At 47.8% G+C, this 59,164-nt stretch overlaps 3 protein-coding genes across 17 annotated transcripts in view; all 3 read right to left on the reverse strand.

Annotated features, from left to right (window-relative positions):
• Positions 1 to 827: 827 nt before the first annotated feature.
• On the reverse strand, positions 828 to 18,023 carry MLYCD (malonyl-CoA decarboxylase). The gene is made up of 5 exons (XM_077309844.1): positions 17,435 to 18,023; positions 10,265 to 10,377; positions 9,930 to 10,086; positions 8,600 to 8,749; positions 828 to 2,202 (listed from the first exon to the last, which is right to left on the reverse strand). The coding sequence occupies exons 1-5, from the start codon at positions 17,990 to 17,992 to the stop codon at positions 1,669 to 1,671; spliced, it is 1,512 nt and encodes a 503-aa protein (XP_077165959.1). The 5' UTR covers positions 17,993 to 18,023; the 3' UTR covers positions 828 to 1,668.
• A 2,337-nt stretch (positions 18,024 to 20,360) lies between these two features.
• LOC143823687 (uncharacterized) lies at positions 20,361 to 47,330 on the reverse strand. Of its 14 annotated transcripts, XR_013226549.1 has the most exons (8): positions 32,609 to 36,205; positions 32,274 to 32,336; positions 30,965 to 31,369; positions 28,791 to 28,861; positions 26,922 to 27,177; positions 26,392 to 26,673; positions 23,439 to 23,616; positions 20,361 to 21,706 (listed from the first exon to the last, which is right to left on the reverse strand). XR_013226549.1 is itself a non-coding variant. In XM_077310227.1 (7 exons), the coding sequence occupies exons 2-7, from the start codon at positions 32,613 to 32,615 to the stop codon at positions 21,585 to 21,587; spliced, it is 519 nt and encodes a 172-aa protein (XP_077166342.1). In that variant the 5' UTR covers positions 32,616 to 35,053; positions 46,874 to 47,330; the 3' UTR covers positions 20,361 to 21,584. The 14 variants fall into 14 exon arrangements, 4 of the variants coding, with proteins under 4 accessions (XP_077166342.1, XP_077166345.1, XP_077166344.1 ...); XR_013226553.1 differs by lacking the exon at positions 30,965 to 31,369 and having other exon boundaries at positions 26,922 to 26,999; XR_013226548.1 differs by lacking the exon at positions 26,392 to 26,673 and having other exon boundaries at positions 26,922 to 26,999.
• A 10,209-nt stretch (positions 47,331 to 57,539) lies between these two features.
• The window catches only part of HSBP1 (heat shock factor binding protein 1), a 3,409-nt gene continuing 1,784 nt past the window's right edge, over positions 57,540 to 59,164 (reverse strand). Inside the window, exons 3-4 of one of the 2 annotated variants that reach the window (XR_013226542.1) lie at positions 58,616 to 58,812; positions 57,540 to 58,021 (exon numbers count right to left, since the gene is read on the reverse strand). Coding sequence is in view for 1 of the 2 variants with exons in the window: in XM_077310197.1 (XP_077166312.1) it covers positions 58,011 to 58,021; positions 58,696 to 58,812 (128 nt within the window). In the remaining variant the exon portion in view is untranslated. The remainder of the gene's footprint in view (positions 58,022 to 58,615; positions 58,813 to 59,164) is intronic. The other variant, XM_077310197.1, reaches the window with a different exon arrangement.

Consider the following 59,164-nt stretch of genomic DNA (forward strand, 5'->3'; position numbering starts at 1 on the left):
TCTAAAGAAGCCTGGGAGGTATCGACCAGCTTCAGAAAGCAGGAGTATCTTGTGCTTCCAATGTCCAATTTTATTCCGCATAATACATTATGCAGGACGTATCATTTTGGGAGAAAGCCCTGGCCTGGAGACCTAAGACATTGTGCGCTTACAAACCTCCTGCCCACTCCAAGCCAACGCCAGCGACAGAATGCTGGCCAGATGCTGAATTCTGTTAGGAAGTGAAAAGTCCAGAGAAACTAGCAGACTGGAAGGACTCCGAGTGGCCACTGCAGAGAAGCAGCTGGTGGGCTGAAACTTGGGAACGTGGGAGATTAAAGGAGGGTGGAGGCAGCAAGGAGAAATGGTGTGTGTCCCTGTGCCATGCTGAGCTCCTTGGAGGAAGAACACAGCAGGAATGTGACAGATAAAGGTGGCAGGCAATTGAGGAAACTTCAAAGAAAACCAGCGAGGAAAACCTTAAGGATGTAAATAGCTGAATGCTTCTAGGGAGGAGGGAGACCAGGCAAGGGAGTTTCAAGCTGAGAAACCCAGGGGCTGGGAAACCAGGGAGTAACACAGCTGGATGAAACATTCCACAGAGATTGAATTTCCCAAGCCAGCTATCCTTCCGCGATGATGTCCTTGCAGCCGTTTAGCAAGCATTTTGCTCCAAATGACACATTCTGGTCTCTTTGTCTCCCTGCTTCTCACCCAGAAGTCAAGGGAAATCCACACCTCTGACCCGCTGCCTGGCTGGAGATCAGTGTAATAGAATAACCTCTCTCTGCAGGAAATGCAAGACACCTAGGTGGCAGGGCACTGCTATAGGAAAGAAAGGCAGGGTGTTTTAACATGGCACTTTTTAATATATTTCTTCACCATTAAAAAACAAAACAAAAACAGAACAGCAAATTTTTAAACTGCCGTTTTGCTTTCAAAGGTGTGTGCAAACACTACAAAAGCCTTCCCCAAACCTTGAACTGTCCATTTTGTTCATGAAGAAGACCAGCGGAGCGACTGGAAAGCTGAAGGCGCTTCATTCCGCACCTCTGCCGTCTCGAGAGAGCGCTGGAGGCGGAGCCCAAAAACCACAGGTGTGCGTGGAGGATGTTCTCCATGCTCCACCAGAGCAAAGTGCGACATTAGCTGTGGCGATTCCAAGGATGGCCCAATCCAAAGGTTTAGCACAGAACAGTCTGCAAAACAAACACCTTCTTGGGGAAATGTGAAGCGAGGCTGCTTTGCCGGTGCATTTGGACAAAAAGCCTTCCCTTCCGCATCCCCTTTTGTCTAGGTAACTGCGGTATTGATTTACCGTTCCCTTTAATGTGCCAGAGCGCTCAGCTGTGCCACAGTTCTTTTGAAGACGAGGATTAAACAAGGGTATTGATCCGGCGAGCAAGGAAAGGGCCAACCCGCAGTTGACGGGAGTCACTCCTGGCTCGCCACTTCACTGAGGAGAGCTTACCCAAACTGTTAGTTGGAAGCTTTGCCTTCAACGTACCGTGTTCTCTCCCCTCCCTCTCTGGCAAAGGATGTGGGAGGCAGAAGATACAGCCCGAGAGTTCAATAGGAAACCCTGCTGCAATCAAAGGGCGAGAGGGAGGGGGACCCTGTTGATTTGCCAGCAGGGTTCTCTCCCGCTTACTTAAATAGATATTTGCTCCTTAGAGCAGCCCGGTTTATTCAAAGCTTGCTGTTCTTCTGAAACTGAGACACCAAGCTGAGGACCTGATCCGAGGCTTTGATCTGCTTCGCTCCCAGGTAGGCAGCGCTGTTGGGCGCAGAGTCTTCCAGGAAATAGCGGTAGTTGACCATCAGGCCGCAGGACGCTGTGAGGCCGCGAGGGCTCGTGTCCGCCATCCAGTTGAGGCGCCATAACACGGCGCCGTTTTGAAGGTGGAAGTTAGCCACGGGGTTGAGCGCGTAGCTGCGGTGCTTCTCTCCGTAGAGATACCAGGCGCACAGCCGCAGGAGGGGCTGCCGCAACAGCCCCACCAGTCTCTCCGACCTCGCCCACTCATTGTTCGCGAAAAGGCGTTTCAGAACTTCGGCGGCGGGTTCCCCCGTGACCTCGGCGATTTCGCTGAGCTCCGCTTCTGTGAAGGGGCTGCTTCGGCCCACTTCCTTCGATGCTGAGGAAAGGAGCCCGATTAGCCACTTGGTGAATCCCGGAATCGGAGAAAGCGTGGAGAAAACTTTCAGCTGGGGAAATTCCATCTGCAGATTTGAAATTACGGGGAAGGGAGGGAGAAAGTCAAATATCGGATTATGGATTCAGCTGAATAAAAGGCTCCCGACGGCGAAAACAAATGCCACGCTTTGACAAAGAAAACCATCAAAGTATCATTGAAATCAGGAAGAACATGAGTCTGAGATTGCATCACCTTGTGTAGCACACGAGAGAGGGTATTTTCGGTGGCAGCCCCACGATTTGGGAACCATGCCCACAAGGAGGTTTGTGCAACCCCCTCAGTGTCAATCTTCAGGAGGTAGTTAAAGAGTTCTATTTAGGACTACGATATATTTAGTTTTGATTCACGGGCAGTCCGGAGTTTTTAAATTGCAGCATAAGAACATCAGAAGAGTCCTACTGGATCAGACCAATAGTCCATCCAGTACAACATCCTGTCTCACCCAGGAGCCAATAACAGAACAGAAAGGCCAGGACCATCCCCTGATGTCACCTCCTGGCTCTGGGATTCAGAGGTTTAGTGTCTCTGAATGTGGAGGTTCCCCTCAGTGACCGTGGCCATTAGCTACCACTAGACCTATCCTTTTTTGGTAACTATTATTTTATTCATTATTAACCTTTCTTATGCAGTCTGGGCATAAGTATTTGAGGGGCCACCTCTCTGATTATTTTTCCTAGAAAGCTCTCTGATCAATCAGTGCGAATCAGCAAGGGATCCCTGGCCCATCTAGGCCCTGGCTCCTGCCCAGTAGAATGAGCTCTTAGGAGAGAAGAGAACCCAGCCAGAACTCTCCAAGTTCTGCAGGGCCTGCAAGACAGAGTTTTTCCTCCGTTATATCCAAATCCCGGGCCTTCCTCCCTTTGATTCTTCCAATCCCAACACCTTGCTGGCTATGAGTTACTATAGCTTCTGCTGATGTGACAGTGATAATTGCGGTTTTTAAACTATCTTAAATGATGATCTTAATTTCAGATTTGCTAAATTTATCGGTTTTATTGAAATGTATATTGTGGAAACCACCCCAGGACGCTATTAACTGAGAGGGGCAGTATATAAATCCCCACACAAATAAATAAATTAATAAAGATTGTTTTGACTGCGCTTGCTATAATTGTTTCGTTCAGATTGTAAGCTGGCTTGAGTTCCGTAGGGGAGCAAAGCAGCTAATTAATGTCTTAAATAAAGAAATAAGTAAATAAAATCTAAATATATAATAACAATAAAAAAGAAGGATCCCTCAAGTCAAAAAAATGGGCTCAGACACAACTTAGCTTTTCTATAACTGCATTTCAAACCGTCACTGACAGCACATCTGCTCGGGCAGCGAAACTCTTACGCTGACGGTCCCTGGTCTCTCATTTCTGCCCAATGAAATAAGAATCCTCTGCCCACAATCCAAATACTGAGGTAGTAAATTCAATTCCCGGCAGGGTAGTGTTTTAACAACATAAAGCTGTGATCAGTCGTTCCCTTGCGGATATTAGACGCAACTCCATGGATATACAGGTATCAAATTCTTTCTCGGCCCCCTGAAAGTTTCAGGTGAGGGATACAAAATTTATTCCACAAACAGAAATATTTCTGCTCCTGGCACCGCAGGCCCAGCAACCGAGCAACATGACAACTGCCTCTCAGCCTCAGGAAGCAAAATGTACCAACCGTTGCAGAGAGAGAGAGAGAGAGAGAGAGAGATTCTCCCAATTCCTTGGATGCAGAGAAAGAAAACATTGCACAGCAGCCTTACTGCAAGCAAGAATAGAATTTGAGGAAAGGAGTGACAGCAGGGAGACACAGAAAAGCCACCGGCTTACTCCATAAACAAGCGGCCCGCAATTTAAAAAGTGTACCCAATTTTTCTGGCAACTGCAGGACAGGTTGACAGGCATGCAGTATTTCTGGGACCACTGTCACACTAAAGACTCCATACCTTTCTCGGGCGAGCAAAGAATTATACAGCTATCGCCATCCATATTTTCATGGAATCTGTGGCTGAAACAGGACAGGCTTCTGCAAAGGTGCTCGTAACCTGAATGCCAGAGTGTCACAGCCTGAATGAATGCAGTGGAGACTGGAGTGTTCCTGAGTTATGGCCAGAGCCTCACAAAGCCATGTAGCCAGTTAGCAGGCCTCTGCCTCCTATCCGTCTACCCCAATGGTAGAGCCATGCTCTTCCACCGCATCCCTAAGCTTAATCATCTCATCCTGTTTTCCATCCCGCTCCATTTTCCATCTTGTAAGGCTCTCACGGTGATGTACAAGGATAAAAAGCATGCTTACGCCACGCGCGCAAAAACCATCGGCAATAAATGCTAGCACTAAAAATTCCAGCAATTAAAATGTGAAAGGTTCCGTTTAGCAACAGGCTCAAAACATTCCGGACAGTTTAAACGAGAAAGAAAACTAACTATGCGTGCATACACCCAAAGACCTACTCCCCAAAAGCCTAGAAGAACAAAGATGTTTCTAACTGGTACCTAAAACTTAGGTAACAGGTGTGCAACAGTGGGAAGGCTTCCAGAGTCAAGGTCAAGATGGCACTTGCACCTTAAAGACCAACAAAATCGGTGCCGGGCTATGAACTTCTGTGCATCACAGCTCACTTCTTCAGATACCAGGAGCCTCCACAGAGAAGGCCCTGTTCTCTGATTATCATATTAATATTTGGGCGGTTTCCTAGGGGAGAAGGCAGTCCTTAAGATACCCTGGTAACAGTCTATTTAGGACTGTAGATATAAACACCAGCACAGTTGCAGCTAAATGTTGAAAGAGGATGTCTAACTAGATGATCTTGAAAAGCAGACTTTTTTCCCCCTCTGAAACATGCATTGCCAGTTAAACTGGAGCCAGGGCAGATTAATGATGGGGTAGAGGAGAAAGTCAAAAGGATATCATCACTGAGGGAAAAGATGCTATAAAGACAAACTGGTGATTAAAGGAAGGTCATGATTCCCTTCTTTGTGTACTTAAACTGGATCTTTTTCTGCTTAGCCATTAGCTAAAATTCGAAGTTGAGCACGACATAAAGGAGGTCTTAGCCCAGGGGTAGTCAAACTGCGGCCCTCCAGATGTCCACGGACTACAATTCCCAAGAGCCCCTGCCAGCGAATGCTGGCAGGGGCTTGTGGGAATTGTAGTCCGTGGACATCTGGAGGGCCGCAGTTTGACTACCCCTGTCTTAGCCACATGAACTGGGGAGGGGGGTTCAGTTTCTTTAGAAGTTTCTGTCTACAGTACGTCTGGATTGACGGATCCCGATTTGTCTTTTAATAGTGTTTCTGTTGTTTACTGCACACCAAATAAAACTTTGGCATAATTTATGGTGTCAAAGCATACTGTGCGGCTGAGGCGGGGGAAGGAAAGAAAACGCAAAAAAAAAAAATTAATCATGTGCTTCTTTTATTTTAAAGAATGACAAGACAAATTTGGCAAAACAACCCTGTTTTTGTAGTATCTCATATCTGATGAATGGCTGAATTTAGAAGCTTATCTTATGTGGCCAGTTCCTGAAGAAAATAATAAATAGGCGCAGTAAAGCATGGCCATTTATGCTGCCGCTAAATTGATGTGCTACTTTCCAGGGCTGCTCCTGGTAGAGATCCGTTAATGTTTATTTCCTTGTCAGAAACCCACAGGCCATTAAGAAGCAGGCGCTGGGTTCATTTTGCAGCCGCTGCTGCAGAGGACTGCAGAGCCTTCTCGGTTATCAGTGACTCATCTAAAACTCTGGTGCATTGCATTAGCCAAGCCAAGGGGAATGGAAGTTCTGCCCCCATATTTCACCCAGAAAAACAAAGCTGGAGTCAGGAAGGGATCCTGGGCGTAAAGGATTAAGACAGCCTCAGCAGCCTCAGGAGAAAGGAAGGCTCTTATTCAAGGTTCCTTGGTACTTACCTGGCACGGCGGGAAAATTACAAAGATAGGGTTCTTATGGCACTATAAAAGACTGAAAAGTATTGTAGCGGAAGCGCCCGTGGACTAGAGTGCCCTATGAGAGAGGCACTGAAACAATCTTAACTAGGGGCTTGTGGGGGGTTTGTTGTCTTGTCTGAGAAAAAGAAACAGAGCCATCCCGAGGTTGGCTACTGCGCAAAAATGTATTTCCAAAGACGGTTGCATTTTCCCAGCCCTGAGCACCGTTTGTGATTTAGGCATTTCGTAGCTGCCCTTATGATGCGCTTCTGCAACTACCACACTGGGAGACCCGACAGGTAAAAGAACTAAGACAGTCATCTTCACTAAATAAAGTGTGCGTGGGGGGGGGGGGGTGGAATCAGGTAGCAGTTCCTTTTACAGCTTAAGGCCAACTGGGAACAAAAGAAATACTGTCACAACTTAGTCAAGATGAAGTATTCAAACTGCCTTCCCAGCCTGAACAAGGATATAATTCCACAGGTTACAGATCTCTTCTAGCCTTTTTCTGACGTTTCCTCTACGGCACGTGCTTGGAAACAGACACACACCAAAAACAGCACAAATAAATTTGAGAAAGCAATGCTAAAAGCGGCTCCAGACAGACACATTACGAAATGAGTTCATTTTCTGCCATCTAGGACACAGCTCAGCAAGGGCACGGGCCATACAAGAATGTGCAAGTAGATAGTAAAAGGGAAGAGCCCCACAAGAAATGGGACAAGGCTGAAGTAGGATGTAGGTAAGACATCTGTTCCTCTCTCAGCTCCGATGGGGCTCCTCAGATTTTCAGGCTAGCGTAGTACTGTTACACATTCTATTTGGTTGTTGTTGCGGGGACGGGGGTAACTATCAAGGTGCAGGTGACCTATAGGGTTTCCAAGGCAAGAGACAAATAGAGGTAGTCGTCAGACTTCCCCATGTCTTCTGCCATGCTCGAGATCTGACGCTGCCCAGATGGCTGCTTTGACATCTCAAGGTTGTTTTGGTTTATGACTCCTAGCTTCACATGGATATTAGCAAGATAATAATCCGTCGTTTTATACTGAATCTAAACAATTGTCCCCCTGGCAGATTATAAAAGACGCCTCCTAATAACAACCAGGTTCTCTGGGATTTTAAGCCACTGCATTTGTTCACTTAAATATTCCTAACTCACTTTCCCCTCATGGGCTGAAGGTGGGTTCATAAAATTTCCTGCCCACACACGCAATGCGTAGAAAAAGTCAGCGTTCCAAGAAACAAAACAACAACTAAGCTGAATGTCCAGTTCATCACATAACCCCCTGGTCGGTTCTGTTTTCCCTTCTTAATGTGACTGAAGATCCCTTATCAATGGCTGAGAGTTAAAACACAGCTCCGAGCTGCTTAAGCCAGGGGTAGTCAAACTGCGGCCCTCCAGATGTCCATGGACTACAGTTCCCATGAGCCCCTGCCATTGTAGTCCATGGACATCTGGAGGGCCGCAGTTTGACTACCCCTGGCTAAAAGAGTTAGAATTTGCCATCACTGCAATACAGACAGCTCAAAACATCTCCCCCCCTACCTTCAGATACAGCCACAATGGCAATAATTTAACATGTTCTTTTACTTGGGAAATTAAAAGTTACAGAAGCTTGAAATTAAGTGATTTGGAATTAATCAAATAGATGAGAGAAAACAAAGCAAATAATGATATATCTTATTTTCTCATGCACTGTTTACTCCCCAAAGGATATTTCAGAACCAACCACGAGAAATGTATTACAACACATTAATATCTATGGGAATGAACCCCAGGAAATGGAGCAGTACCAAGCAATTCAGTTTGATATTTAAATGAGCAGGCTGCACTTTTAATAAGACAACTTCTTAAGTTATCTGCCTTAAATAAATCGGGTCACAGCATTTGGCAGCTCAAAAAAAGAAAAGGCTTCTTTCCCCTACGCCAAAAGTGCAACTCACAAAGCCTTTACACAGCCAGTGACCTCACAATGCAGTGTCACTGAGACTCACACAACCGGATAATAGGTGGGTCATCTTTTTGCGCACGTAACATATCCAATTTTGAACGTGGCCCCAGTTGCGGATCAATAAATCTACACAAAAGAGCCACAAGGGAGAGATTTCTACAGACTTGGAGGGAAAATACTCAGGTTTACAGAAAAATCTGACAATCAAAAAATGGATTAAAAAAAAAAAACTTAACCACAGCTTAAAGGGAGGGGGGTCATCTGAAAACTCACAACAGTATGTGGCAAGAACTCAGGGGACACTTTGAGGAAGGAGGCAGCGGGGAACCTGAGAGTAGCATCACTGCTGAGTAGGGAAGCAAGCAAGCAAGTGGTGGCTTAACTACGTAATCCTGGGCAAGCTCTACGTAAACTGCTTCTGCATATCCACTAGTGCTTCTGAGTGTGCAGGCATGCCCACACATGCTCAAGACCATTCAAGGATGCCCGTGGTACCAGTTTTGCATCCCCCCAAAATCGCTGAAAGAACTGAGGAAATACAGGTAATGTTTTCACACCTACCTGAAGTTCTTTAACAACTCGTTTAATGAGGTATGTCCCCAGCTCTACGCCCTGCAGGCCCTGCTGTGTCAAACTGATGGAATAAAAAATAGCTGTATTGATTTTGTTCAGATTCTCCTCTTCTTGGGAAGGAATCTCTTTCACTATGCCCTAGGAGATGATGGAGAGAATTAGCGACAGTGATCACCGGTCAAAGTTTCACGTTCCATAAATCTGGGCTGCAACCCTGTGAACCAAATGACTTGCTGCACAAGCTTGGCGGGGCATTGAACTTATTGTTAATTGCCCAGCAGCTCTTTGTGTATCACATATCAAGCCACTTGTGAAGCACAAGAGAGTTTGAGGAACAGCCTGTGGTTGTTACACAGATGCAAGAGTTTCCACTGGGCATATGCAGAGGACTCTGGACTCTGTGATTTCACCAAGAAAGAAGTCCACTGCTGCAAAGTATACAGGGTATTCTAAACACCATAGCTTAGAAACCCAACCATGACTGAGTGTATTTCCAGTATGCAAACGCAGTAGCATCTGGAGGTGAAACGAGACCTGTAGGTATATTTTCTCAGTACCTCACACCAACCCATAATAACCACAGACGCTAGCAAACGCTCTTCCAAACATTGTCTCTGGCTTTCCAACCAGCCACAGTGGTGGTCTGTCAACCGAGATCTCATGCACAATCATGTTTACCCGCACTTTGGTGCAACTACTATATTGAAGGGCGCCGTCAGAAACGTCATGAGGAAAAGTCAAACTAATGATCAGATTGTCTTCTATTGCACTCAGAAATACAGGTAAACGAAAGAAAATATAGTCCCTATCCTTCCCCAGCAAGTAGGCACAGGTGAAGAATAACATTTATTCTGAGACAGCTAGGAATTTAAGCATTACTAACATGGCATCATCATCATCATCATTATAAGCAGCTTTTATCCCAACTGCTGGAAAGGGATCCATGAGTTTCTACTAAGAAATTATTCCTGCTATGTCCGGTATTCTTGGGTCATGGAAATGAAAAACTGCTTGGAAATTCTGTGCAGCGATGAACTCAAGACCCGATCTATGATTAAGGCCAACCATCAACACACAGGGCTGGTTCTCAACCAAGGCAGCTCTCCAAGGCACTGGGGCAAGACCACGGAGGCTCAGCTTGGTCTCTGTGTACTTGGTCAAGTACAGCCTTCATATTCCCACTTCCTCTTTAGCTGGCTGGCAACACCAATGCCTTCAAAGGCAGACACTGTGGGGCTTCGGGCCCTTGGGCCAAAAATGTCCCCTATGCCAGCATTATGACCCTGAATTTGGCGTCTGCCAAGGAATTGGGCTATACCTGGATGCTGCTGGAGATCTCGTCCGTAAGCGCCACATGCAGAACTATCAAGGGCTCGCCGGGTATCGTGCAGTGGGCAAAGTAGTAGCACCTTCGATAAGGCCCGACTCGGCGCTTCATATCCATCCAGTTTCTCACAGGGTGCACGGCTTCACTGCTGCAACGAGGCAAGGATGGCCAAGTGAACAGTTTGCATATTAATACCCAAGTGAAACATTCATTGGACAACTGTTACTTCATGCTCAGGAACTGAGTTTTCTTTACGCCATACATTTTTCTCATGGGGACAGCAATACTACCCTGGATCCGTACAGGAAGCCTCCCTGGGCACTTACTCGCTGATCTTTTGAAGAATTTCACAAGGCGACTGCCACGTCACTCTCTCCAAGTTTAGGAACCCGGCAGAAAACCATTCAGAGAGCATGTTTTTTAGCACGCCGTTCATTTCCTGGAGTGACAGAGAAGTGGGGAAATCTTTCATCAGTGCATCCAAAAATCCGTAACGATTTGGTTTTGTTAAGACCGAAGAGTCGTAGGATAGTATTGTGATATATATATATTTTTAATTTTAACGTAAGTACAATTTGCCAGGTGCCCAACCAGATGTCCCTCCAAAAGTGGGACAATCTGGTCACCTTATATAAGAACCATCTCTTCTTCAGTAATCTCAGGGCTCTCTCACCCTCACCTCCCACCCAGGGTGTCTGTTATGGGGAGAGGAAAGGGAAGGCGAATGTAAGCTGCTTTGGGACTCCTTTGGGTAGAGAAAAGCAACATATGAGAACCAACTCTTCTTCTTCTTCAGTAATATCAGGGCTCTCTCAGCCCCACCTGCCTCACATGGTGTCTGCTGTGGGGAGAGGAAAGGGAAAGCGACTGTAAGCCACTTTGAGACTCCTTTGGGTAGAAAAAAGCAGCATATAAAAACCAACTCTTCTTCATAAGGCAGTTCTCAAATGTTCCACCCATAGAAAAAGAGGCAGAGAGCCACATGGCTGTTTCTCTAGAACTCCTCAGGTAGCTTGCTAATCCTGCCCAGCTAATGTTTGATACATGCTCCAAGGCGGATGATGCCTGCAGAACTGGCTCTCAAGCAAGCTGCCTCACCTGACATACACACAAACAGAATCGGGGGTGGGGGTGAAGGGTGGAAGAAGAGATCAGATGGGTTGGAAGCCTACAGATGTCGATCCTTGATCACCGGAGCTCGCGTGAGGCTCTAGTAAGTGGCTCTCAGGTAAACTGCGGAGCTGTTTTTTCCTACTGTTCCACAGGGTGCAAACAGAACGACATTTTCAAACCTCTACAAAGCGGCAGACGGTAGAACTAAAAGCAGCGGCCAATGAGCCGCACGGTAAGTGACAGCTGCCACAAGTCATTGCTCTTCCCGAGGCCAGACCAAGAACGGCTCGCTCTGTGGGGGCCGCAGCTGATGAGAGGTTCAGCATCAGCATGTCTCAACCTCCGGGGATGCTGCAGGGAGAAAAGATCTATCTCTTGATGGCCTTACTACTCCAATTGGCTGCCATTTATGGCTAGGCTCTGACTGACCTTGTGAACAGTTTCCGCCGCAGTTACTGGGTTTCCAAAAGGATGCCCCCAGTGGGTCATTTCCAAAATCTGCAATTGCGTGCCTGGCAATTATTCAAGGGGGGGGGGGATCAAGAGAAGAGAGTGATCATTGTAGGTGTGACGGTAACTACCAGAGCCATTAATGACCAGGCCCAGAAGGGACAGGAGCTAACATCTGCCTTACACCTAATGTTTCCATTTCTCTTCTCATTATATTGCATTATATTGCAGTGTAAGTTGCCAATACACTTCGTTCACCTCCCTTTTGGTAGTCTTCCTTCTCAGCCTGAGCAAGGAAATGTGACCAATAATAAATATTAACTGCTGTCCCAACTTTATGGGGTGTTCAAGACGAGGGATGAGCACAGGTGGGTTTGTCTGTGCCTTTTTCTATACAGCAATCCTGGCCTTCCTTGGTGTTCTCCCCCACCCTCGAGAACGAACACTGACCTATCCTGCTTAGCGTCTGAGCTCTGAAAGGTTTGAGCTACTCTGGCTACTAAGTAAGTATCACTACCTGCGATTTGTTATAGAAAACAATGGCCTCCCCTGAAGGCCCCAATCCGATGGCATGCCTTTACCTCTCTACAGAACAAAGGCTTCCCTACCCGCCGACAGATTTATTAGGAAAGGCAAATGGACAACTTCACTGAACGGTGATCTCAGAAAAATCTCAGAGCAGAACCCTCTCAAGGTCTGTCATAATGCCCTTGCAGCGATAGAAGAAGAAGTATTTAAGAAGGCACGCGTTCAAAAAGGAGTCCATAACACAGGCATATTTCGTTCTGGAATAACCCTTCCACAGCTTTTAATTAGTTCCTTCCCCTTTAAAAAATTCCAAAAAACAAAAGTAACTGAAGTGTATTAGTGATTATGTCTACATGAATCATTCCCGCAATGGAGAACCTGGTTCTAAAGCTTCCTTCAAATAGCCATGCAAGTTTTTAAAAGAATCTTAATGTGCCAATCAATTTCTTATTAATGACATTTCTCTTTTAATTTTTCCCCATTTGCTAATGATTGAAAGGTCAATTAGGTTGCTTTCCTTTCTACATACAAGGAAATGCTACAACCCAATCACACACACACCCTTCCTGGAAATACCTAGAGAAAGAGACCTCACAAATAAGCATCAAACCCTCCAATAAAAGAAGAGGTGCTAACTGCTGGGAGAAAATCCCCAGAGCAATTCTCAGTCTATCTAGTAGCGTAAGGCCAGTAAAAAGCATTAGTGGGCTTGTGCTTAAAGTTTATCCAGAAGACAGAAAACTCAGAGTGTTCTTAACAGTTATTGGGCTGGAGAGATTATGCCGTCATCTGTTCTTTTGGCTGTTTTTTGGCTTTTATTTTCCAGTTTTGTTGGTCTGATTAGGGATTTTATGGATTTTATACTGTATTTCATGGATTTTATATTGTGAACCGCCCTCAAATGGTTGTCACAAGGGGCAGTATAAAAATCTAATTATAAATAAATAATCAATAAATAAAGCTTTGCTAAGTAAGGGAGACACCCTGGTACCTGGTTCCCCAAACTTTTCCCTTTCCTCTTCTCTGTTCACAAACCCCTGGCCCAGATCTTGCACACACCCAACCTACAGGCAGCCTTCTAGGATGCTTGAGCATCAGGGTTTTAATCAATAGCAATATAAGAAGATGTGGAGGGGGGGAGGCTGATTTCCTCCTAAAACCATACACAAGCCAACATCAGCTCACTCCTTCCAAAACTGGTTTCAGATGCTTAAAACTATTACTCCTCTTCAGCTATTACAGTAGCTGCTTTTGAGAACCAAGGCAAGTTTTTATAGTAGCTGGTGATGCTTTCGACGGAACGAGACCAGCCAACTGCGCGCATAATCTTTTGCACACCTGTGACTTGGCTCTGTGTTGGAGCAGAGTTCAACTCACACACAAACACAATCAGTTGCCTTCTACTGAATCAAACCAACGGTCCACTTTGGTCAGTTCCATCTACTCAGACTGACAACAGCTGTCCAGGGTTTGGGGCAGAGGTCTTCCACATCGCCCACCACCAGATCCTTCTAGCTGGAGACGGGTCCTGGGACTTTCCGAATATCAAGTAGATGATCCACCACTCCCCCCCTCCCATTATGGAGAGACAGTACTGTGCACAAATTGCCTTCTCAATGCAGGCAAACCCAAGTAAATGCTGCCTCTGAAATTCGATAACAATACAATTAAATACTTCTCGCTTTCCCCACAATTTGTGTTTCACCTGCAAAGCTCCATCTACCCCCACAGATGCTGGTGCTGTGACTGTTTTTAGACATGACATCCCTGCACTGTTCACATGACTTACTATCGCTTTGGCTACAGAGACGCTTCAAGTTTTGCAGGTGACGAGACTTAAAAAGGCATTCCGAGGGCACATCACCGCATGAAATAAAAGCAAAATCTCCCAGGCTCTCAAAAATAGATTGTCCTCCATGCTACCAAAGTACTCCCCCCCCACCCCTTTCTTTTTATATTCTCGGTGAGATTCTTTTTTTGCCAGGAAGTCTATCGCTGAACTTTTGCTGGCAGACATGCCTGAACAGAAGCACTGCACCCAGGTCAGAAGTATCTATCATCTTCCACAAATTCGGCAGGAAGACATTTACTGTTTCTTAGCAACTAGCCACAGAGGAGTCTAGTCATTTTCTCTGGGCCACTGCTCTTGATCCCCGGTGACTGTTTAACCTTAGAATGCTAACCTCGAATACAAATTCATCCAACTTTTGAGGGATGTGCTGCAGCTGTCCACGGAATGCCATATTTGGAATTTCCACCTAAATGCTCAGGGGAGTTTACAATTTGTACAGACATACCGGATTGGTTCTACCAACGCTTGGGAAAACTGGCTCATTTTGGTTAGTGTTCAACTGATCTCGGCCTTGGCTGCAACAAGAGAATGAGGACAAATAGCTACTAAAAAAGGATAATTCAATTGTGCCCCAAGCAACACTTGTGCCCTGACTGACAAACCGATCTAATTTATGACAGCAGTATGCTCAAACCATGAACTACCTGGAAGTATCGCCCAATAGCAAAAAGGACATAAATAACCTTATGCACAGGAGGGGGAACTGACACGAGATGCCCTGCCGCACAAGCTCCAAAAGAGCCAGGCAGCCACGTGACAGTGTAGGTGCATGAGTTCAATGCGGAGGTAGTGCCTGACCCTGCTGGAGCAGAGCTTGCTTCTCCGCCTTGCCTGCAGAACAGAAATTTCACACAAGATTACGTTGCTGCACTGGCAAGCATGGAACAAACTTGGTGATCTATTTTTAAGGCCATCTTATCACACACAAGCTCAATCTCCAGCATGAATTAGCAGTGCTCTCCCAGCTAAACCAGGGGGGTTACACAGTAGCTAAAGCAGGTTTACAGGATCAGGCCATTGGTAGGCCTGGTTTGCAATGGTACATTAACTTGCTGCTGGGTCCTACATAACTTATCCACAAGTGCCATTACTAGATGACTATTTTAAATCCTGCTATGCAGAATGTACTGAGATTTTTGAAAAGCATCTAAAAATCTCTTCTGGGGGAGAAGAGACCCAGGCAACTTTTTTGCAAGGGCGAGGAACACGTTCCTAATTTATGGGCATTCAAACATAAACCTTTTAGAAACAAGCTTCAAGTTACCGGTCTTAGGCAAGAACAGAATTTGAGTTCTTCATTATTTAAATGCTGGGGGTTCCTCTTGCACTGACATTTTTAGATTATGCACGCTATGAACATGGCCTGGAATAGCAGGGAGAAACAGGAGGCTAGAAGGCTGCACCATCTGACCCACCCTTGTGATCAGCATAAGTAACTTTTGTAATTCTGAAGGGCTTGTTTCAAACAGGCACAAAACTTTGGTTGCCGGAACCCTGAAATTAAAATATTGTTTCTAGCATTATGCACTGAGTGCTGCACAGATATGCAGGGGGTCAAATGCACTTCATAAGCAACACCCACAAACCACATTCATGGGAAAGCGTGGGTTTCTTTTTTTCTCCTCCTTAATGAGATTAATGGACAAGCCTCTTAAATCCCAAGTATGCAGATGTTTGTGGGGACACATTTGGCTTCATCCAAGGGCGAATGCAGAAATAGTTTTGCTGTCACTTTTATGTTCTACTTTAGCATTCCTTGCAAATGCCATTGGATTATTAGCACGGCCATACTCTCTGCAGGATATACTGCAAATAGATTTTTGGCACCGACATGTGAACTCTGGCCTAGTAAGAGTGCCTGCCAGTTCTCTTCAGGAGTGTCACATGCTGTATGAAAACATGTGACAAGTTTTGGCCCTATGCAATGTAAGCCACCTACAACTTTTTCCTTACTTCACTCTGCCCTAACACCCACGCACTGACAGCAATATAGAGGGCAGAACTCTCCTTAGGGCAAGAGAAACTTTGGGCACTTTACAACCAAAATGCTATTACAGAGCAAGCTTTTATTAATTAAAGGCCATCTCCTTCAGATGCTAGCTACAAGTGTTTAGCCTGGCAAAATGAGTGAGGTCTTCCTCTGTTTGATTGTCAAAATATTTAATTTCACAAAAGTACACTTCGCCTTGTGCTTCCTGGCCTATTGAGTCCGTACTTTTTTTTAAAGGAAACGAGTCTCCCTGTATAAAATGTCTCATAGTGAGGATACACTCACTGCTTCTTAAGAAGTGGGCTGCCACTCAGGAGAACTTATGTTGGAATAAAATTCTGTAAGTGTTTAAGGCACCACAGCATTCCTGTTTCTTCATCACATGGGGTGGAGAACGATGCAAAGGAAGTCTACAGGTTCAATCCCTGGCTCCTCCAGTTAAAAGGATCAGGAAGAAGGCGATGTGAAAGCTCTCTTGTCTGGGACCCTGGAGAGATCGACAGTTAAATCCGCATATATAAATATATTGCTCTGAGCGTGTGCGTCTGTGTGTGTATAAAGGTAAAGGTAAAGGTATCCCCTGTGCAAGCACCGAGTCATGTCTGACTCTTGGGGTGACGCCCTCTAGCGTTTTCATGGCAGACTCAATACGGGGTGGTTTGCCAGTGCCTTCCCCAGTCATGACTGTTTACCCCCCAGCAAGCTGGGTACTCATTTTACCGACCTCGGAAGGATGGAAGGCTGAGTCAACCTTGAGCCGGCTGCTGGGATTGAACTCCCAGCCTCATGGGCAAAGCTTTCAGACGGCTGCCTTACCACTCTGCGCCACAAGAGGCTCTTCGTGTGTGTATACACACACATATTAATTTTGCTTTGGGCATGTATATATACATATACACACATACATACCTACCTATATATATAGTTGTCAATTTCCTGCATTTTGCAAGGGGTTAGGTCCTTGTCAATTTCTGGGTAGTTGTCAATTTCCTGCATTCCACTAAGCCTTGGGTCCTTGTCAATTTCCTTAGAGAGCCAGTTTGGTGTGGTGGTTAGGAGCCCCGACTTCTAATCTGGGGAGCCAGGTTTGATTCCCTACTCCTCCCTCACATGTAGCCAGCAGGGGTGACCTTGGGATGGCCACGGCACTGGTAAAGCTGTTCTGACCGAGCAGTTCTGTCAGAGCTCTCTCAGCCTCACCCACCCCACAGGGTATCTGTTATGGGGAGAGGAATGGGAAGGCGACTGTAAGCCACTTTGAGGCTCCTTCGGGTAGGGAAAAGCGGCATATAAGGACCAACTCTTCTTCTCTACTCTTCTCTACCCTGGAGGCCCCTTCCAACTCTCGGGTTCTCCACGTGCATGCACACCCATTACTACCGCAAAAGTAAAGTACCGACAAAGCAGCAGGTGGAAACTGACAGCCAATTTTTTCAGTAAAAACAAGCGAACCGCTGAAGCAGCGCATGCAAACGATGCAGGGGTCCCGGAGGGAGCCGAAAGGGGCTGGTGGGCTGGTGGGCGGGGGTCCAGGGGCGATTTGGGTCTCCCCCCCTTGCTCACCCTGAGGTGGGGCCCTTCGGCCGGGCGGGCGGCCAGCGCCTCGAGCAGGTCCCCCCGCAGCAGCACGAGGAAGCGGAGTCCGCCGTGGCTGCGGCCGAGGTGCTGGAAGAGGCCCCGGTAGCGCGGCGTGAGGGCGTGCCGGAGGCGGCCCTCGGCCTGCAGGAGCCCCGCGTCGCCCTCCCCGCGGCCTTGGCTCTGGCCCTGCAGGCGGCCCAGCCTGGCGCCCAGCTCCGCCGCCCGCCCGTGCTCCACGCCGAAGTCGCGCGCCAGCAGGCCGAGCAGCTCCGCGCGGGGGCGGCCGGGCGGCAGGCCGCGGTAGAAGGCCATGAACTCCGCGCCGACCGCCTCCGGCGCCGCCGCCTTCTCCCGCGTCTCGTACGGCGGCAGCGGCGGCACGGCGCGGCGGAGCGCGTCCTCCAGGCCGGCGGCGCCCGAGCAGGCCTCGGTCGCCATGGCGACGGCGCTAGGCCGCGGCCCGCCGGAAGCGCGCGGGAGGGGCGGGGGGGCCGCGAGCAAGAGGAGCCGCCGCGCCGCCCAGCAGGGACCCCAGCGACGCATCCCCGCACGCCTCGCGCCCCGACCAGGCCTTCGCTCGGGCGGAGGGGGAGGCCGAGGATGCAATTGGGCGCTGCCGGGAACGCCCCTCGACAGCGACCAATCCGAAGGAAGGGTGGGCGGGGAAAGCGGGGCGCCATGCTGAGTGTGGCCGCCGTGCGCTTCCGGGATGCAGGGGCCCGCCACGTCTAGGAGGTCAAGAGGCGGGAGGGTGGTTCTTTGGCGCCGCCTGCGCGCAGGTGTTGCAGGGGTCTGGCCACGCCCCCTGGAAGAGAGGTTGCCAACTGTGAATGGGAAATTCCTGGGGATTTCTGGGTGGGGGAGGAGTTTTGGGGAAGAGAGGAAGTTCAGGAGGGATGTGATGGCATAGAATGCCTTCCAAAGTGGTCCTTAACGCAGGGATGCCAACCTGCAGGTGGCACCTGGAGATTTCCCACTGAACGGCTTTTGGCCCCTCTCCGGAGAAAATGGCAGCTTCGGAGAGAGGGCTGTTTGACGCCACACCCTGCTGAGATCCCTCCCCAGCCCTTTCAGTCCACAACCATTTCCCACCCACAGCTGGAAACCCAAGAGCAATGGAGAAACTGTGACTCAATGGAGGAACCTCTCCTTGGTGTGCACAACATCCCAAGTTCAATCCCCGCAGTTCCAGTTAAAAGGACCAGGCAGTGGGTGACGGGGGACACTGAGATCCTGGAAAGCAGCTGCCAGTCTGAGGTTGACAGTACTGATCCTGGTGGGCCCAGGGCTAGACTCAGTGTATGGCAGCTTTGTGGGGGGCTTCAAATCACAAGTGCAGGCCAGTAAAGAATAGAGGGCAACCGTAGAGGCAGCCAAAATTTTGAATTAAGGAGCTTTCACGTTGAACAAAACTACCACTCTCCACCCACACATTTTGGTACAATGGGGTGTGGGTTAGACCTAAGGTTGTTACTAGAGGCAGAGAAATTCCTAGAGATCTGGCAAATGCTAAGGGTGCATTTCCCCTGGAGAAAATGGATGCTTTGTAAGATTTGAGTCTGTGGCATGGTACCCAACTGAAGCCCTTCTCCAACCCAGGCTTCATGCCCAAATCTCCAGGAGTTTCCCAATCTGAGTGCCCCTACCTTCTCCTCATCTCCTGCTGGTGGCCAGAGGAAACCTGGCCACCCCAGATGAGACCTCAGTGGGGTATAATACCATAGTGTCCAGAGGAGCCATTTTTCTCCTGGGGATCTGATCTCTGTTATCTGGAGATCAGTTATCATTCCTGGAGGCTTCCAGGGCCCACCTGGGAGTTGGCAACCCTAGTTTGACCTGCTGTAGAGCTACAGACGAGGAAGGTTTGTGCATGAGGAGTGTAGCCCTCCACAGCATTCAGCCAATGATTGCCGGGTGACATTTCCCTTTCCCCCTCCTTCCCCCTTCTCAAAGGTGCTCCAGCTTTCCAAAGGTTAAAGTTCTGTTTGTAGATTCCGGGCCAAATTAATTTCCATTGGAACACGGGTCACGGAAGCCCGTCTCCAGAATACTTCGGTAATTGGGTGCGGCCATCTGCAATTCCGCCGCCTCCCATCAGAACAGCGGAATGCTTAAATTAGCAGCTCAGCACAGTGCCTTGAAAACACGGCCGGCCCATTTGCCTTCTCAGAGGATGCATGACCTGCTGCCCCAGGAAATCAAAGTCCTTTATTACCAAGGGCCTGACATAAAATAATGGTTTTTGGGACGAAGGCTGTTACATTGTCTGCCAAAGGCCCACATTCTGACCTTGGGGGACTTATCTGTCGTTCCTCTTGACTCCTCGAAATTGAACCTCCATATTTCAATCAGGCCGCTCTGATGACTTCAGAATGGCCTGCAAAGGAAGCCACAGGGAAGAGTGGGTTTGGAGAGCCGGCACTGAAACTGTTCTGGTGGTATGCGAAAGCAAACCAGACAAACACTGCTCCGGTTCACGTTCCCCCCTAGAATACTTGCTCAGCTCCTCCTTTCCCTTTCGGGCATCTGTGGAGCAGAAGGTAATCTCTCCGTGGAGATCCCAGTTTTCCCCCCCCTGGGAAACTGATCTCTGTCCCTTGTAGATCAACTGCAGTTCTCCAGGTCCCACCAGGAGGTTGGCAAGCCTAATCTGAATAGACAGGATTACAAGCTACAGCGACAGAAGGATCTGACACCTAATTGTTCTTCTGCTTGATTTTTAAAATCAAGGGCTTTCATTCCCCGGCGTTGTTCCTCCTTTGTTGTGTGTGTGTGTGTGTTAATGCAGATGCTTCTCTGTGAGTTAGACAAATGAAACTGTTGGGGGGACACAATTCTTTGAGCTCCTCCCTTTCATCAAGGATTGCAACACATGCTGTAAAGATGATTTAATATGCAAAATTGCTTGTGAACTAGGTAAACAATGTAATTAATACTCAGCGTCCGTTTGATGCGCCTTCTCAAATGACGGCCTGTTTCCACAGATGGATCACAGGCGGCAGCAGAATTTCTTGAGCACGTGCCCGGGACCTACCGGCTGGAATACAAAACTTTGTACGGCCTTTGAGCCGTATCCTGGAGGTCAGACACTTTCTTCTGCAACTGGACATAAGAGAGAAGAAGGGTTGATTTTTTATACCCCGCTTTTCACTGCCCAAAGGACTCTCAAACCGGCTTCCGATCGCCTTCCCTTCCTCTCCCCACAACAGACACCCTGAGAGGTAGGTGGGGCTGAGAGATCACTGACAGAACTGCTCTTTGAGAACAGAACTATCAGGGCTGCGATGAGCCCAAGGTCACCCAGCTGGCTGCATGAGGGGGGAGCAGGGAATCGAACCCGGCTCACCAGATCAGAAGGCGACGCTCTTAACCACTACACCAGGTTGACTCTGGTAGGTGGGAAATAACTGGCCAGGTAGGGCGGGCGTGGTTTGGGTGAGTGGTTTGGGTCTCTGCCAGTGATGATGCCACAGAGCACTACAGAGCTGCCATTTTCTAGGGTCTCGGGCTGAGGTCTTTAAAATCACCTCCTTCCTGATGCCGGCGATTGCACGTGGGATCATCCGCCAGCTGAGCAGATGTCCTTCTAGTGCACCGTTGTCCCTTCCTGACCCTGTAACCCCTACTGCATGCTGACATGGGGATTTCTGATCCCAGATCTCCTGCAGGACATGTTGCTCAGCCTGCAAAGAGCCCTTGAAAACATTTGCAATTCTGCTCCTCTTCCCACAGAGCCCGCTTTCCGCTTCCTGGGCCTGTGGGCCTGTTTTTCTCTCCAGTCTCCTTAATATAAAGCGTCTTCTGTTTGCCTTTTAATTGTTCCACCAATTACAATGTTTAAAATGGACTCATCTCCATGCCTGAAATTAAGCTGGTGTCGTTCTGGCTTTCCACCCCTCCCTTCTCTCTCTTTCAATTATTCCTGTAATTAAGCTTCCGGAGATCCACAGCAGGGAGTGCAGAAATCCAGCGGAAACGGCCCCTCCCGTCCCTTTCGGTTAGCTGATCGTTCAAAAGGTTCTGGCTTTTTTGACAGGTTGGTTTTGGCATTTGTCACAAGCCGTTCGTTGTGTCGGGAGTTTCGTAGAAAGGTGCCCCGTTGCCACTCTCCCCTTGCTGCGATGAGGTCAGGGAATCAAGTTGACTCTGGGAGTCGCTTAATAAAAAAGGAATCCAGATCTAATGAAGACTCGGCAGAACCGCTGTTCAGGGCGTCTTCGGGGGGGGGGGGGGGGGATGACAACTTAATTAAAGGCCCTGTTAGGAATACAAGATGACATATGTTTGCTTCCAGGAGAAATGCTCACATGCCGAAATACATGACGTCGGCTTCAGAAAATACAGAAGAGTCGGCTAAGAAGACAAGAACATAAGGAGCGTCATGCAGAGTCAGGCCAAGAGGCCATCTCATTCAGCATCCTGTCTCCAGGAACTATTTGGGTGCCTGGGGAAAGGATGCAATCAGGGGAAGTTTCACAGAAACACTCCCCAAGTCCATTTCCACCCTAGTGTTATCCCTCGATTTTGACTTCTTAAAGTGTCAACATTTACGTTCCTTTCCGCACCTAGTTTTGCCTTTCTAGCTGCAAACTCAAATTGTGTGCTCACTTACCCTGCTGTTAATAATTCCTCATTCTTTAAGGTGGGTTCTAATTCGGGTCTGCCCAATGGAGAAATCCTTGCATTCGTGTCCCCCCCCCGCCCCCCTCCCTTCTCCCTGAAACATTTTTTTAAGGGGGGGTGGGGGTGTTCACATTACAATGCTGCTTCTATGGGGGAAAATAGTGGGAATCAGCCTTGGTTTTAACACAGTGTTGTAATGGAATAACCTAATATTTTAAAAGATCACATCCAGTATATTTGGGGGAGCAAGGTGGTCAGGTAATTAAATCATGTCTGAGGAGGAGCACAGAATGGTGGGATGGTGGGGGGCAATTAAAAGAACAGCGCAACCAGGGACCCTTCTGCAGACCTGATCTCTGTTGCCTGGAGATCAGTTGTAATCCCAGGAGATCTCCAGCCACCTGGAGATTTGTCTTGGAGATCCAGACAAATAAATAGGACACGCATTAATAGGGATATACAATCCCAAAAAAGGGGAATACTGTGACGAGCTAACAATAAGTGGACACTCATTCCTAGCAAATCTATCATGGATTTAAAAAACACCCTGAATCTCAAAATAATTTGCAATCAGTAATCAAAAACCCAAAGTCCATTGACTCCCAAATACAATAGGTCTGCTTACTGCAGGAAAAGAACTTCCAGGTTCACTTAATAAAATCAGAGTCCAGTAGCACCTTTTATTATTATTATTATTATTATTATTATTATTATTATTATTATTATTATTATTATTATTATTATTATTATTATTTAATTTTTAGACCGCCCTCCTCCAAATAGGTCTCAGGGCGGTTTACAACATAAATAGTTAAAACACAATAAAATCCCTATAAAAACCCCAATTAACATCAACAAAAGTTACATATAACATATAACTGGCGGTGGTCACAATTCTGATATTAATTACCTGAGTTCCCCCCAAGTTCAGCCTGGTGGGGAGAATAATATTCAGAAGAGGGTGGCATCAATACAATAGATCTAACAATGATCTCGATGTTAGATATCTCAATATTGGAGGGGATCCTCTGATGGATTTGTGGGAGAGATTTCAAACCAACAAAGATTTATTCAAGGTGTGAGCTTTCGAGTTCAAGCTACTGGACTCAGATCAACACATGTTCACTTAATGAAGGTTATCTTTTCCCCGCCTGGTTGGAAGTTTCCATGGAGTCAATTTTGGCTGGAACAAACACACCACAAAGATAAGAGTCCTAATATAAACTAAGGACCAAGGACCGACAGAACTCCTGGGTATGTTTTTTTTTGTTTGGTATGTCTTTATCCAAGGTGAATTAGAACTCCCCAAACATCTTCATATTCGTCTTTGCATAATTACATCCCAAAGTATGCCTCTCAGTCTTACCTCCCTGGAGCTTGGCGACCCTACCTCTCCGTAATTTATTGTCGGTGAGGACTAGGCCCTTGCGCCATCCGCCCGTTGGCGCACCACGCCGTTCTTCTCTCTCGGTTTCCTTGTTCCGACAAATTGGTGCTCCAGGCGGTCTTTTCGCTCCGTCGGCAAGAGCAGCCAAAGAGGAGATCTGTCAAAGAAACCACCCGGAAATGACTAATATCATCAAGCCAGCAAAGCCTATCAGCTAATTTATCGGTGACAGGAACGGAATACATATAATTTATGCATTTAATATCGTCTGTCACTTGTACTTAAGGCACAGAACAAGCTGAGAACTAATACAATGAGCGATGAAAATGAGCCGCAGAGATGACTGACAGAGATGTTTATTACGTCTCCTCTTGCTTGGCATGGACTACAATGGAGGAAGAGAGCTCCTAAATGGCTTATTCGTTCTCCTTACTGCTGTCTGTTATGCGGGACTTTCAGTGGTCTCCCATTCAGGGGGCAGAGCAGATCCCCACCCACTAGGGATGCCCGGCCATTGCCTAGTTCCTGTCTTTTAAAAAATATTTGTCCACATTTTCCCAACAACCTTGAGTGTCCCAGTACAGCCTCTGAACCTAGGCTTGCCAACTTCCAGGGGAGGCCTGGAGATCTCCCAACATTTCAACTGATCTCCAGGCCACAGAGATCAGCTCCCCTGGAGGAAATGGACACTGTGGTACATGGATTCTGTCAGGCGTCACACCCCACTGAGGGTCCCTCTCAGCTCAAGCTGCACCTTCCCAGGTCCTCCCCTCAAAACTTCCAGGGATTTCCCAACATAGTGGTCGAAATCCTGTCTGAATCAACCGTCTTGAAGTAGCTAAAAGCCATGTTTTCCAAGCCAAGCAGTGGTGGGAAGATATTGTGTTAATTATAAAGGAAATTAAACACCAAGCTTTTTTTTTTTTTAAGGGAAGAAAACGAAGAAGAAAATTCCCTTCAGTGGGACCAGGGAATGGGGAAAAAAATCGAGTGAGTTAAAAGCTTTCCCCTCATGATTGCTGTAAATTTGCAGTAAATGCCATATCCAGCACTAAAACCACTTGGAACTCAATTTAAACCGAAGTGTGTTAGACTCAGACCAAGAGAGTTATAATTTTCTCCGGAAGATAATGTTCAAGCAACAAAAAAGGGAGCCGTAATGAATGGGCGCATTAAGAGGGGAAAGTGAATACGAAATCCATGATTGCGTTTGGTTTGGGCAATAAAATGGAAAATAACCTGCCAGCGAGGAGAAGGAAAGAAACTTTTTAGAAAGGGGAGCTCGCTGGTCCCCACCCTCTTCCCATTGTCCAGCTATTTTCTCCAGGGGAAACAGTTCTTCATCGCCTGGAGATCTGTCATCATTCCAGGAGATCTCCAGTCCCCACCTGGAGGCTGGCGACCCCACCAAGTGCATGCATTCCGTGTCCTTCTGCCTGGCACGGCCACGCAGAGGAGATATTTTTTGTACCTGTGAGCGCGTTCGCCTTTGTATTACCCTGAAATGAGAAAGAGGAATAACAGCAAGGCCCAGTAACAAAATACCTCCTTGTTAACCTCTCTTTCCTGCAGATCGATTTGTGGTTATGGATCTCTCCCGAGGCAAGAGTTGATAATTGAAGCAAGGTCGAAAAGTCGCGGGAAACATGCCCAGCCGAACAAAGGGAGGCTGCATGCAAGTGTCTTCAAAGAAGGGCCGGGAAGATGGGGATGCTTCACTGTCACCAGTCAACAAGGAGAGAGGAGGACTGGGGTGCATTAAAGATGTGGCTGAGGGACACCCATCTTGTCTGCAGATTGGCTTTCTTTCTTTCTTCTTCTACCACCACAACCAGGGCCATGTTATTCAAGAACGTGGTGCAGCCGAAGAATTCACATGCCATGTGCTACATGCTGTGGTGTCTCCTTCCTCAGCCCCACCTCCCTCCCAGGATGTCTGTTGTGGGGGAGGAAGGGAAGGCGATTGTAGGCTGCTTGGACACTTGTTTGGGCAGTGAAAAGCAGGGTATGAAAAACAACATTTAGTCTTGCAAGTCTAACCTGGGCCAGGTTATTAATAATGGGGCATTTGGGGGGTTGTTAATTCATAGGGTCTTCTAAGGTGAGGAGTGATTTGACAACACTTAACACACACACATGTTGTTTTCATGGAAGTCCTTGCTGAATTTGAATCTTATCAAGAAGAAGGAGGAGGAGGAGGAGAAGAGCTAGTTTTGTATGTAGACCTGAGGAAGTCAACCAAACGTGTGAACTGGAGGGTGACAGGACATCTAGTCTGCTGTGCAAGAAGCAGAATTGGTGTGGAGTCTGCTCCCACAGGGCCTCTCAGCAGCTATAGACTCTTGTGGGGGAAGTCCAGCAGCCCACCAAAATATGACATTCCCATCCTCCCTTACTCCAAAGAGCAAAACCTCATGGACTTGTCTTCCATTTACCTTCTTGGCAACTCTACGAGGTAGGCTGGGCCAAGTGAAAATGACTGGTCCATGGGCACCCTAAAGAGTTCATAGCTGACTGGGGGTTTGAACTTGGATCTCCCCAGTACTCCAGCTGTAACAATAGAGTGGGCTTTCTCAACCAGGGTTTTGTGAGACCTTAGGGTTTCTTGATGACCCGGAAGGATTTCCCAAATGGGTTTGGGATAATTAATTTTAATATATATATTTAAATGTGTTAAACATTTATTGGGTAGTATGACCATATACAGTCATGTCAGATTGCCTCTCTTTCCAAAATGGCCAATGACGGGCCTGGAGGGGGTAGAGAGGGGAGGGGCCCCAGGTGGGCATGTCCACAACTCTGCCTCCCAACCATATTCTGCATGATCATGGCATTTCTGAGGTCTCTCGGAGCCTAAATAATGTTTCAGGGGTTTCTTAAGGGTTAAAAAGTTGAGAAAGACTTCCCTAGAATAAGCTTCTAACCAACAAACCTGCATCCGGAAGGTCACCTTTAACAACCCCCTTGACAGGACACGGAGAATCTAGTTCTACAAAGGATGTTTTGGCCGCTCTCTTTTATTCCTCTTCTCCCCGGGGTGGGGTGGAGGAGCCCCTTCTGAATTGAGCTGGAAATTAATTTGCCATCCCTCCATTTGTCTTGCCGGCGAGGCTTAAATCAATTGCAGAGTATCGTCGTCATCATTTGTACCCCCTTCCCCTGCATCTCTTGACAGAGACGGCCACAGCGGGACGCCAAAGAATATATAATTCCCCTGTAGATTTGAAGCAGAGACCTCAATGTAATTGAGGGACACGAGCGAGATAAAGTAAGATCAAGACTCATCCTTTGCTTATCAGACTCTGAAAGGGAAAGCGTCTAATGAAAGGACCGAGAACTTGAGAGGACAAGGGGCGGGATGAACGGATGACGGCCCAGGAAGCACAAGGCTGTCTGAATGCGGCTCTCCCCCCCCCCCCCCGCTCCCAGCATCCCGGAGACAGAGAGCGCTTATGAAATTACCTGGTGCTTATTCTGTTTTCCTGATGATCTGCCACCGCACGGTACTCTTTTAGACTTGCTTTGTGCAGCCTCATAATTCTGAAAAGAAACCCCGGAGACTGCAGAGCATCAAGTCTGATTCGATTGAGAAACTGTCCCCGGTGATCTTCTGCTCACTTCCTCTCTCCGCCCCGGCTTCCAAATCTTCTTCTAATGCTGTTAGGAAGACTGAGAAGGTGTCACCCGAACTTAAGCTTAGACTCTGTCCTGGGCAGGCCTGTTTCAAGAGATGCTGGCTTAACTCTCTGGGAAGGTTGGCAATAGAACAAGGGACAGGCGACAATTCCCCTGTGCTGTAGAGCCATGTCAAAGACTGGAATGGGCATGATTTTTTCCCCTCCACATGCAGCCAGCTTGGGCCAATCACAGTTCTCTTAGAGCTGTTCTCACAGAGCAGTTCTCTCTGAGCTCTCTCAGCCTCATCTGCCTCACAGGGTGTCTGCTGTGGGGAGGGGAAGGGAAGGTGTCTGTAAGCTGCTTTGAGACTCCTTTGGGTAGTTAAAAGCAGTACAAAAAACTACTTTTTTCTCTTTTTATAGGAAAGGTGCTCTAACCCCATGATTGTTTTGGTTGGCCTGTTCTGCACTTTTCCCAGCTTTGCAATAGCTTTCACATCTACCAGAACTGTCCACCGTAGATCAGTGGTTCTCAGCCTAGGGGTCAGGACCCCTTTGAGGGACAAACAACCCTTTCACAGGGGTCGTGGCAGGGCAAACAGCTTGGCCGGGAGGATGCCATCCGCACAACAGCCTTGTGGAGTAGATCGAGATAGAGCATTCGTCTCTCTGGAGCAGTGGAAAAGAGCAAGATCGGCATGGTGGGACAAGAGGCAGGACTGAACTGAACTGAAAGAACACTTGCGTAATTTTATGGTTGGGGGTCACCACAGCATGAGGAACTGGATTAAAGGGTCACGGCATTAGGAAGGTTGAGAATCGCTGCCATAGATCTATGCAAGGGCATTACAATAACATCTGTTTTATTCTCAGTCCCTTTCTTACTCATATCCAACATGGTATTCACCTTTTGTAACATTATAGCACACATAGATGACTTTTTCATAGCACTGTCCACTGAAACCCCCAGCTCTCTTTTCCTTCTGACTCTTTTCTCATTCAGACCCCATCAATCTTCATGTTCATTATGTTTGTTCTGGCCCTAATAGAACCTTTTTTTAAATAAAAGGACATTATTGCCTTACAGAAGAAAGAGGAATGTTGAGAAATGCACCTCTCAGGTTACTTCCAGCTAAAACTCTGAGGTCATCCAGTTATATTGCAAGCCGTTGCTAGAAAATAGACACTGCAGTCTCATTATATGAAGGACGGGATAAGACACACAAACAAGAGCTGTGAAGTGCACATCAAGAGTCATCGCAGTTTCTCTGTTTCCAATGCAACGGCCAGAGATCCTCAACTTTCCAATTAATTGCAGCAGCTATTGCTCGAAAATGAAAAGCCTTGTTCACCGGGCCTCAGCAATCAATCAAAGAATGCTTTGATTGTGTAAATCGATTGCTCATATATAAATATCAGGGCTGTCCACTGGGTTAGTCATGATTGTACTTGTGCTCCAAAATTACTGATATCACCAGTAAATGCTGCTGGCGGGCATTAATCACAGTCAGCGTCAGAAGGACTTCATACAGCCTGTTTTTCCATGGTGTACGACCCTGTGCTCCACAGTGGATTCTGCAAAAATAATTAAGGCCCTGAAACCGGGACGCAATGAGGTTTTATCTCAGCCCCCATCAAAAGGGGAAATAAGATCTCTCTTCTCTTGCTGCCTAACGCTCCGATTGATCGAGGCGAGAACAGAACAAGGGCTTACCTGGGACAGAAGCAGAGTTTGGCCAGGCTGCCAGATCCGGACTGATAACGAGCGGTGAACTTTCCCCTTCCCTGAGAACATAAAAATGGCTTCACTGTCTCAAAAGGATTGTGTTCAGGCCTCTGAACCAAGCTAGTTAGAGACCAAGAGAGAATCGTGGGCATCTAGTGAGAAGTGGGAAATAAAAGCCTCCATCTCTGCCGACCGGTTTACCTGCTGCAGCTGCAAAAGCCCCTGGCGGCCTGCCTCAGCTGTTTTGGCAGGTTCACTATTAAAAAATAAGTATCTCTGGGTCCCGCAGATCATCCCTGGGAAAACCTGCTTTATGGCCTCCATAGCTATTTCTGCATTCGAGTCATTGCCCAGAGACAGCGACGGCCAGGAGTGAAGTGAAATATTGTACATGAGAAGTCTGGCAGGATCCGAGCATAATCAGATATGGTCATAGTGCTTACAGGGTCACCCTAGGATGGGGTCCCCAATGCGGTGCCCAGGGGCTTAGCACCCTTCCTGGTCCCCACCAACTGTTTTCAGAAACTGGGAGCTGCAAGGTGGGGCTTTAGCCCTGCAAGGCCGCTGGAGAATTCTTTGGCTGTGCAGCTTTAAAAAAAAAAAAGAACAGTAGTTGTTTATCCGTTAAGGACTCTCAAAGGAGCTTTCTGTCACCTTCCCTTCCTCTTCCCACAACAGGTACCTTGTGAGGTGGGTGGAGCGGAGAAAGCTCTGAGAGAACTGAGACTGGCCCAAGGTTTCCCAACAGGCTGCATGTGGAGGAGGAGCGAGGAAGCAAATCCAGTTCTCCAGATTAGAGTTTGCCACTCTTAACCGCTACACAGCACAAGAATCTTGCTTAGGCAGCTGCTTTCCCAGCATGTCAGCTTGGTGTCGAGGGTAAGACCAGCAGTTTCAAATCTGGAGAGCTGGGTTCAATTTCCCCCTCCTCGCATGCAGCCAGTTGGGTAACCTTGGGCTAGTCACAGTCCTGTTAGAGCTGCTCTCGCAGGGAACTAACATCAGGTAGGTGAGCCTGAGAGAGCCCTGTGAGAACAGCTCTAACAGGACTGTGAGTGGCCCAAGGTCACCCAACTGGCTGCACGTGGAGGAGTGGGGAACCAAACACGGCTCTCCAGATTAGAATTCACCACTCTTAACTACTCAGAGGGAGGGAAACAGGACGTGGAAATGCCAGAGATACTTAATGCTTAGCTGGAATACCTAGCTGAGGGGAGGTCAACCTAGCTAGCTCTTTGTTAACCCCTCTTAGGTTTGTTGACCAGGGGTGAAAGAGCAGTAATGTGTTTATATAACTATTCTATTCCCACAAGATTTCCTCAAAAACCGGTGCGGAGGCCAAGGGGGGGGGTGGGGTGGGTGGGAAGCAGCTTAAGTGCTGCGATTCTCCCACTCGGCCCCCAGAGGAAGTCTGGAATTTCATTATGGAAAGCAAAGAGAGGCTGTTTGCCCACAGACAGGAGGGCACCGGTCCTCCCCGTGGCGAGATAAGAACTGTGTGCTCAAAGAGAACGGCTGTCTTCGGCCCACTCCTCCAGCCCGAAGGCTGGAGGGGAGAAGAGCCGCAGCGAGGTTTACACAGCTTTATGAAAAAGCAACGTGTCAGTATTTGGGGAGATAAGCTGCTCTGCTCTGGACTTCTCTTGAGCCCTCCGACTTTACTGAGGAAATACTCTGTGAATGCTAATCGGGATCGCTAAAGCCCGGACAGAGAGTCTGGGTTTTTCAAAAGCGCCCTTGTTCCTTGACTGTCCCTGGCCTTCCAAGACAGAAATTCCTGGGGGGGTGGGGAGGTTTCTTTCTGGAGCCATGTGTGTCTAGAGATTCCCTCAGTACAGACGGCACGGGATCCTATAAACCCACACATGTCTATTCCTGCATGGGGCTCATGGGGATTGTAGTCCATGAACATCTAGAGGGGCTCGGTTCGCCCACCCGTGCCCTACAGCAGGGGTAGTCAACCTGTGATCCTCCAGATGTTCATGGACTACAATTCCCATGAGCCCCTGCCAGCGAACGCTGGCAGGGGCTCATGGGAATTGTAGTCCATGAACATCTGGAGGGCCACAGGTTGACTACCCCTGCCCTACAGGGTCACCACGGGGCTGATGTTGGCACTTTCCACCAACGAAGGATAATAGCAATTAAAAAAAAATATCTACCCATCACAGTGGCTCTATTTGTTCCTTCTCAGCTGGCGGGGCATCCCATGTGGATCATGCCAGTCGTGGAGCCAAAGCGGTTTCCCTCTTCGAGTTCCCTTATGCGTAGTTTAGAGGTTGCCAAGGAAGTGGGCCTGGCGTTTTATTTCTCCCAGGGAGAGATAAAGGCTCATCGACCGAATCAATATCAGCTCTGAAGGATCTGCGCAGATGGGTTCAGGGAAATTCAATACGGGCAATGCTTGGTTTACTACAGCTGAGGCAGCCGCGTCCCGAATAGGAAGCAGAGGCCCGTAAAAAAAAGACAAGATTTTGGTCCTTGATTAACTTCATGGTGCTTTGGAAGAGCCGTTGGAAGTGGAAAAGGCAGAGACTTGCAAGTACGCCCAGGCTGATATTGTTCACCTGGAATGAATCAATTGGATGAGGGCTGTAGACCCTGCTCTTCTGCCCAAAGGGTCTCACCTGGACTCGCACCTGGAGCTTGATGGAGTTGCCCTGTCATTCCTGGCCACCTGCGGGGGTGGGGGGGAGATAAGGTTGGCAGCTCCAGATTGCTCTACAGGTCTGGTCTCTTTCTCCCAATAGACACAGGCTGGTCCTGCACTGAGCAGGGGGTAGGACTAGATGGCCTGTGTGGCCCCTTCCCACTCTAGGATTCCATAATCAACTGATTGGCTGGCTGGCTCCCCCCATCTATGCCCACTTCTCTGAAGGGGCACGGTGCCGCTTCTGGGCTTCCTTGAAACCTGAAAAACATTTCAGGGGTTTTCACCATGATCAGAAGGTTGAAAAAAGCTGGGTTAGAGTGTCCAACTCAGCTCTGATAAACACAAATTCGAATTGAGAGCCCTTGGGCCCATCGCAGTCTCCTTGCTTAACCTACCTAACAGGGTTGTTATGGGGATAAAATGGGGGTGAGACGGATGCCGCCCATGTTGGGTCCCCGTTGATGAGAAAGGCATAGTAGACGAAGCTGTTATATAGATATATAAAGGTAAAGGTATCACCTGTGCAAGCACCGAGTCATGTCTGACCCTTGGGGTGACGCCCTCCAGTGTTTTCATGGCAGACTCAATATGGGGTGGTTTGCCAGTGCCTTCCCCAGTCATGACCGTTTACCCCCCAGCAAGCTGGGTCCTCATTTTACCGACCTCGGAAGGATGGAAGGCTGAGTCAACCTTGAGCCGGCTGCTGGGATCGAACTCCCAGCCTCATGGGCAGAGCTTTCAGGCTGCATGTCTGCTGCCTTACCACTCTGCGCCACAAGAAGCTCTATATAGATATATATAGGACAATAAAGACTCACCTTGCTTCATTTGCCCCTTACCACGCGGTTCCCTTCTTCCGTGCCCCAACAGCCAGGCCGGCCCTTGTGAATAAATTATAAAGACATTTGCTCTTATTACCATCAATGCAGAAGCTCAGAGGAAACATGGTCGATTCCCTCCCCCCCCCCCTCCAAGCTGCCAGCGTCTCTGGAGTGATGCATGCATAGAAATCTGTGATTAAAGGCGATATGGGGAGGTAGAAGCCGAGATGGGGAGGATTGCGGGATCTAAAATTAGGAACGGAGCTCAGCCAACGGTTGAGCATCAAATTGAAATCCATATCTCCTTGAAGCCTTCAAGAGTCTGAACTCGCCTTCCATCTGCTCTGCTCTCCGCTGTCATCTTGAGCTTTCTGATATGCTACCTGTCCGGCCCTCTTTCAAGCTGAACCCAACATTCAATTCCGTCAGATGTTTTCCTTATGGGCTGCCGACTTCCTCAGAATTGAGAGAATCCTGTGGAAGAGACAAAGGCAGAGAGCCCGCTCTTAGGGGTGCCCAAACGGTGGCTCTCCAGATGTTCGTGGACTACAATGACCATGAGTCCCTGCTGGCAAAGTTTCTGGAAGTTCAGGACTTACCTGTTCAATCCAGGGGTCCAAGGACGCCAGGATTCCTGGGAGTTCAATCGGCTCTTTATTCGGATCTCAGCAGGGTGGTAACAAGAGGCAAAACTGAACGGAGAAACCCTTGAAAACCCAACGCTTGTACACACAGGCAAGCAATGGATCACCCTGCCGGTGCGCGCTATTGGTCAGTTTCAGTTTAAGCTGACTAGATCCTTAGATGGGAATCTAGCAGAGCATTGGTGAATTTCATTGCACACTTTGATCCTTCCTTGGACCTCAAGCTCGGTCCTTAGCAGAACCTGCTAACTCAAACGCAAACACAACACTACCCTTGGAACAGGGGTAGTCAACCTGTGGTCCTCCAGATGTTCATGGACTACAATTCCCATGAGCCCCTGCCAGCAAACGCTGGCAGGGGCTCATAGAGATTGTAGTCCATGAACATCTGGAGGACCACAGGTTGACTACCCCTGCCTTGGAAGGTGTTATTTCTCCTAACCTGGAAGAGTTTTAAAAAATTCTCCCTCCCCTGCAAAATGGAGCATATATATGACTATGCACCTGTGCATCTGTGCCAGAGGGAGGACAGTTGTGCTCCGAGGACACCACAGACTGCAAAGCAATTTACCCAGCTCCTCGTCAAATGTGGATCTGGTTTGTCCTCATGTGCCGACTGGCAAAAATGCTAAAATGTAATGTAGTAGTGACAAATGTCACATCATATAGGTCAGGGGCCCCCGACCTTTTTTGAGCTTTCAGGCATAGTTGGGATTCTGGCACAGCCTGGTGAGTGCAGAAACAAAATGGCCACCACAACATGGCCGCCACAAGAGGCGGAGTCAGCCACAACAGGACTGCCACAGCTGAACTTCCAGGAACAGAGCCTCACAGCCAATCAGATCTCCAGATCTTGCTGGGCAAAAGCTGGCCCCACCCACTTCCTAAAAACACTTGGTGGGTGCCAGAGAAGGTGTTCGCAGATGCCATGGTGCCCCAGGGGCATCATGTTGGGGACCTCTGGTCGAGGTCGAATAAACATTCCTGTTGGCAAACGAAGAACCCTTGGGTCTTTCCCCCAGTTGATGAAGGTGTCAACCTCTCTCTCTCTCCCTCTGCATGGGTAATATCAACACGTCACGCCAATCCATCCATCATCGCCTTCTTTCACATGCTAAATAATAAGGGACAGTCAGCAGAAACTGAAATGTAACTCTAGCTGCTCCCGTATTGAGGAATTGCCTGTGTGGGAATTTAAAATATGTCAAGGCTCTGCTCGAAACGATAATAAGGTGAACAGAATGTGGCAGGCTCAGGCCCCCGGAAATGTATTTGTCTTGTGAACGACTCCCAGCAGGCACATGTGAAAAGTTTACCACTCCTATTATGATTTGCAAGGAGGAGAGAAAGGCAATTGGAAGACAACACCCTGCCGAAGACGCTGGGACCCGGCATCTCTGCCCCAGTCCCCGATCCTCCATCCGCACTGCGAGGGCGAGGTTATGACGGTCATAACTCACCGGCCGAAGCTATTGACTGACAGGCACCCCCTTCCCCCCTCCGCAAGACCCCATATGATGAGCTTGTACTCTTTACATCTTTAATATGGATCTCTGGTTCTCCCGCTCCTTCTCCTCCTGGACTTACGAAGCCTGTCGACACGACAAATTTGGGAACGCCAGGTGAGAAGCCCAGTCGTCTTGTTGGAACTAAAAATGAAAGAATACAGATGGAGCGACAATATTACTTTTTGTTCTCGGATTGCTGAACTGAATCACGGCCGGCGCAGAAGGGGCCTTTTCTCCTCGGAGAAAAATCACACCAATTGCTTACCTTGCTAATATGATCGTTTTATGGCTGGCTGTAGAACTATCCCCCCTTATTAATTCTTCCAGCTGTCCCGGAAAGACCCGCTTTGATTGCAGGCAGAGTTTAAATAGGAGAAGGATTGCAGTGTCAGGCTGCTTAAAAGCATAAAATAGTTTTATTGTGAAGAGAAACAACTTTGTGTTGAAAGGAGAGAGAGAGAGAGAGAGAGAGAGAGAGAGAGAGAGAGAGAGAGAGAGAGAGAGAACTAACTGTTCTACTGTTGTCTGCAGTCATTCTTCGGTTCTGGGAACAAGCAGGGAGGAAGTGTGCTCAAAAGAGCAGGAAGTCTCCCATTGAGCCAATCAAGACACTGGAGGAGATAACCTGAAAAAAAATATCATGAATTTCTTGATCCAACTATGCTAAATAAACATCGCCTCCAATGCCCCCTGCAGGACACTCTGTGTTCTGCTCAATCATGCACACTGCAAATCTAGCATTTTCCAACAATGATATCCTATAGTCACAATGCATTTATATTGTTAATGAATTACAAAGTTTGGCTGTGGCTTGGGGGCGGAATGATACAGTGGTCAGAGAGCCAAACTATGTCTGGGGAGACCTAGATGCTAGTTCCCCCCTTGGCCACAAAACCCACTGGGTGTCAGTGTCCTTGGACCAGTCATTGCCTGTCAGCCCGACCTACCTCACAGGATGATGCTTTTAACCCACTTTTCTCCATAAAATACGTGTGGCTCCTGGTATTATGCGGTGAACAGAATCTTTCAAAAGTCCAGTCCAAATATTGGGTTTGTTCAACTAAATACTTGATGCCAAACCTGATGGATGGATGGGCCACTGCTCTGATCCATTATGGCTTTTCTTATGTTCGTACACTGCAGCATTCACAGAGATCCACAGGACGGTTTTAACAGGCTCTTTTGAGGGCACATTCATTGCATTAGTCCAAATGGCATTTGTGTGTCCGTGTAAACAGATAAACTGGAGAGAAACCAGAATGGTCAACCACCTCTGCTGTTCACTTGCCTTGAATCACCCTCGTTGGTTTCACCATAAGTTGGCGACAGCATGTACGCATGAGCATGCGAAATCAAGCATCTGAGAATTATTGGGGTGTTCGGTATAATGCAGCAACGGGCACGATCCAGTCAAATGAGGCACTTAGAATTCCCATTGATTTAAACTCGTCTTCTGCAGCCCTCGCGTGGAAATCAATGGGTCTTTCAATATTTCATTTGGGTCGCATCATGTCCAATATGACACACACGCCCCCGCCCCCCTCCCCAGCTCCTGAGATTTACTTAAGTAATTCAGCCCTGTGTTCAATATATATCTTTCCAAATAATCTTTTTTTATTTTGTTTGACTTACAAGGTAACATGATTTGCGAGGACTTAGTAATTCCTTCAAAGTTAAAAAATAAAATAAGATGTGCTTTGTGAGATCAGATTAATATTGCATTAGATCCCACTGTGCCAACTCTGATATTTCTTCCACTTTCTCTTTTCACAGCAAATTAGAAAATAGAGAGTGGGTATTCCCCCCCCTCCCATTCCCTCCCCCCACCCCAATTTAATTTTACAATGTGCATGAAAAATACGCCTGGGTACCTCGGATCAGCCAGCTTTGTAAGAGGAGGAGGTGACCTGCTGAAGCCAGCAACGTAAATTGCAGTGAGATCTTGGGATGGGGCTCCTTGTAAGTCATATAAATTAATGCTTTGCAAAATGTAAAGAAGTTAATACTCTGGAACTAGCAGAGAGAGAGAGAGAGACATAGACAGAGAGAGACAGAGAGAGAGAGAAAGAAAGAGAGAGAGAGACTTATTTTATTGTGTGTGTTTTTTAAGCAGTAAAATAACAATGTCTCTGAGGAAGAACAATAGGGAAGAAAAATTGGGGGTTAACAATCTATCCACATCAATTTCCTTTCTAATGGGTTGCATCCAAAGGTGTCCTTCAGTAGGCAGATGGTATCTTCAGTTCATAGCTGGGCTTGTTTACACCTCCCCAGAACATTTTCATTCATTCATTCATTCATTCATTCATTCATTCATTCATTCATTCATTCCCTCAGTCAGTCAGTCAGTCATATTTATATACATTGCATGAGAAAACCTGGCTTCTAATCTGGCAAGCTGAGTTTGATTCCCCGCTCCTCCTCCACATGCAGCCAGCTGGATGACCTTGGGCTTGTCACAGCCCTGATAGTGCCCTTCTGACCTAGCTCTCTCAGCCTCACCTTCCTCGCAGGGTGTCTGCTGTGGAGAGAGAAAGGGAAGGCAATTGTAAGACACTTTGAGATCTTTCAGGCACTGAAAATCAGGATATAAAAACCAACTCTTCTTCTATTTAATATGGAGGCCATACAGTTCCAAAGTAGAATATCAGTTTGACAAGCAAAATATCACCTGAGAGTCTGCAGAGTGTAGAGGTCAAGAACAGCGGCCTCTAATCTAGACAACTGGGTTCGATTTCTCACTCCTGCACACCTTGGGTAATGCACAGTTCTCTCAGAGCTCTCTCAGCCCCACTTACCTGACAGGGTGCCTGTTGTGGGGAGAGGAAGGGGAAGCGATTGTCAGCTGTCTTGAGACACATTCAAATCAAGATAACAAAGTGGAAACATACATGGGAGAATGTATGTCAACAAGAGGAAAAGCTGTGTATGTCAATAAAGATTGCAGGTTACAGAAGAATTCATATATTCCAACTGAAGTCAACATTAATCATGAAGAAAAGTTCTTGTCTTCAGAATCTTCAATCATGCTCATCATTTTATCATTTTATTTTTTTTATTTATTATTACATTTGTATGCCACCCTCCCCTAAGGCTCATCCAAACAAACCAACGATTTGTGTCCTAGGTAATATCTAATATTGTTGTCAGACTTCCTCAGTTGTGTAATAACAATGACATGCAACCAAAACATTCAAGCAGAGCTCAAGGTCTCTTGGGAAAAGAGCGGACTTCTGTTACCTTGGATTGTTCTGATAAGGATGATTAAAGATTCTGAAGACAATAACTTTTCTTCATGCTTAATGTTGACCTCCAGTTGGACTATATGAATTCTTCTGGAACCTGCAGGATTTATTGAGCCACATGGCTGTTTCTCTCTCTCTTGTTTTAGACACATGAAACCTGCTGGTCAGTCACAGTTCTCTCAGGGCTCTCTCAGCCTCACTTACCACCCAGGTGTCTGTTGTGGGGAGAGGAAGGGAAGGCGATTGTCAACCGCTTTGAGACTCCTTCGGATAGCGAAAAACATGATACAAAAAAAAACCCACAGCTCTTCTTTTTCTTTTTCTTTAACTGGAGATTGCAGGAGTTGGATCCAGAATCTTCAGCATGTAAAATTCAGCTGAGAAACAGTGGCCAGTCCCCGACAGCTGCTGGAACGTGACTTTCTTCAACATCTCTGTTTGTGACAGGTTTCCAGCAAACCTTTCGATTTCTCCCTCTCAGGCCCGCTTCGAGCTGTTCATTAACATGTTGAGTCTTTAATACACTGATTCGAACCTGGGAGGAGAAAGCCTTTTCAGGAACAACAGAGACCTGGGTTTTTTTCCCCGTCTTGAGTCAAGGCAAGCAACGGATGTCGTTGTCTGCTCCTTACACCTATTGGACAACAGTCTCTCCACAAGAGCAGAAAAGAACATGCACCAATGCTGCAACGCACACACACCCTCCAATTTTTCAGCTCAGGGGGGCCCTAATTGCTTTTCCTGGTAGCCACGGGCCTCATCAATAAAACATCTGTTGCATTTTTAAACACCTCCCTTGCAACTTCTTCAAGGAAGAGTGTGCCTGTTGCAGCTGGGGTGAAAAGTTTACCATAAACCTTTCCCTTGTTCACAAAAGGCCAAGATGGGACGCTCTTTGTGATCAGTAGATGGTCTCCTACCTTCCCCCTCCTCTCAAAATCATACAGCCAGCAAGCTAGCTGTCTTAGGGCTATACAATCAGAGTCCAGTAGCACCTTTAAGACCAACAAAGATTTATTCAAGGCATGAGCTTTTGAGTGCAAACCCTCTTCTGTTAGCTCTGGGTTAGCTGTGGAGTTTGGGGATCTGCTGTAATTCTGGGAGATATCCAGGCCCCACCTGAAGGTTGGAAACCCTAACTGGCAAGCATCATGGGCGCTCCTGGGTACCACGCTGGGGACTGCTGGGGAATGAAATAGCCTGGCCACCATGCAACATGTCCCTTCCAGTTCTCCAAAGAAAATCTGCTAATGACAGGGACTTGCTGGAGGCAAACCCATGCTTCTTCCCCTGGGACTTGGGTTCAAGTCCAGGTTGAGAAATTCTGGAGCCTTGGAGTGCTGTTGGGGAAGGGAGGAAGTTGAGCCGTCATTTCCTGAATTTTCAGGTTTGGGTTTCTCTTTTCAAACCATCACGGCCCTCGCATTGTCACAAGACTTGAATTTCAAGCCAAAGTCACCTGTCATCGTTGTGTTATAATCTAAAAGCACAAGCCCGGGTTTCCTTTTGTGATTAAGCACAAAACAATCCTCAAAACATGTCGTCCCCCCCCCAGGGTCTTGCTTTCCTCCTGGCCACCCATCCACCACCACCACCACCCCTCAGCAGCCGAAGGTGACAAAGAGAGAGACGGGGAGAAATCTGTTTTTGGCCCAACTTAACACATCCGATTTCACACAGCCGCAGATGTTTCTGCTGGACTTGCGAAACCAATCTCCCAAACCTGTCAGAGGTCAGAAAGCTTTGACTTGTTGTAGAAAGAGGAAAAACAGCGCTGGCCTCTTTCTTCCTTGAACTTTTTCCTCATCTCTGTTTGGGCGTCCTACCTGATGAATCTTTAGATCAAGATGGGCAGCCATGTTAGTCTGTCTGCAGCAGTAGTCAAGAGCAAGAATCAAGATCTTCAAGACTAGCCCAATTTGTGGCAGGGGAGGAGTTCACGGTTCGGCACTCCCTTCTTCAGATACACCTGAAGTAGAAAAGAGCACGAGTCGAGGGCCTAGTCTGCACACACAGGATAATGCACTTTCAATGTGCTTTGGCAGCTGGATTTTCTTGTGCAGAACAGGATAATCTACTTCTAAAGTGCATTGAAAGTGCATTATCTATTGTGTGCAGACTAGGCCTAGGAGTCCAGCACCAGCACTCTGCAGGTGCAAATCTTCCGGACATTCCCAGCACGACTGGCCTCTACCAGGGCCAGGGCCTTCTCGGTCCTGGCCCCGACCTGGTGGAATGAGCTCCCGGAGGAGCTGCGGACCCTGCGGGAGCTTCCAGCTTTCCGCAAGGCCTTCAAAACGGAGCTCTTCCGCCAGGTCTATGGTTGAGGCCGGGCAGACAGCTAGATCAGAGCCCTCCCATAGAAGCGGTGGTAGCGAATTCCATCAGCACCCTCTCCCTCACTCCCTCTCCCCTTTAAGATGGTATTAGGGTTTTACTAACATTGGGACGAGATTTACCGCCGGGTTTTTTGCCGTCTTGCTGGTTTTTATGTTAGAGATTGTTTTATTGTTGTTTTAATAATTGTTGTAACCCGCCACGAGCCTTCGGGGAGCGGAGCGAAATAAATGGAACAAACGAATAAATGAATGAATGAATAAATAAATAGAACAAACAAACAAATAAATAACGAGAAACCCCTTAATATTTATTGAAGGGGGGGATTATTATGCGTGCTAAAGGACAGATTGCTTTCTGCTTAATTTGAAGGCAATAAAGCTATGCTCCAGCCTGCCAGCATTTTCATGCTTTCACAATTTACCAATGGCTAATCAACTCAGCATGCTCAGGACACATGCTGTTCTTAAAAAAAAAAAAAAACCCAAAAAACCCAAACTTACAAAATTCAACACAACTGAGATTTAAAGGAGAGGATGGGTAGAATATAACTTGGGGCATTTGCAAACAAGCCTGACTTAAGAAAATGTTCTTTGAAGATTCTTCACCATGCCGTCCTTCCATTGCAGTTCAGTTCTCAGCTAGCTACCGGCTGCAAGCAGTCTTCAAGGGTGGCCCCACATCAAGTGCATTGCAGTAGCCCAGTTTGGGACTTAGGAAGTTTGAAAAACTTCCACTAAAAGGCCTTATCAGGCAGCAGCTGAGTAAAAGGCACCTTCGAGATGCTTTTGCATCAGTGTTGCCTGTCATTAAAGGTCAATTTATTATTAATTTCTTCCTGCTAAAAATAACTTAATTGCTTTCATTTTTCAGAAGGAGCAACAGATTTGCTAATTATTGTAGGGGGAAGCATGGGTGGAGTTTAGTGAATCTGGGTTTCGGTGGCATTTTCAGACAGAATTGAATATTGATCTTCCTCACTGTTAATTTATTGTTTAATTTAGGGGGGAAATGCCAGATTCTGATGTGTTCTGATTATAGATCCATTTTGACTCTATTTAAATGCAGAACAGGGATGGACTTCCCATAATTTCCACTTTATAGTGTTTTTTTCATCCAAATGGACTTCTTGGAAATACCGGTCTCCTTTTACGGCCAACTTTTTCCACAAGCACAGTTCAAAGTGCTCTTGGCTTGGTTTTCAGTCCCAAAGAAGCCTGCAACCTGCTTCCTGAAAAAATCCCTTCTCCTGCCATATTGACAGACCTGTATCTGAGGGCAGTTACAAAATGAGGAAGGTATAGTGCCTATGTGTCGAGCCTCCAGGTTGCTTCTGACTTAAAAGTAAAGGTAAAGGTATCCCCTCTGCAAGCACCGAGTCATGTCTGATCCTTGGGGTGACGCCCTCCAGCGTTTTCATGGCAGACTCAATACGGGGTGGTTTGCCAGTGCCTTCCCCAGTCATTACCGTTTACCCCCCAGCAGCAAGCTGGGTACTCATTTTACCGACCTCGGAAGGATGGAAGGCTGAGTCAACCTTGAGCCGGCTGCTGGGATCGAACTCCCAGCCTCATGGGCTGACAGCTTCCGACAGCATTTCTGCTGCCTTACCACCCTGCGCCACAAGAGGCTTCTGACTTAGGGTGACCCCATTATGACCCAATCTCAAAGCAACGTACAACTGCCCGCCCTTCCTTTACCTACAACAGACATCTTGTGAGATAGCGGGGAGGGCGGGGGGGCAGGGCTGAGAGAGCTCTGAGAGAACTGGGACTGGCTCAAGGTCACCCAGCTGACGGCATGTGGAGGAGGAGCGGGGAATCAAACCCAGTTCTCCAAATTAGAAGCTGTCACTCCTGAACCACTAAGCCATGCTGGCTCTAGACGGACTGACCGATCGACTGATAGATGGCTGGCTGGCAGAGGTTTTGCAAGACTTGTAGGAACTCATAGATCCTGCAGTCTGCTGAAACAGTAAGCTCCTCTCAAGAGACACCCAAGAACCTTGTCTCTTGATTCGTCCACCCTTCTGTTTCGAGGACTAAACGGCTTATCTGATTTACATGCCGCCAAAACAACGTCCTTGGGGGACCCAAAGCTTCTTCCAGTCCCAATCTCAGAATGCAGGAAGCCACACACACACCCCGCCCCAAGGACTGCTGAATCAGTTAGGCTGCCTGTCTGTAGAAAAGTAGTACTTAGGAGAGCCTTTTTCGGTAAGGATGCTTAACTGCTTAAGTGCATTTCCTGGGATTCCAAACAGGCGTTCCTTGTGGAGGTTATTTGTTTTAGCTTTCCTGAGATTTTGAGAGAATTGCACGGATAGCAAACAATATTATTTTCTTTACTCAAACATGACTATTAGATGCAATCAAAGGAAACACCAGCAGCGGCGATATCAATCTCATGACAATAGGAATGGCTTCGGTTGCGTCATCTCCAGGGTCTGGGAAGGAGGAGGGAAGGCTTCATCTTGCAAGGGCTGAGAGCTCCTTTCCGAAAGATCCCTAAATGCTGAGGCAGAAATGCTGAGGCAACAGGCCTGGTTTGAGAGCCAACAAGGCGTTGTGGTTAAAGAGCTGCAGACTCTACTCTGGTGAGCAAGGTTTGATTCTCCACTCCTCCTCCACATGCCGCCTGCCGCGTAACATTGGGCTAGTCACAGTTCTGAGCTCCTTCAGCCCCGCAGGGGGTCTGTTGTGGTTACGGATGCCAGCCTCCAGGTGGGACCTGGGGATCCCTTGGAATTATAGCTCATGCCCAGGTGACAGTGATCAGTTCCCCCTGGAGAAAATGGCTGCTTGGGAGGGGGGGACTTCATAGCATTAGACTCTACTGAGGTCCCTCCCTACCCCAAATCCTTCCCACACCCAGCTCCACTCCCAAAGTCTCTAGATATACCCAACCCAGAACTTTCTTAGGATCTTCACTGTGTAGCTGAAGTGGTCACCGCCATTTTGTGACTGGCTCCATGTCACGTGGAAGCCATTTTGTGGCTGTGTCCACCAGCCTGTATCAGAATCCCAAAGGTGCCTGGCAGCTCAAGCAGGTTGAGGTTCCCACCAGACTGTAAAAAAAGGGCTAACATAAAAATCATGTAATGTTTAACTTCTTGATGTTGAATTATAATGATTTTCAGGTCTCTGACCATATAACAAATTCTGTCCCGTTCTGACGGTGTCCTGTCCATACTGTACTGTATCTATCAAATCCTTCTTAGGGGGCCGTAATGTTATGAAACAGACCAAGGGCTACCATAGCATCAAAGAGGCCCCAAAATTTAGGCTGAGCAGAGTCTAATCTGGTCTGGTGCTGCAAACTATGCTTAATCTATCACTTAATCCTCAGTGGAACAGGCTTCCTCGGGAGATGGTGGGCTCTCCTTCTTGGGAAGTTTTTAAGCAAATGAACTGTCTGGCCTCTTCCCACTCTAGGATTCCCAAATAAGCAGGAGAAATCAGCACACAGTGCATTTTGCCATGGGAAAAAGAGAGCTCAGTCCATGTGAAATTCATACATGTCTCAAACTGTCGGGAGTCTCCTGTAACCAGGTGTGAAAACGGCTTCGAGGTCAAAGAAAGAAAACTTTCTCTTGCGGCAAATATCAAACTTGGAGGCTTTTCAGGAGAATGTGAAAGGCAGCAGAGTTTTAAGGAGGCCTGGCTGGAGGCTCACATGAATTAAATCATTCCCAAGGCCAATTAGAAATTGTCTGCAAAAGGCAAGGCATGGAGGGGAGGGGAAGGGGGGTTCAAATCAGTTGGAAAAAGGAAATGCCTCTGGGGTTGACAGTTGCGCAGTTCCCCCTGAGTTCTCCATTTGACTGTCTTTTAAAATTGCTTTTATTTCTCCTTTTCCCTTCTTTTCCCACCCCCCTTTCCCTTGCGCCCACAAGGTCATTCCAATTCTCACCCTTCCCTGAGCAGCCTGCTTTTCCTTAATTTTATTTAATTGATTATAACTAATTGGATCCCACTTTGGGGACCAGTCTCATCACAACCTGCTGGGTTTTTTAATTTTGCCTCCTTACTAAGTTGGGTCTCAGGTGGAGGTCTGGAAATTAAAACCTCTTCCCCCAGAAAAAGAAAAGTTAGGGAAAAGGTCGAAATGAAGGTTATTAACTGGATTTCTGGATCTGCCTTATCTTTTGCGGAGACCCTTTGAAAATGTAGAGTCCATTATTTTGCACCCATGGCTGGTACATAGCGTGTTTCTAGGACTGCCAACCTCCAGCTGAGGCCTGGAGACCTACAGGAATTCCGGCCGATTTCCACGTAAGAGAGGTCTGCTCCCCTGGAGGAAACAGTTGGGTGCGTCCTGAGCTGCCCTTCTGAACTTCTCAGGCTTTTATCTGATTGTGTAGTACAGCCCCCCCTCCAACCCCCCCTTCAGAGGCTCCACTCCCAAATCTTCCAACTCAGAATCTACAGTCCTGCTCATTTCCCTCTAGCAGTGGAGAAGAGGGAAGGGAAAGAAATTAGGCTGTCATCCATCATCAGATCAATAATCCATCTCCAGTCCAGCCTCCTGTCTCACACAGTGGCCAACCAGTTCCTCTTGAGGGCCAAGAACAGGACAGAGAGGCCGAGGTCTTCCTAAGGACATCAGAGGATCTCTCCTGGATCAGACCAGTGAGGGCCCATCTAGTCCAGCCTCCCGTCTCAAATAGTAGATAACCAGTTCCTCTGAAAGGACAACAACAGGGGTAGAGAGACCAAGGTCTTCATAAGAACATCGGAAGAACCTGCTGTATCAGAACAAGGGTCCATCTAGCCCAGCCTCCTGTCTCACACAGCAGCCAACCAGTTCCTCTGGAAGGACCCACAACAGGGCAGAGAGGCCATGGCCTTCCCCTGAGATTGTCTCCTGGCTCTGGGATTCAGAGGTTGGCTTCTTTGTTGCATGGAAAGCATGCTAGGGTTTCAGCTCCAGTGGTACCTGTCCTCTGCACATGGCAGGATGCAGCTAAGTTCCGTTCTCCTGTGCCTGGACCCAGGTCCCAATCAGAACTCCCTTCCCTTCTGCCTCCAATAGCCACAAATGGGAGAACCTGAGAGAAGGCAGGGCCAGCAAGAAGAAAATCAGACTAGAATCAGGGAGACCCAGGTTCGAATCCCCACTTGTACCGTGGAAACTCACCGGGTGACCTGTTGGGCCAGTCTATGGCCAGACTAACCTCACCTCGCAGGGTTGTTGTGAGGATAAAAGGGAGACTGAAGTAAGCTGCCTCGGGTCCCCACTGAGGAGAAATGAATTTAAATAACTAAGAAGATGCATAAAGTAATAGTGACTATTTTGCAAACCGTCCCCAAATGCCTCCCCAACACACCCTTGAAGGATGGCTAGAAAGGGGGGCTCATTTTCTAGGGGAGGGGGGGCGAGATGTTCTCAAGACCGGCCCTCCCTCTGCGGTGAAGCCCTTCGGAAAACAGGCATCGTTGGGAAAGAATAATTCTATATTATTGGGACATGATTTCCTCCACAAATATTTCCCACCAGCCCCCTCCCCTCCCCCGTTAGAGAAGCCTGGTCTTCAATTATGCCTTTTTGGGCATGGTGGTTCTTTCAGGCTGTTCCAAGAGAGCTCCGTCCCTCCCCACGCTGTCTTCTGTGCATTCATCTGTTTGTTTTCCTCACACCCTCCTTTCTGCAGCTAAGCACACTAGTTGCTTGGTTTCGTTTCGGAATTAGAAGTAAAACAAAATACGTGGGCTCCTTGCCACAGTGGGAAAGCAAGTAGGTTTGGGTTCAAGCTTTAAACGGGGGAGAAGTACCCTGCGAAGCAAGGCCAGGTGGGCGCTTATGTGTGGCGCTAGAGAGCCACCTGCCTTCCATCATCATGCAGAGCCTTAAGACTTTTTACACACTGCCAGAAGCCCTACCCGGGAGACCACCAAGGAAGACTGTGCAGAGGAAGGCAAGGGCCAACCCCCTCTGCGTCTCACTGGCCTTGGTAGCCTCTTGTTGGGGTTGGTTCTTGGAAGGGAGACCACCAAGGAAGACTCTGCAGAGGAGGGCAATGACAAGCTACCTCTGCTTCTCACTTGCCTTGATGGCCCTTCCTGCGGTTGGTACTTGGATGGGAGATCACCAAGAAAGACTCTGCAGAGGAACGCAAGGGCAAACCCCCTCTGCTTCTCACTGGCCTTGAAAGCCCCTTGCCAGGATCAGTACTTGGAAGGGAGACCACCAAGAAAGACTCTGCAGAGGAGGGCAATGACCAGCTACCTCTGCTTCTCACTTGCCTTGATGGCCCCTCCTGGGGTCAGTCCTTGGAAGGGAGACCACCCAGTCCTTTGTGGGTTTTTTGAGGCAGGTGCTCAAAGGTGGCTTGGCCATGCCTTCCTCTGCATGGTGACCCAGGACCTTCTGTGGTGGCCGGTCATCCAAGGACAATCCAGGGCCAAGCCTGTGTAGCTTCCAGGGTCTGATGAGATTGGGCTATCTGAGACCATCCAGCAGGACATACTGGGATCCTTTTCTGTCCTCCTGAAAAGGGGTGTGGAGGCACTCCCTTCATTCCGAGCTGTGCTTAGTTTGTTCCATTTTCAACCACACCCCAGTTATTCACACGTGCAGCACAGATCTAGCAGGATACAAACCACCAAGGAGCAGGGAGGACTGACGCTTTGCAAAGTACTTTACTCCTAGAAGAACATAAGTGAAGCCCTGTTGGATCAGGCCAGCAGCCCACCCAGTCCAACACTCTGGGGCCAAAACCCAGGGCCCATCAGGAGGTCCACCAGCAGGGCCAGGACTCCAGAAGACCCCCCACTCTTATCCCCAAGCACTGAGAAGACAGAGCATCCCTGCCCCTGCATTGCATCTAGACCTGGGGGCTAAGAGCCACTCGTGGTCCTCACCTGGGAATCTTGGGGCTGCCGGACTCCAGTCCAGAGAAATCCACGTTTACAGCAACATGTTCCGGGCTGCTCAACTCTGCATCCCCGGCTGCTGTAGCTTGCTGAGTTTATCTGCAGAATTTGCTGACATATCTCGTTTTCCCTGCTGCACTTTAAGTTCCCCTGTTGTGCCTGACAGCTGCTTTGCCATCCTGCCTCTTTCTCTCTCTCACACACACACACACAAACGCACAATTTCTCCATTCCAGAAGTGAGCTTTCGTTTCTTCGGCTTCTCCCTTGTGCTGGTTGAACAGGCAAATTTAGAGCATTACTCATCTTTCCAATGTCGGAGCTGGCCCATCCTGGCTCCTGCACATGGGCTCTCCTGGACTATGAAGCCCTTGCATCACTAGGTAAGGTTGCCAACCTCCAGACAGTGGCTGGAGCTCTCCAGCCCACCAACAGCCTTCAGTTCTCCTGGAGGCTGGGTTCTGGCATGATTGTCTTCTCTTGCCTCCTTAGACCCTACCCAGCTCCTCTTTCAACCCCCCGCCCAGGAATTTCCCTGCACTATTAACTACCCAACTAAAAAAGAAGGGAGGAAACCCCAACCCAAAGAAATACCAAAATTGGGTGCACAAAGCTTGGTTGAGAAGAAGAGTTGGATTTATACCCCGCTTTTCATTACCTGAAGGGGTCTCAAGGTGGCTTCCAATCGCCTTCCCTTTCGCTCCCCACAACAGACACCCTATGAAGGAGGTGGAGCGAAGAGAACTGCTCTAACAGGACAGTGACTAGCTCAAGGTCACCCAGCCGGCTGCATGCAGAGGAGGAGCGGGGAATCAAATCTGGCTCACCAGATTAGAGGCCACTCCTCTTTACCACGCCACCACGCTGGCTCTGGAGAAAATTATGAGGAATACATTAAACAACGTGTATATATATTTATTTGACAATGCACTAAAAATACAGGCACATCCCAGCCTTGAAGCAGCACACAGGTGGACTGCAAAATCCTGAATCTGTGTACAAGTAAATATTTCTGGGTTAACAGGCTTGAACTAATAACACAGGTTCAACCATTCAGTCTCTCTAGTTGGATAATCTCAAACCAGGAGAACACAGGCCCAAACGCAAGGGAGAGGCTGTGCTGATCAGAATGGGTTGCCAACCTCCAGCTGAGGGCTGGTTATTTATGCTAGGTACGGTGCAGCCCCCCCCCCTCCTGCAGGCATCATTTAAGGAAGTGCAACCACCTTTAGGAATGGCCACAGCGCCGCCTGCTGGCAAAACATGTTGGACTTGGACTGCATCCTGCAGCTACTGATTTTTTTTCAATTGGGAGACTAATTTCTGGGTTTCTAGAATGCTTTGTGCAGGGCTGTAATTCTTTTGGATCCATCGAAGGCCTTCATTTCGTAGAGCATTTAGAAGGCCTTGAAAAGCACACAGCAGGTAATTTAGATTTCCCCTAATTATTTTTTTAAAAATAATAATCATTAGGGCCAATAATTGCATGCTTTATAAGTTATCTATACAAAGGGCGCTTTAGGAAGAAGAAGGGGGTGGGAGGAGAAAGAGTCGACAGGGCCCGAGATTTAGAGAGCTAGAACTTTGAACACAGCAGATTTCAGGACTTGTCAGAATGAAAGTCTGGATCAGAAGGGACTTGTTGACTGCGGATGTCGGGACTTGGCAGAGACAGCAAGATATGGTGTGGGATTTGGAATCGCTGTTACAAAGGAAGTAGGATTGCAGTCTCTCAATATTACAACCACTCTCCAGACTATAGAGATCCGTGCCCCTGATGAAAATGGCCACTCTCTGCAGCAAGGTGCCCGGCTGCCCTTTACCAAACCACACCCTCCCCAACATATCCAGGGATTTCCCATCCAAGAGCTGGAGACCCAAAAAATATCGGAAGCACAGAGGTTTTGCCCAGTATCTGCTGTCTTCCATGTTTCCCAGTCAAGGAAGGGGGAATGCTCTTTAAACAAATTACAAAGGTGACCTGCCTCCGATGGCAACAAGAGAAAGAAATTTTACTTACAAACACAAGAGCACATTTTCTAACCCAGAGCTGGCAATCCTCACAGAAAGAAGTCAAAGGAGCCAAACCAACATATGTGAAGCATTTTGAATTCTTGGGAAAATCGACATGTAGTAGCAGCAGCATTGGTTGTAGTAGGGATTACTACTCCTAGCGGTAGATGTTCTCAGGGATGGAATAAATATTGCCATTCCCTCGCAAGACTTATTTTTGCCCTCATTTTGGGATGTTTTAAAGTGACTGTGCGCCAAAAGCCCACACTTCCATGAGCAGAGATTCGCCTCTTGGATTTACGTTCCCCTCCTCATTCTCTGTGAGGCTGCTGCCGCCTCCCCACCCCAGTCCTGCAGGAAAAGAAAGAGAAACAAGCAGCCTCGTGTTCCAGTTGCCTCTCCCCTGGCTTCTTCTGGCTGTTTCATCGGGAGTCAAAAGGCAGGAAATAAAGCCCTCTCCAGCCTTGTGCTCCTTCAGTCCTGGCTGAAGCTTCACTTGACACCCCCCCCCCCCAAATCAATCAGGAAGGAGACTGAAAATTAGGACAACGTAAATGCAGAAGGGCAACGTGTTTAAAACTGGGGGAAAGGAAGGCTGTAGATACGGGTTCAAATCGACCAGAATTCGGCAAGATTTACAGTGGGGAAAAATGTGAGTGCAGATCCTACCCTGGGCTGACTCAGCTTCCAAGACGGGATGAGATCAGGCCAACTTGGACCACCCAGGACAGGGCTCTGTGGTGCCTGTCCATGTAGCAGGTGGGATCAGACCCATGAAATCCCTTCCAGTCCTTTACAGCTCTCTGCATCCTCATCCCATCCTCTGGTTTGCTGACACAACACAAACATGGGAAGCCGTTTCCGGCCCCATCTGGACAGGGACGGGTGGTTCTTGGGCTCATTCTGTGTGCCTGTGAGGAGACCTGATTCTTCAGCAGAGATGCTTCCAAGTGAAGTTGTTTCTTCTCATCAGGGAACCAAATGCTGGTGGCTCCGGTCCAATCCTCGACAAATTGCCTTTGTTCTACCAATTAATTTCCCCTTCCACTTAGCGTGCCACAAATGTATAATTAGCTCAGAAATGAGAGCAGGGGGGGAAACATTATTCTGAAAAGGCACATGGAAATACCCTAAAGAGACCTTCAAGCGGGCTTTACCCTGTACTCCATCATCTCGGTTCCAGCTTTAATTACCAGGGAAGCAGTCTTGTTTAAGGCTGTCATACGGAGCCGGACTTCCCTACGATTAAGAAATCTGTGGGAAAAAGTCTCCCAGAGTGTATTTCTGCAGGAAGGGAATGGAACTCAGGGCTGGATGTTGGTGGCAAGACAGGAGCCCTTTAGGTTGCCATCTCCAGGGTGGGCAGTGTCTAGAGATTAGTGGAGTAGATTCAGAGGAAGGCTCATTTTGGGGAGGGGAAGACCACAGTGGAGTACAAGACCACAAAACCCACCTACCAAACCAGTCATTTTTTCCGGTGGGGGATGAATTCTATGGCCTGGAGATGAGCTGAAATATCAGGAGATATCCAGCCACAACCTGGAGGTTGGCAGCTCTTGAGCCCTTTCTGACTGAGGGGGAACCTCCACAATTAGATGCACTAAACCTCTGGATCTCAGAACCAGAAGGCAACATCAGGGAGAGGCCTCCGTTTCCCAACCCTGTTGTTGGCCCTCAGAGGTACTGGTTGGCCACTATGTGAGATGGGATGCCGGACTAGATGGGCCCTCACGGGTCTGGTCCAGCAGGGCCCTTCTCAGGGTTCCATCAGGGGAAGGCCTCGGCCTCTTTTGCTGGCCGTCCAGAGGAACTAGTTGGCCACTATGTGAGACCCCCACTGGTCTGATCCAGCAGGGCTCTTCTTGGGTCCTTCTCAGGCCTCAGCCTCTGTGTGCTCTTGTTGGCCTTCCAGAGGTTGCCTTCTGTGTGAGGAAGGAGGCAGGGCTAGGTGGACCACTGCTCTGATCCAGCAAGTCTCTTCTGGTGCTCTTATTCTGCCTTCCGCACTAATGGTCATTCTATAACGTGGAAAATGGGGGTGGGTGGGATTCTTGATGGCTGCCGCCTCCCCGCCCCTTTGCATCCTGGGATATCCTCACCCACCCAGGATCCCCTCCCTCCGTAAACCTCCCAACCATTTCAGCCCGGAAGCTTCACTAAGCAAGCAAAGTGCCAGCATGGCTTCATTGGGCAAGACCATTACTCCGCAGCAGGTAGAGCAGAGGCGTGAGCCTGCTTGCCATCCTGCAGCACGTCTGTAAACCCGCCCGCCCCCCACTCCCCAGGGGGATCGCTTAAGTGCTTCACGCTTCCTTCTGCCCGCCTGCAACGCAACCACCCCTGGGATCCGCGCTCGGTGTCTGTATTCCCAAATCGTTTAGAGCGAGAGATGTGTTTGCGCTCGGCTCCTGGGTAGGCAGAAACGTACGGGAAGCTGGAGGAGCCGATAATAACGCAGAGGGTCCCAGGTGCCATTTAGCTCATGATGGATGGGTAGCAGTACCAGAAACGCCAGTGGAATTTACTGCAGCAGGCAAGCGTATTTGCCCAGGAAGAGCTGTCCGGTCCTGAAAATCAGGCTGGTCGCTCTGGGATTGGGACAGGAGAGTGAGGGCCAATTGACCGGTGATGGAAATCTATGCAGATGCTTCAGACAGGTGATAGGATATTTTTAAAGACTCCTGGAGCAGACATATTCCCATAGTTGAAGCATTAATCATGCAGATAGATTCGGGAGATTAGCCACGCAGGCCTGAAGCAGCAGAACGAGGTCCAGTGGCACCTTTGGGTCCAGTGGCGCCTTTAAGACTGACAACGTTTCATTTGTGATATCAGCTTTTGTGGGCATGCACAATTCTTTGGAGAAGAGCCTAATGCTGGGAGCAATCGAGGGCAAAAGAAGAAGGGGACAACAGAGAATGAGGTGGCTGGATGGAGTCACTGAAGCAGTAGGTGCAAACTTAAATGGACTCTGGGGAATGGTAGATGACAGGAAGGCCTGGAGGATCATTGTCCATGGGGTCGCGATGGGTCAGACACGACTTCGCACATAACAACAACAACAACAATTGCATATAGATAGCATCTTCACGCTTGGACCTAACGTGTTTTGATCAAAGAGATTTTGATCAGAGGTCAACGCAAAAAAAACACAGACATAAATACTAAATACGAAAATTCCTTTTTTCAGCCAACGAGTAAAAAATCCTTACTTAAGTTGAATGCCTTTACATGTCCTGGGTCTGCAGTTTACTATTATTGTTGATTGTGCACCAGGCCCGTTTTTCAACAGGTTTCTGTCTGGAATCTCCCCCAGGTGAAAGTATATCGAACTGTGTCTCTCTCCATGTACAAGATCAGATTCCCCATTCTTCCATATGCAGCCAGCTGGGTGACCTCGGGCTAGTCACAGTGCTGTTAGAGCTGTTGACACAGAGCTGTTCTATTAGAGCTCTCCCAGCTCTACCTACTTAACAAGTTGTCTATTGTGGGGAGAGGATGGGAAGGCGATTGTAAGCTGCTTAGAGACTCCTTCAGTTAGTGAAGAGTGGGGTATAAAACCCCTCTTCTTTCTTTTGGGCATTTTCTGCCTTTAGTTTAGGAGCAATTTCATTTCAAGAGCATGGACAGCCAGCCTAGAGTCGTGTTCACAAGTCTCAGTCTTAGTACATGGATCACCCAAGTTCACATCTGCATTCCTGCCAAGCAAGCTTGCTGGGAAACCTCAGGCCAGTCTCACATTCTCAGCCTTTCCTACCTTGCAGGGTGGTTGTGAATTTCTCCCCACTGGGGAGATATTTCTAAATGAATCACATTAAATAAATCCTGCCTTGTTCCAAGATCAAATTTCAAAGACGCACATGGCCCTTTGGATCAATTCCTTCACAACAGTCTTGTGCTGCCTTGCCCCCCTTGTCGAGTCCTCAGGGTGGCAAGCATCAAAACACGGCAACGTTTAAAATCGTAGAGCAGCAGCATCTTAAATAAGGCATATATATAATATTCAAAGGATTCAATTTTTGAAAAATCATACAGATGTACAAACGCAGCACAACCAGGGCGGGCGGCTGGTAAGAGCCACTTTAAAGGGCTCTTTAAAGGTTTACGAAGCATCCGGAGCGTGAATCAGAAGAGATGTGGAGTTTTAAAACACGGAGTGTGCACTAGAGGGCAGCCTCTGCCATGAAATAAGAATCAGTGGGGATGTTGAGGCTGGCGGGGTTGCAAGGGATGCTCCTTCAAGGCAAGCAGTCACATTTAGCACGTGCCGGACAGGCGATACCCGACTTGGAGAGCCCAAGGTCTCAACTGAGCCCAGGCCTAACCAGCAGTGACTGAAGGGCCCCTGCTCCCCCCTCCTTTCCAGAACTCCACCAGAGTGCTCTGGACCTGTTTGCACGGTTCACATTGTTTATATTGTTTGTTACCACTATCAGTTATTAGTACGATTGTTATGGTTATTAATGTATGGATTGTTTCATGTATTGTTCATGTAAACCGTCCTGAGCCTCCGGGAAGGGCAGTATATAAATATAATAAATAAACAAACTGTAAGTGTAGGATCAGGAGAACTGAGCTTTCCTGAGTCAATGTGTGATTTCATCTCCCCTTCGGGATTGCCTCCTGCCCAGGATTTGCGAGGAGGGGGGAGATACCTTGTTTTGGCTCCACTTCCTGAGGATGGTGTTCATGACCCTCTCTCAGGAAAGATACCCACATGCCCAACAGGGCTGGGACCCCTGCCCTAAGTAATACACTGGCTCAGGTCCTGTAAGGCTAAAGTGTTAGAATGAACTCAAATAGCAGATAAGTGCATTCACTCATTAAAGCAATTCCATATATAAATCTCTCTGCAACTTGGCAAACTAACAGAACAGGGGAAATGTTCTAGCCCAGCCATTGCCTGCGGTGCTGGCTTTCTATGTGCAGGGAGTTCTGGAGGCAGGGTGATGGGGTCTCCCACTCATGCTGCTTTATAGCAGAATCAGGTTGCAACCAACTTAAGGGGGGCCTCGTGGAAATTTCAAAGGAGGTGGTTTGCTGTTGCCTCACTCTGCTGCTATCTAGACAGGAGGGTTCCCAACTCTAGCTTGGGAATTTCCTGGAGATTTGGCAGTGGAGCTGGAGAGAGCTGGGCTTGGGGAGGGGAGACGCCTCAGTCAGGTATAGTGTCATATAGGCCACCCTCCAAAGCTGTCCTTTGAAAGCCAGTGCAGAGCAGCAGTTAAGAGCACCGGCCTCTAAACTGGAGAACTGGGTTTGATTCCCCCCTCCTCTAAAAGCAGCCAGCTGGATGAGCATGGACTAGTCACAGGCCTGATAATGCTGTTCTCACAAAGCAGTCCTATCAGAACTCTGTCAGCCGCACCTACCTCACAAGGGCGTCTCTTGCAGGGAGAGGAAGGGAAAGGTGACTGGAAGCTGCTTTGGGACTCCTTCCAGCAGTGAAAAGCAGGGCATTAAAAAAACTCTTTTTCTTTTCCTTTCTCCAGGAGAACTAATCTCTGTCATCTGCAGGTCTTCAGGCTCCACCTGGAGAATTTACAATCCTATTTAGCAGGGGTGAGAAGTTCATGGAAGGGCTGCTGACCAATCCCAGTGGGAAAAGGTAGAGCAAGCCAGAGAATACAGCTGTAGCTTTTTAAGATCCCTTAAGTTTTAAGATCCCTTCCCCCAAGAACTCCCTGAAAGGAAAATTGTTGCTGTAGGTATACCTGCTGTGGCAGCCTAAGAATACTTTCATAGAATCCTGGATTTGGAAGGGTCCATAAGGGCCATCTAGTCCAACCCCTGCTCAAAGCAGGATCAGCCTAGAGCAGTGGTTCCCAACCTGGGGGGTCGAATGACCCTTTCACAGGGGTCACAGCAAGCAGCTTGGCCAGGTAGGGAGAGTGCAATCAACACACCAGCCTTGCAGGGTACATCGAGATAGAGTTGCTCATTTGTCTGGAGCAGCGGAACAGAGTGAGATCGGCACGGTAAGACAAGAAGCAAAACTGAACTGAGAAAGCCCTGAAAAAAAAACCAATTTATATACAATCATGAACAATGGATCTTCACACCGTTGGTCAGTTTCGGTTTAATTTCTGCGAAAGAACCCTTGCATAGTTTTATGATTGGGATTCATCACAACATGAGGAACTGTATTAAAGGGCCGTGGCATTAGGAAGGTTGAGAATCACAGGCCTAGAGCATCCAGGAGAAGGATCTACCCAGTCACTGCTTGAAGACTGTTCATGAGGGGGAGATCCCCACCTCCTTAGGCAGGCTATTCCACTGGAACTACTCCTGGGAATAAGAATTGCCTTCTGGAAGATTCTGAATACACCTACTTAGGATTGTTCTTGCAGGGCAAAACTGGACAAAACAGTTAATGGGGAAGTTGTGTACAGCGTGATTCTGGCTTCTTCTAGTTTTGTAAGTTCCCAAACATCTTATCAAGATGAATACTGGGCTAGTCTCTAAAACAATTTTAAAAAGAACTACGTGCCCCATTCACATTTAGTCCCTTAGGGAGTTACCTGGAACCTTATTGTTTTTAAGGGGGAAAAAAATTAAAAGCAGGGGCAGAACTGTTCCAGGGATAGTCTGTGTCTTCTGACCACACATGCGTTAGCCAATCAGTGCTTTGCATGTTGGGGGATAGGCCAGTGATGCAGAGGAAACAATAAAGGAATAAATGGTACTAGGACGATTGAAGTAGATCCTAACTGTTTTCTACCACTCCTGTTAACAAAGGTTGAAAAACATTCCTTCAGCCCGAGACGGCTTCTTCCGGCATAAAATGGCCATTCCTCCAATTCAGGGGCCACTTAAATCGGAGGTATGCTCCTTAAGTGGAAGCGTGGATCCACGCCAGTTCTTTTCTATATGCAAAAACATGCATGTGATTCTGATTTCTCTTCTGCGCTCAAGGCAAAATACATGGTCTATTTGTACAAAGAAGTGAGCTTGCAATGTAACTTTATACCTAGAATTATACCTGATGGTCTTAAAGGAGCCACCGGACTCAAACTTTGTCCTGTAATTCAGGCCGGCTGAGGCTATGGTTCACTTGTGCACCAAAATATCTCTTAGATGCCTTTCTTCCTTACAGGTTCAAAGCATCTTACAATTAGGGTTGCCACCTCTGGGTGGAAACTCTGAGGGTGGAGGGGAGTGGGCAGGATTTGGGGGCAGAAGGAACCTCAATAGAGGAGTGCATGTGGAGGAGCAGAGAATCAAACCCAACTCACCAGATTAGAGGCCGTTTTGCAGGGTGGAGGGGAGTGGGCAGGATTTGGGGGCAGGAAGGAACCTCAATAGGGTATCATGCTATGGAGCTCCCCTCCAAAGCATCCCATCTCTCCAGGGGAACTGATCTCTGTCTCCTGGATATGAGCTGCAAAACCAGGCCCCACCTGGGGACTAGCATCTTCTTACAACAGAGTTACAGTATCCAAAATAGCTTAAGACTCTAATCGCCAGAACCTGTTGGCTCTGTGCGCTCTGCCTTCCTGTTTGGGCCAGCCGCTCTTTCTTCCTTGGGTTCTGAACACACACGAAACCTCTCCGTGCCCCCAAGAACTTCTAATCCGAAGAGGACGGAGATCTCCATCAGCAAGAACGCGCACGGCTTTTAGTATGCGATTATGAAATATTCAGAGCGTGCCATCAGACTGTAATTTAAAGAGGCAGCTCCAAGAGGAACAAACCTCTCATTTATCATCTCATTGGTTAAATATTTGTACTTTCAGGCTTAAAAAAAACGAGAGAAATTAACTTGGGCTTTCTTTCCGCTCTTTTCTCCAGCAAGCAATGTCCCTTCTTCCGTGTTGATGAACAATCAGCAAATGGAATGCTAAAATGTGGCTTTCTTTAAAGAAGAGGCTGGGGAGAGTTAGAATGGGAACCCTTCCCTTGATCGTCTCTTTTCCCCACAGGTGCCCATCCGCACCTTTCCTGGAATCAGCCGGTGCTTTGAGGCTTCTGATTGGCCTCCCGAGCAGCCATTTTCTCCAGGGGAATTGCTTCCTCTAGTCTGGAGGTGAGCTGTAATTCCAGGGGATCCCCAGGTCCTACTGGGAGGCTGGCAACTCTAATTCCCGGGCATTGTATCTCAAACCCCACCATCCTTAGGCTCCACCCCCAAAATCGCCAGGTATTCTCCACTGCCCATGGCATCCACAAACACCTATCCTGGTGCCAATGAGTTTTCGCAAGGTGGGTGGTGCCAGGCAGGCCTCCTGCCCAGCCAGTCTTACGATTGGTCAGTAGTGATTGGAGTGGCTATGCAAACTAAAAGAGCATCTTTTGGCGGAAACTACCATCCCAGAGTCTGACCCTGTTCTTTGACTACTTCACACGCTCTCGCAGAAAAGATAAGGGCGAGATTTAATGGAATCTCAGATTAGCTTCCTTTCTTAACTGGGTTTCTCTCTCACACACAAATGTATTTTCTGTAGCAGTGGCGGCTGCAGTTCATTGAAATTCAAGCTTAATATTTATGTTATCTGTCCCAAAGTCACTAAACGAACTCCCAAAATGTTTGGATGGATGATAACTCAGAGATGGATCACAGTGGCCTTTCGCCCAGGCTGTCTGTTTTGTAAAACCTGACGGCTAATGTTGTAGTCACCATACCAATGCATGACACACTGACAGATTGTAGAACACTGAGTTTTATTCTTGTGCCCGTTTCCACAAAATTATATCATGCACATATGACAAATCTGTTGCTCAGGCTGATAGAAATTTTAGCCACCCATGTGAAAAGAATTACAAAAAGAACTAACACAAAACCTCGTATAAGGAAGGGGCTTTTTGTTCTTCCAAATGTGATTTCACAAAAATCCATTCAAATGTTAGTGCTTTACTTGAACTCCATTAAAACAGTGTTTTTAATAATTGAAGCATATAGCATGTGCCCATTCAAAAGAAGGGTGTGAAATCCACAAATATGCAACAAACCAGAAAAGAAATCCAGCTATACAAGGTACATTAGGAACGCGTGATCTACAGCAGTAGAAAAATGCTCTTACACACGGTAGTTGAAAAATCAAAGCCAAACAAACGCCGTCTTGAAATCCCTGTAAGCTGAGAAAAAATTTCTCTTTCCGACTCCCCGTCCAAGATTATTGGCAAGCTGTCAATGAAAATAAAAGATAAAGGTGTTGTTTGACTGGTTGTTCTGGGAAACTACCTGTGTTTACACTCAAATACAAGTAGACCAAACATTTTTCAGTATGCTGTTTGTAACATGGGAAGAGAGCACTTTCAGATTTGACACATTAATAGAGAAATGTAATTATTTAGAGTAAAAAAAAAAAAACACCAAGAAAAATCTGATGAGAAAGTCCACCTGAAGGAGTCTCAAAACGGCTTACGACCGCCTTCCCTTCACCTCTCTACAACAGGCACCCTGTGAGGTAGGTGGGGCTGAGAGAGCACTATCAGGACTGTCACTAGCCCGAGGTCACCAAGCTGCCTGCATGTGGAGGAGCAGGGAATCAAACCCAGCTCACCAGATTAGAAGCCGTTTTGCAGGTCCCCCTTTTATCTTCTGGAAAGATATGCACGTCTATTTTTGCTTGTCCTCCAACGACAAGCAAAAGTAGTTGAAAAAAGGGAAAGAAAGAGATGGTGGTGCTAATGGAACAGCCCACCCTGGAACTGCATGCAACACCCCCCGCTTCCCCCGAAAATGAACAAGGCCTCGACCGTTCTGTTTTGCCCGTACCCTAGCAGCCACGATTCAGGACTGGCCATCCCTGCCCACTTTGGTCTGCAGACATCAAATCGTTTCAAAGTTGCTCTCACTTGAAGTCTTGTTTGCAGCAGCTTTGCTCTCGCCTTCCAGCTCCTCCACTCCGGCTTGAGTCATGAGATCTGCTATGTTCTTCTCCAGGTCATCGATGCGACAGCTCATGTCGTCGAGTGACCCCCCGTTAAGGAAAGGCAAGCAGAAGAAAAGCAACTTCCCAGGGCCACAAACTGGCACAGGAGTGCTGGAATCTGAAGCTAGCAAAATCAGCCAGTGAATTCTACTCTTAATGCTCAAGATCAGGACAAAAAATAGGTAATGCTTTAATAGAGCACTGACTGAAATATAATACTAATAATAAAGGTTCACTAAAGCTCTAAATGAGCTACTGTAGCGCCTCACAAGACTAAGCCATCAACCAGGAAATCCACCCCCACCAGTTCAGTTCTCACTCTAACCAAGTCATTATTTTGTCTCAGCTCCCCAAATGGGGATAACAACACGGACTTACTTGCACAGTGTACT

The sequence above is a fragment of the Paroedura picta genome, chromosome 14 (assembly GCF_049243985.1).
Source record: "Paroedura picta isolate Pp20150507F chromosome 14, Ppicta_v3.0, whole genome shotgun sequence".
NCBI lineage: Eukaryota > Metazoa > Chordata > Lepidosauria > Squamata > Gekkonidae > Paroedura > Paroedura picta.

Excerpts from the sequence above, each read along its gene's own strand:
- MLYCD (XM_077309844.1), bottom strand. The coding sequence starts at position 17,992 with ATGCGTCGCTGGGGTCCCTGCTGGGCGGCGCGGCGGCTCCTCTTGCTC. Across the intron at positions 10,087-10,264 it reads ATTCTTCAAAAGATCAGCGA|CAGTGAAGCCGTGCACCCTG; the intron begins GTAAGTGCCCAG and ends GCCTCGTTGCAG. Across the intron at positions 2,203-8,599 it reads GAGTTGTTAAAGAACTTCAG|ATGGAATTTCCCCAGCTGAA; the intron begins GTAGGTGTGAAA and ends TCAAATCTGCAG.
- LOC143823687 (XM_077310227.1), bottom strand. Across the intron at positions 27,000-28,790 it reads AAACTCTGCTTCTGTCCCAG|AATTATGAGGCTGCACAAAG; the intron begins GTAAGCCCTTGT and ends GTTTCTTTTCAG. Across the intron at positions 23,617-26,921 it reads GAAAACAGAATAAGCACCAG|ATCTCCTCTTTGGCTGCTCT; the intron begins GTAATTTCATAA and ends TTTCTTTGACAG.